Source organism: Oryzias latipes, chromosome 12 (genome assembly GCF_002234675.1).
Source record: "Oryzias latipes chromosome 12, ASM223467v1".
Lineage (NCBI taxonomy): Eukaryota > Metazoa > Chordata > Actinopteri > Beloniformes > Adrianichthyidae > Oryzias > Oryzias latipes.
In genome coordinates, this window is record NC_019870.2 from 27,289,713 (window position 1) to 27,343,378 (window position 53,666).

General features: G+C 43.8%; 3 protein-coding genes across 7 annotated transcripts in view; 1 reads left to right on the top strand and 2 right to left on the bottom strand.

The window, feature by feature from the left end:
• Positions 1–3,843, bottom strand: part of thnsl2 (threonine synthase like 2) — an 11,206-nt gene extending 7,363 nt beyond the window's left edge. The window contains exons 1-3 of one of the 3 annotated variants that reach the window (XM_023960593.1): positions 3,779–3,843; positions 1,200–1,431; positions 918–1,112 (exon numbers count right to left, since the gene is read on the bottom strand). In XM_023960593.1, coding sequence (XP_023816361.1) covers positions 918–1,112; positions 1,200–1,431; positions 3,779–3,814 — 463 coding nt within the window. In that variant the 5' untranslated portion in view covers positions 3,815–3,843. Of the gene's footprint in view, positions 1–917; positions 1,113–1,199; positions 1,432–2,503; positions 2,843–3,607; positions 3,738–3,778 lie in introns of those variants that run through there. The other 2 variants (XM_023960595.1, XM_023960594.1) reach the window with 2 other exon arrangements.
• Positions 3,844–4,579: 736 nt separating this feature from the next.
• Positions 4,580–18,843, bottom strand: tbc1d13 (TBC1 domain family member 13). Its single transcript, XM_004084883.4, has 12 exons — positions 18,640–18,843; positions 16,492–16,565; positions 16,375–16,415; positions 14,774–14,835; positions 12,228–12,327; positions 9,963–10,045; positions 9,109–9,268; positions 8,711–8,921; positions 8,392–8,555; positions 6,196–6,356; positions 6,057–6,114; positions 4,580–5,985 (listed from the first exon to the last, which is right to left on the bottom strand). Exons 1-12 carry the CDS (start codon positions 18,660–18,662, stop codon positions 5,920–5,922), a joined length of 1,203 nt encoding a protein of 400 aa, XP_004084931.1. The 5' UTR covers positions 18,663–18,843; the 3' UTR covers positions 4,580–5,919.
• A 4,291-nt stretch (positions 18,844–23,134) lies between these two features.
• On the top strand, positions 23,135–45,006 carry zer1 (zyg-11 related cell cycle regulator). 3 transcript variants are annotated; one of them, XM_011493212.2, is made up of 17 exons: positions 23,135–23,352; positions 27,771–27,893; positions 30,248–30,454; positions 30,530–30,680; positions 32,441–32,898; positions 33,174–33,347; positions 33,434–33,548; positions 33,709–33,855; positions 33,921–34,094; positions 34,218–34,433; positions 36,047–36,088; positions 36,201–36,320; positions 37,650–37,765; positions 38,718–38,906; positions 40,973–41,070; positions 41,194–41,296; positions 43,090–45,006. In XM_011493212.2, the coding sequence occupies exons 3-17, from the start codon at positions 30,288–30,290 to the stop codon at positions 43,175–43,177; spliced, it is 2,358 nt and encodes a 785-aa protein (XP_011491514.1). In that variant the 5' UTR covers positions 23,135–23,352; positions 27,771–27,893; positions 30,248–30,287; the 3' UTR covers positions 43,178–45,006. The 3 variants fall into 3 exon arrangements, with proteins under 3 accessions (XP_011491514.1, XP_004084932.1, XP_020555967.1); XM_004084884.4 differs by lacking the exon at positions 27,771–27,893; XM_020700308.2 differs by lacking the exons at positions 23,135–23,352; positions 27,771–27,893 and adding an exon at positions 23,359–23,848.
• The last annotated feature ends 8,660 nt before the right edge of the window (positions 45,007–53,666 follow it).

The following is a 53,666-nucleotide window of genomic DNA, read 5'->3' on the forward strand; positions in this document are numbered from 1 at the left end:
TTCCTTGTAATGAATACATTTGATCAAAGAACACCAGTTTTTCTAAAGAGAGACCAGTTTTTCTGTCAATTCTTTAAAGCCGATGCCCATATCCAAAGATGCCATTGAGGAGATGTTTCAGGAATGTTTATAGCAGCAAAAAGGTTGGCCTATTTATTGTTGTGTGGGTCAAAGTACATGGTGGATCAGTCTTGGATTGAGTAACAGGGAGAGATTTTGAAGGTAACCATTAGCAGAATGTGCCATTTCAAACAGGAAGTACCCGCCAGGTCCAAGAATCCAAAATCCCATAGACTTCTATAGAGAAATAAACAGCTGTTAAGATCTTGTTCCCACAAGATAATATTCCGTTCCAACAGGATAATATTACGTTCCCTCGAAATAATTAATTCGTACTAACAAAATAATTATTCAAGTCATAAGTCCTTCATAAACACGTATATGGTCTCCGTCCGGCCGCAAAAGCCTCTTTCAGCAGTAACTTCCGTGTCTCTGTGACCCACATTCGTTCAAGAAATAAAAAAGAAAAACAAAAATGATCAATTTATTATTGTCTCAATGAATATAAGAAAAATATCATAAGATTTATGATACCTAGGCTTGCTGCTTTGCCATAAAGCGACTGCTATAAAGTATGTTAATAAAAGACAAGTCCTGAATATTATTATTCCTATTCGACCCTAAACTACAATATCAGCTGGCTGCCCGAATGCCGGCATGACAAGCAAAAGAGCTCCGCGGCAGAGCTATGTCCGGTGAATCGTATGGAAACCACAGAAACCACAGACTGCCCCTTAAATCTCATGAAGCCTCACAGATTTTGACACTCAAAGACAGATGTGCGCTGACTCAGCGTTCTGTGCTTCTGCTGCACACAAATGGAAACAGTGACACCTCCAGCTGGAGGGCCTTCTTACCTACAACAACTACAGCTCTGCGGCTCTCTTTCTTCAGGAAGTAGGAGAGAAAGTGGACGGTGCAGCTCATGGCCAGATCCTTAAAAGCCAGAGTTTCTCCGTGGAAAAGCTCCAACACGGTCAGGCCATCCTTCAGCCTAGCTACCCGGACCACCTCAGGCACAGAGAAACCAGAGAGGGCCTCCTCCACGAGGACTGTAGGGAGAACACAGCAGAGGAGGTGATGAGAGGAGGATGTTTGACCAGCGTTGGGCCCTGTACCAACACGAGGGTCTCACTCACCCCCCAGGTCGTCTCTGGGGATGAGCTGAGGGGGGATGAACAGAGACGCCACCTCCACCACCACTCTGGGGTAGGACAGCCCCCTCCAGCTCCTCAGCGCGTCGGGGTCCAGCACCGGTAGCGTTTCCGGCATGAACATGCCCCCATCCGGAGCGTAGCCGGAGAACAACACATCCCTGAAGCTCCAGCCCCCCACCCCGCCCCGGGTGCTGCAGTACTGCATGGTTGAGCTCTGTGAACAACACATGATCGTGACCATCAGAGGAGGACCATGAACTCACAGTGTTCTAGTACAATGCTGAGGGTCAAACACCTCATCGGGTTCGTCCTTCTTTTGTTCAGACACTGAAGGCAAAAACCGCAAAATACTCTAAAACTAAATTAGCATGAGTTCTCTCTACAGTAACTTCCTAAAAAGCAATGACCCTGTACTGCTGTGGTGAACCAGACGCTGGTGTTGGTGTTCCATGTTTCTACCACGATAGTTGGGATTTGGTTCAGTTTATGCTATGGTTTACTTTGAGGAGAGGAGCGAGGAATGTTTTCATACAATTCATAGAAATATCTGGCAACTCAGGACGGGTACCTTTAGGAGGATCCAATGAGAGATGCCACAAAAATCCCAGCAACCTTAAAGACCCAGTCCAATAAAAATGGTGTTTTTGGTGTTTTTTTCATGTTCTTGTGGCCTTTTTCTTATGGTGGATGAAATATTTAAAAGGAAAATTAAACTACATTTATTGGATTTCTAGAATTAGATTTATGCTTCTGAAAAGGCTGTGACAAAGCTGCTACAGTCAGCGTGTCACAAGCTCCCCGCTCTGCTCCATTCTGATGCATCCACCTGTAAACCAATAGATCCATGAACGTCTTTGTTTTCCTCGTCTGAGATGGAATCTAGATCAGAACGGGACGGATGGATAGCTCTGATATCACTCCATTTTTGTTGCACCGCCAATGTTAGCTTAGGGGTTTTGAGGGGCTGTAAGCTAGCAGGAGAGAGTGTAAAAGATGGGATCATGGGAAACAAGCAGGGGCTGACTTTGCAACTACAGTCCCGCCCTCAATTCGGAGGTGAATTTCTAATGAACTCCTGCCGCTTCAGATACTATGTCCTAGAGAACGACACTGGTTTTTTGAATTTAGATAAAAATGGCATAATCATAATTAAAAAAAACACTTGGAAGGCTTTCAAACTAGATCCAAAGAGGATGCATGAGGCGCGTCATGCAGTGCGCCAGGCATTCCTTACAATACAGAGAACTGGACTTGAGTCAGTGCAGTAAAGTAAAATGAGATCCTACCAGGCAGGTTTGCTCCAGCTTCAGGCTAACACCAGTCTGCCCACAAAAACTGCAAACGCACTTCTTTGTAAGTCACACAAACTCATGTCCTACAGAATGCATGTACGTCAACCAGCTGCAGGTTCTGTTGTCTCTAAGTTTTATGCAGGTAGATCCAGAAATCTGCTGCTGAGCTGCAGATCAGAAACATCTGAACTTTGGAACGACACGCCGAGACACTGATCACATTTACAGCTGAGAATCTGCAAGGCAGAAATGTTCTCATTTAATACTCCACCCAATCATGTGACCCCCATACACTTTGTATTCAGACGTTAAACTCTATTCATGCTGAATGTTCAGACTATTCTACACGTGAGGTATTCCATTTCATTCGAAAATGAAGTGGAGGCCTCCAAGAATCACCTGATACATTATGAAAATAAGAAATGTGATTAAGATCTCCTCCCTGTGGGTGGTGAGCCAACAGGAAGTCAAATCCTGTGTAGTCTTCTTGGGTCCAGCCGGTCCTGTGGCAAAAGGCCTTTAGGCACTTCCTGTGGGCCCCAATCCCACCTGGTTCCCCCCAATGAACAGGATTCTGCTATAGTGTAAAGTCTAACTAGAAAAATGTTTTTTATAATTTTTTTTTATATCAGTTATCATTACCTGTGATAAAACTGAAGTGAATGATGGAGTTTTGTGTCATGCTTAAAAGGTCTTTAATTAAATGTTAAAAAAAAGAATGAAAAACTTCAAAAAATGCTGATAAAAGCAAAACAATGCAGAGCAGCAGAGTAACCCTTAGCAAAAAGTAATCTATTTAAGTGTAATACAAGTATACTAAACTCTATACTATAGTGAGGCAGTGTACTTGAAGTTTACTTTTTAGATATTGTAAATTTAAAGACCCACTCGTGTTTTCACCCACACATGTTTTTGTGGTATTTTTCTGATGGAGGACACAAATAAAACTGAGTATCTCTTTATTGAAATCATTGTGAATCAGAATGATTCTTTGGGCGATAGGAAACTCGCCACTGACGTGATCTTTAATCTTAACAGACATTCAGGATCAACGTGAGCTCAGTAAAGCCCGATCGGGCTATGTCCGAATTACTAAACCTCTGTTTCGTTACTGAAGCTCGAACTGCTTCAGTTCCCAAAGCCTCAGAGGTTCCGTGAAGCTGATCCTCACCGGTGAACACACACGAACCTAAACCTGCACGTGCTCCGAGCTCACGCGCGTTTTTCACCAAACGACGAGAAAGTCTTTCGCGGAAGAAGCTAGCTTACCTCTGCTTGCGTCACATGTCCAACGCGGCCGCTCATTGGCTTGTTGCAAAGAAACGGGGCGGGGCTTAGCGAACGTCTTCAAGAAAAAAAGCATCAAATGTAGAAACGGGGATTATTTACAGGAAAGAAAGCCTCCAAATTATAAATGAAGTTAACAGTTTAATTCTTTACTGTTTAAATAATTTTAAACCACAATTTTTAGTTCATTTTGTGGATTTGGGTATTATTTATTCAACTTTCTGCCACTCCCCAAGTTCTAGCACTGAAAACTCCTGTTGACAAATTTAACATTTTATGGTTTCAGTGTTTCTGAAGGCTAAAGAGCTAACATGTCCATTTATGATTAAGAATACACACATATTAATCTAAGTTTGAAATCTCAATGTAGATCCATGTTTCTGTTATTTTGTCTTGTTTCGTTTGTAAATCCAAATTTCCAGATGGATTCAGTAAGAAGATTAAAAGCTCTGTTGTGAGTTTGAAGCCTATGGGTTTCATAAAATGCAGTTAAAGAGAACATAAAGAGGCTGGAAGCATGCGTCTTTATGTTCTCTGCTGCTCCATCACAACCTGAACTCAGTAACGGTCCGGACCAGCAGGACATGCTGCTGCTGTCTGCTTTCTCAGATGATCTCACATGGATGTAAAAAACCCTTTTTCCTCCTACATTTCTGTGAAAGTATAAGCATCACTTCAGTAAAAAGTTTCCCATAATGCCCGATGGAATGGGAGGAGTCAGCGTGCACATCTGCTCACCTGAATTCTACAGGTTACTAGGCAGATTTCCTGAAGGAACGACACTTTTTTCCACCGTTGATTTTAATGCACATCATCAGCAAACATAAAAACATTCATGGCAGTTTCACCATTTTCTTCTTTTTACAAAATCTGCTTACAAAATTGAAATCATGCAAATAACCCACAAAAAACGGAGACACTGAACATCTCATGCGCGCGCACGAAGCAGTCAGAAATACAAACACCAGTCTGGAGGGGAAAAAAAGAACTTTAGTACTTTCAGAAGTCTGTCTGCTTCACTGTGGAGCTGCTTTCCTCTGCAGGTTTCCTCAGAACCCGAAACCGGTTCAGGTGTTTGGACTTTCACATGCTTCAATGTGGAATCTGGAAATCCACAGGTCCCTTTCCCTTTGGAGCTTTTGTTTTTTTTTTTTTTGCATTTTAGACTTAAAAAAAATTCTCTTACTTTTTTAACGTAAGACTTTATAATTTGTAAATAAAGATTCTACTTTTGTTTGGCTTTAACCTCCAATCATGGCAAAGTTAGATTCTTCATAAAAAAGGAGAAATCAATCTTAAATCGTGAGCTGGAACCAAACTGACTCCAGAATCTGCTCTGGTTTACGGTTCTGAAGGTCTCACGGGCACGTCCGCTGCACGTGGGTGAATTAGACCGGCGTGTCCTAGTTTAGGTCACTAACGAAGCGGACATCTAAACTTTTCTGGGGTCTCTTCCTCCCCGGGTCAGTGGTGGAGACTGGACTGGAATGATAATGCCCCTCCCTCCTCTCGGCACACTGAAGAGGACCAAACCACCTGGAATAATCACGCAGTTGATTTGAGGCGCCGTTGGCCAAAACAAAGCCTGACCAGGACAGGAAAAGGCCCGCAGCTCCATCACTACCCGTTCACGCAGAGGAAACCGGATCTGGATCGGACCAGAACCTGCCAGAGCTAAGGCATCCAACAGATGGATTTTAAAAGCTTCATTTGGTGAGGAACCTCAGGTCACAAACGTGTGACTGCCATCTGGGGGCGCCCTCCGACCTCCACATGTTCCAGTCTTCATGTGGTGTTTCACATCATAAGCAGGTAAGGCGGACACGTTTCACTTACAAATAAAACCCTTAAGGAACAGAAATGTCTTCCTGATCGCGTTTGCTCAGGGGAGTCTCCATACGATGGTTTGGTCCAATTTCAGACTGGATCTGCAGACGTTCGTCTCCCCGCTGAAGCTCACAACGTTCTGAGCAACCACAACAGCTGGAGGCTCTGCCCAGAACACGCCCACACCACCCCGAGGCTTCTGCACGTCCAGAAACCAGAGCGGTGGGACTCTCCATCCAACGTCTTCAGGTCCATCCACAACATTAAACCTTCACCAACGGCACAACCCCAGCAGGTTAGGAGGTGTCCTGCAGCTCCTTGGCCTTAGTCAGGATGGTGTGCACGTCTGAGATGGGGTAATCCTGGGGGGGTTCAAACACGAGGATGAGCTGCGCGGACAGACACTCGCATGGAAAGCTGCACTGTGACGTACCTGCAGTAACCTCATGTTCACCGTGAAGTCTCCTGCCAGCAGGTCGCTGCGGATGAGTCTGCAGACAGAGGGCAGAGGGATTCAGGTGAGCAGGAAGAGGAGGAAGAGCAGAGCCGGCCAGGGAAGGGCGGGGCCTCACATCAGCATGGCGCAGCACACCAGGATGAGGAAGTCGAAGCGGTCTTTGTCAGAGAACAGCGTGTCCCAGATGCGGATGACGTCTGGCAGGAGGAACTCCTGGGACAGCAGCAGGGTGAGCCAGCGGAAGGTGAAGTACTGAGGCTTGATGTTCTGCTCCTCCTGTGGGCCTCAGAGAAGACGGCATCAGAGAGGATCTGAGCGAGTTTGGTGCTGCACACCTGAAAGCTACCAGAGAACCTCCAAAGGTTTGGCTGCTGGGATTGTTCTGCTTGGAGTTCAGAACAATCCGCCTTCTCCTCAGCCATCTTCACCATCCACGAACATTATCATCGATTCTGAAGGACGTTTTATTTTGAAAAACAGCTCATACGTCGATGAGTCATTCTTCATGCTGCTCTTGTTGTTCGTGTCGGTCGCGAGTCCTGAATACATTTGCCACCTTCTTACAGCAGCAGCTCCAAGCTGACAAAGGTAATAACCTTTGATGCTTATTGATGCAAATATGCATCAAACCACCAAACTGATCCTAATGAAGCTTTTACCTGAAAGCAAAAGCATAAGGGACATTTGATCTAATCGCTGGAAATTTAAATTCAGGCGTCATAAAAAAAAGTTTCTTTGAGTAGAAAGGTACGGAGCCCTTGTCCTGACATTAAGATTTTAAAATATATCTTGTTCCCACAGATTAATATCTCGTTCGTACGAAATACTATTCCGTTCCCACAAGATACTATCCCGTTCCCTCGAAATGATTAACTCGTTCGAACGCAATAATTATTCACGTCATAATTCATTCACGCGGATATGCTCTCTGTACGCCGGCAAAAGCTGCTTTCAGCGGTAACTTCCGTGAAAGCGGCTTTTGCCGGCGTACAGAGAGCATATCCGCGTGAATGACTTATGACGTGAATAATTATTGCGTTCGAACGAGTTAATCATTTCGAGGGGACGGGATAGTATCTTGTGGGAACGGAATAGTATTTCGTACGAACGAGATATTAATCTGAGGGGAACAAGATATTAATCTGTGGGAACAAGATATATTTTAAAATCTTAATGTCAGGACAAGGGCTCCGTAGAAAGGAGCTACTGAGGAAATGGAGGAAGTCTTCAACTTCAAAGAAAAAGAAATCTGCTATTTTAGAAAAATCTTCCTCCAAATATGCATTTATTGAGACAGCTGTTGTTCCCAGATACCAAGACAGCTTTGCACAATATGTGGCGCATGGCTCTCTAATGCAACACTTACGCTGAGTCATGTTTATTATTTCATTGGAAAATACCGGTTTTATGACGGCTGGGTCACTTTCTTTTGCTTCATTTTTTTGTCACACCTTAAAGTCGGACGTGAGAAAGAGAACATTTCCATTTTAATGACACCAAGTGGTAAGTTTAAAGCGGCTGAAAATATTTCACAGGGAATTAAGCTTCAATAAAATAAAGTTTTGGATTTGTGGAAACATAAAAAGTAACATTTAAGAAGGTTTTTTTTTACAGTAGGGCTGTCACTAACGATTATTTCTGTAGTTGATTAGTCAACGATTCTTTTTTCAATTAGTCGATTAGTTAACGATGATTGTTTACATCAAGTTTTTTCTTTTTTCTTTTTACAGAGTGGTGGTGCTGGTACTCGGTCCATGGAGGTTTGTGGTATGCATGGTACCGCTAAATCATTTAAAATGACCAAAGAAAATCCAGGCGCAACGACCAAATTAGCGTAGTTGATTTTTCATAGTCTATTCTCAGTGACATTCCATATAAAAGAGCGGTCCACCGGGCGGCTGGCTAGCGTAGCGGGCTCCATCCCTCCAGTTTCATGGGCTCTGTGACAGGCTGGCGACCTGTCCAAGGTGTCTCCCGCCTTCACCCAACAGTCACCGGGACAGTCTCTGGCAATCGCGCGGCCCCAGCGGGTCAGAAAAACGGATGGAAGTTCAGGACCAAAGTCCTCGCATCAAACGGACATACGGGATTTCTTTTCTACCTTTTGATGAGTCACTGAAAGCATCACGTGCCCAAACCTGATTGGTTGACGCAGCTGCGCCATGTCCAATGATGGCGCTGCAGGACTTCAGATCATGTCTCTACATTGACTTAACATTCAAACTCGTCGCCCCTGATGAGAATCGCGTCCGGTGTGAGCCCAGAACGTGAGACCAGTTTTTCCCACGTTAGAGCGAGCTGGGGGTCTCACCAGCTTGAGGAGGAGCTGAGGGTCTTTGTCCCGGAGCATGGCGTAGACGCTCTCCATCTTGTAGGTGATGCCGCACTGGGAGTCATCCAGGCTCTTGATGAAGTTGTCTCTGTTCTCCGACATCAGGTTAGTGAAACAGAAGAAGGTGTCGGCTTCGGCGTGCTCTGTGGACCGCAGCAGGACGCATCAGAACCATCCAGGACCTCACCCTCGGTGAGTTCCAGCAGAACCACCTTTTTGCTGAACTGAAGAATATATATAGAGCGGAATCTGGGGCAGAGCCGTGCACGTGCATGCGCACGTCTCCAGACTTACAGACCTTTCCACTCCGTGTTCGGGTCGGTGACGAATGTGTAGTAGATCGGCCCGACGATCTCGTTCATGCCCTGGACGTAGGCGATGCCGGGGTTGAGTTTGGCGTAGATGAAGAGAATGCGCTCCACCACCTCCCAGTGGGCCTCGCTGCCGCTGGGCAGAACCTCATACTCGTTTGACGGGTACAAGTTCAGAGCCTTCCCTGGAGAGCTGACCTGCAGCAGGACACAGACCCATGCTGTCATACGGAACCGGATCCCAGTCTGGTCTTCTGGTGTAGAAACTGTTTCCACCCCTCTAAAGGGAGTCCTGAGGGGGGCGGCTCCAGCGGCCGACTGCACCTCAGCACGCATGCTGCCAAGTCTGAGCTTTTATTGTGAAAAACAAGCATCCAACACTCACGTTGGTGACCCCGCTGCGGTTACGGTTCACCGTCTGAGCCTTCAGGGTGGTCTGCTCCACTCGCCGACGGAGCGTCTCGTAATCGTTTTGGGGGTCCAGGATCAGCTGGCTCGGGTACTCCGTGGGGCGCTGGAAGAACGCCATGTCCGGGTACAAACGCCTGCAAACGTGAGACGGGAGTTACTGCTGTGGCAGAACAGACGCCATCAAGGTAGGTCGACACGGGATTTCCCTTTGACAGCTTCGAAATGACAGAAAGCACTAGGACCCCATTTTTGCTAAAATGTGGCTAATTTTAAGGGCTGATAAGTTAAAAACTAAATACTTCAATTACATCTCTACAGATTTTCTTAGGACGTTAACAGCTTTCTACAAAATGTAATTTTTTAAGAAGAATAAAACATAAAAAAGACAATTCCATAATACATTACAATAGGCTAGGACACAACAGACATCTTCTTTTCCTTTCAGCTTCCTCCATGAAAGCCTCTGTTCTACATTCTCTTCCTTTCTGCATCCATGAACCTCCTTGGTCTTCCTCTAGACCTCTTGCCTGGCAGCTCTAGGACTCAGCATCCTTCTACCAATAGACTCTCCTCTGACATTCATGTGCAAATGCATATTTTTGGGAGCCTTTTTTGCTTCCTAGGACACATAAATACTTCATGTGGGAGCTTAAATTGAGGCGCTATACTATTAAGTTATGGGTGGGGCAATCTGCTGCCATGGCTCCGCCCACTACGTTTACATACACATTTTTTTCTTTTTCCCCCCCTCAGTTTTTCAGTTCAGTCTTTTCTGATCATCATAGAAATGATATAACTGTGAGACGCTGAGATCTCCTTCATATTCACCGGACGTCTTTGTCGATCTGCAGAAGGATCTCGTTATCTTTGAAGTAGGTGTTCCACCTGCTGTCTGGGTTTGGATTCAGAGGCTGAAAGTAAAACCACAGCAGAGTGAGACGCATGAGAGCTCCAGGGTTTTCACAAAACAGGATCCTGTAGTCTGGTAGTCATGGAGATTCACTCCGTTTATCCCAGACTGCCTATGAGGTTCTCCTTCTCTAGAGAGGATCAACATCCAGGATAAGAACATCAAGAACAGTTAGAAATGTTGGATTTCTGATGTTGTCATTAACCTTTGTGCTATCTTGTGGGGTCAAAATGACCCCACCTTTACATTGACGTGTTCTCCCTACCATGACAAAGGTGGATAAAGGTGAAGAGGATTTCATGTAATCCATGGACACCAGTGAAGATCACAAATCATTGAAGAAAAGAGGTTCACTGTCTTGTGGGGTCCAGATGACCCCACTCCCAATGTTAACGTGCCTCCGAGGCACATTAACATTGGGAGTGGGGTCATCTGGACCCCACAAGACAGTGCGCAGAACAAGCAGATACCGGTCCAACGTTAGAGTGCCTTGGATAGCACAAGGGTTAAAAACCTATGAATGTTTAAAAGACAAAAAGCCTCCATAGTAAATACTGTCTGCAGGGTTTTCTTCATAGCTGCAATGTCTCTCGTTTGCAGATAATAATGTAGGATTTTCCACCCCAGCAAAACAAAGAGATACACCTAAGACATCTGTAAATATAAAACTGAATAACAACTAACTGGTCAGATCTTTAGCCTCCACATCTTTCAGCGACAGAAACTTTCATCACCTGTCGGAAACCACAGACTCATGAGCCTCCTTCACGGAACAAAAAAAAGTCTGGAGCGTTGCAGTCATGGCAACAAAAATGATTGACAAGCTTCAGGAGGCTCCAGTAATGATGTGTTCGTAGATGACAGAACAACATTGACAGTTTTAAATCTACTCCGCAGATATTTAGAAAACACCTTTAGGTCAAGTCTTTGCATTTGGTTTTGCTGTGTTTCCTGAAAGCCGCTGCTCTGCAGAACCATTGACTGTGTAAAAGAAATGGACCAATCGCGTGTGATGTCACCCAAAGACAACGCACCTTCCTTCCGGTTCCAACCAACCAGCCGTAGTTTATGTTCATCAGCTTGTTGGAACCAGATGTTCTCAGAAAGCCATGATTGGTTCCTCTGGGTCGGATTCTACATTTTTATGGCAACCACTCTCTCCAATCAGGAGTGAGCAAGTTAGAAGGTCACACCCCAAATCTGTCAATCAAATGGTTTGAACGTTCGATCAGAGGCCACCTACTTTCATTGAGGCATCTGCTTGGTCAGTTTATAACGTGAATCACTTGCACTACAGCTAAAATATCATGAAAAAAAATTAGGATTATCAAGAACAGGTTAATAAAAGGGTATCAGAGCAGGAATGGTTATTCTGATAAACATAATGACTGAATAATAGCCATTTATTTCTCTATAGAAGTCTATGGGATTTTTGCTTTCTGGGACCAGCAGGTACTTCCTGTTTGGAACGCTTGGGGGGAGGGGCTGCTCAGTCCAGTTCTTATTCACTGTCAATGTGCAGAACAGAAGTCTGAGAAAGCAGCCGTCATCTTAAATCTTCAGTCACTGAAAACACGTTTACTTTTAAACATGTTTACTTGATGTGTCAGGAGGAGCTGTGTGTGTTTTTTCAGCAGGCTCCTGGCCGGTCCAAACCCTGATTTAGGAAGCAGCTCTCAAACAAATCCAGCTATTTTACTAGGTTTGGTTCATGAAACCTGGTAAAATAGGTTTCATGTCACCCATAAAGAAGCACAAACAAAACTTTCAGACGATTTAAAAACGGACTCCTTCCCGATATAAATATCCTTTAGGGACACAATAGACAAAAAAAATGTCTGATCATCTTTGAAAGGGTGTTGCTTTCCTCTTTTAGCAGCAGAACAAACATGTTTGAATTTCACCGACTGCTGCTTTGTTGTGATTCTACTCCCAGGTTTGTGATGGAGTGAGGACCCCCTTGAAAACGAGATGACACATCTCAAGGGGCTTATCCTACAAACAAATAAATGTGAAATGTGATGGAACTTCAGCCAGTCTGACAGTGTTCCTGTCTGCAGCAGCTAACTGAAAATCAGCACCACAGATGTTTATTTAGACCAATCAAGTACTGATGTCCATCTGATGGAGATGGGGGGGCGGGGCCTGGATCAAACTTGACAGAGGCAGAGAAACAGACTCACGTGATCCTCCATGGTGACATCTTCTCTGGACAGACCCAGGTTGGCTTTGGCGATGCCCGGCTGGATGATCATTTCTTTCAGGAACTGAGAGTACAGATCTCTGAGGACACACATGGTGGACAAACATCAGACACAGAGCAGTAGCTCAACAGGGTGCAGGACAATGTTTCCATTGTCCCTACTGCGATAGATGATAAATCAGTAAAAAACTTTGGGACCAAAACTTTTTCCTCTTTCTTTTCTTTCAAAACCAAAGATCTGATGGATGTTTGGTCTCTTCTGGTTTGTTGTAAGCAAAGCTTTGTCTTCTCAGCCTTCATCACTGACAGCAACTCTATCCTTCCACTGTTTGTGTAAGTAAGAGCACGTCAGCAACAGCAAGTGAACTTTCCCGCTTTGTTTGGCTGAGATCCAAACACTTAAACCTGAGGGAAGATCCAGGAACTCCAACACAACAAGCTGGAGTTCAAGAATGAGAGAGAAAAAACTGTCGGCAGCTTAAATCCAATACTCTTGGAGAGGTCATTGTCTTTCCAACCCCCCTACCACCAACAAACAGGAGATCTCACACCACTGCTCATATTTCCCCTCTGACGTCCTGTTGGTGGTGCCTGCAGAAGAAGATCAGAGACACCGATCCATCAGGAAGGCATTGAATGTGGGCAGCACAGCTGCACCTATGCCGGTGTTTACACGACATTACAACTGAATTCCTGGCCACTTTTCAATCCTGATTTTTTTAAATCTTATTGCAATTGTCAGAAGTCAGAGCTCTGTCTCCCTCTCTGTTCACCGGCGGGAGTCGTCTTCAGTATACTGAATGCACGTCATCTCCCAGCAACCCCAGCGTGCAGTTTCTGAGTGCTGCACACCTGACTCTCATTTGCCAAATCACTCACACCACACTTAAGCACTGCACTGAGCCTCACCCAGTGTGAAGTATTGTTTGTGCCGCTCTGCCTTCATTACTGAGCGCTGTATTTGGACCTGATCTTCTGTTTCCTGATCCTGTTTGCCTGCTGCAACTCGTGCCTGGATCCTGACTACTCCCGTCTCTCCTCTGATGCTCTCATGCCTGTTATTGACCCCTGATTTAGCTTTGTGGACTTTTAACTGAGCTAATAAACCTGCTGCACTTGGATCCAGCCGTCTGCCTGTTCTTGTGACAGTAATTATGCAATAATGTCAGTTTAGATTCTCCCTCATCAAGTTCCATCAAAGCAGTAGAAAAGGAAAGACCCAGAGAAACGTCTTCAATACTCAAACGTTTTGATTATTCAACACGTTTTGTGGTGAGTCAGCTCAGTTTGTGTGAACACAGTAAACGTTATTCCATTAAGACGGTTTAATTCGTCTTCTGCAGGTTCGTGTAACACAAAAGTCTTTAACACCTGACGCTTGTAACTGTACTTAACTTAGTGTTTCGGCTCGTTGTGGAATCAGTCAGTAAAAGAAGCACTAAAAAAGCAAAGCAGCCCATAGATTATATTAAAGAACACGAGAGTCCAAACCGGTTCACTGCCTCTCAGGAGAGGTGGCTTTGTTTTACTCCTTTTTGACTTTACAGATTTATTTAGAGATTTACAGAGAATCCAGCTCCCAGCTGTTGCATGTATGGCACTGAAAATGTTCTTGAGCTGGTCAAGGTTCAGATCAATGAGAACTCTTCTCAATTCTGCTTCTCCAGTTTGTCAAACTGTCAGACATAAAGGCTTTTGCCACAATTTTTTACTGAATTTGTTATTTTTTTTATCAACAGGAGTTATTTACCCCATTCACTGAGAGAACAACAGAAGTGCATCTCTGAGTAGCTTTTTCACGTCTGCTTTTGTTTTAGACAGACAGGCTACAGCTTCTATTCTGATCAATGCAATTATTGAAGGAAACAAGCAGCAACTTGTTAAACTTCAGTGCAGATGTGGATCCAAATGACCTTTGACTCTGACCTTTGACTTTGACAAAGTCTCTGGATGAAGATGATCGGTTTTAAAAACACTCATTTTATGGACTGGATCAATTTATCCACCCAGATCGATCTGTTTGAGGCAAGTTAATCGAACAAAACCGTTAAAAATGTTGAAAATGAAATATATCATTTTAGTGAATATTGGAAAATTGGATTGAGACTTGGGAGGTTTATTTTACTATAACATAAAAACGACCAATCACAGCGGACGGCACACATGTGATGCAGCAAAAACGGATCAGTCCATCATTCCAGTCCAGCGTGTGGAAACACTTTGAATTGAATAAAGTCATGTGACCATCCAATGTGCTAGAATGTTCTAAGAATGTTTACTTTGGATTCTTTGGATGTGGAAAAACAATAGTGGGCTGAACTTCAGGAACTAAAGTGAATGGATTTGACATTCATTCTAGTTTACTTGTTTGTTTGGACACATATTTCATTTCCACTTGATGATCTGGAAGAAATCCAAGAATCTGGAAAACTTCACTGTTCAGTAGCAGGAATTTCTGTCTGAGTCTCACTGGTGCTCAGAAGCTCAGAAGGCTTGAGGGGTTGAAGCTCAGAGGGATGTCCTTACCTCTGCTTCTTGAGGAAAGGTTCCCATAGCGTCTGATCCACAGGAAGGTAGTTGAGGAGGATCTGAGAAGCAGCAGATGACACAAAGCAAAGGAACTCCTGAGTTTGCAGACTTCAGTGGTCATTGTGACAGAAACAGGATCCACGCTGGCCTCCATCAGCTGGAATTTATGTTAGACTGAGAGCATCCTCACAGGTTCCAGGTAGGAATCACAGGCAGGAAGCAGCGAGAGCCGCAAGTTGCTTTGTTTAGCTGATGTGACGCTGCGTTCACACCGGACGAGATTCGCACGGCAAATTTGTGTCCGCCGCCTGTCAAAGTCACTGCTGGACACTTGTCAAAAAATAAATTTTATTGTGGGAGGAGTTACTGTCAAAAATATGTAGCCTCATCCCTACATGGAAGCACAGACCGTCACACACAGTCAATGCTTGGGAGACACGGATGACGTTGAGGTCAGGCTTATTTAGAGCTTTACAAAAACGTTGGTAATCCCGTCTCCATGTCCGAGTTCATTTGGAGTCTCTCCTGGTACGGTGAGCTTCACCATCTCCCAGCAGGTGCAAATGAAAAAAATATCATAAAGTTCAGGAAGAGACCAAACAGATTCTCCTCCATGTTGGTTTTGGACTGCACATGTTGACGACACCATCAACATGTCTCAGGCCAAAACCGGGTTCCTGATTGGTTGACGCAAGGCAATTTTTTTCTGCCACAGTTCAGATGTGCGCTGCTAACATGGTGCAGGACGTCTGATCGAGTCTGTACGTTGAATTACCATTGAAATTGGACGCCTCTGCCGTGTAAACTGGGTTTGGTGTGAATGCAGCTTAAAATGATGTTGGGAGGATCAGCTGAGAGAAAGCCCTTCGCTAGGACATCTGCATTTATGAGGAACAACCTCACCAAACAACACCAAACATAAGGTTTCTTTAAGTGACCGTTAGAGCACTGTTGGTCAACTGTGCAGTCAGAACAGAATGCATGTGGGAGCAGAATGTTGTGACATCCATCAAACTAGAGCAGCATGATATGAGGAAATATGTAATTTTAGTGATCAATATTGCGATAACTTGAGATACATGAACAAATAGGAAAACAACCAAAAGCATTTCCATTTCCCTGCAACAGTTATATTTAAATATAAGTACATTAAAAATACTCCAAATGACCCTTGCCTACAAAGGGCCGGGCATCCAACATGAAAGGGCTCCCTCCGATTGGTCAATTATGTAAAGGAGTCCATCGATTAGTCAAATGCATAAATAGATTTATTAGCTGCGTTCAATACTTCAGGATGCCATAAGATTGTTTTAGCACATTTAAGGTAACCATTTATTGCAATTTTCGCTGTCTTTTGCGATATTCATATTGCACATCCAGATAACGCAATAACCATAAAAATCGCAATTTATTGTGCAGGCCTGCATAAAACCTAAAAAAGCAGATCGGAGCTGATCTGAGGGAGCAGGGCGTCAAACGCTGGAGAACATCAAGACATTTAAAAAAACAAAAAATGAGACATGATAGTCACATTTATGATCCACATTTATTAATCGCGTATGTGATTGACGTTATCCAGTGCAGCAGCAGAAACTAACCTTCCAGCAGAGCGCACGGATGCCTCCTTCAAACGGGATCCCTGAAAGCACAGACGGTCCGTCAAACTCCCGCCACACAAAAGAAGGGTTTATTCAGGAACAGGAAGGGAAAGTTACCATTGAAGCACAGCTCCCTCAGCGTCTCCAGGTTGATGTGTTTTTCACTCAGAGCTGCTTTGAACTCCTGGATTCTACAACAGGGAACAGCACAGTGAGGGAGGTTCTGCCACGCTGACATGAAATGCAAAATCTGAACAGAACAAGACACTTCTGCTTCTGGTTAGACACCCAAGTCTGTGCACCAACCAGACGTACTTAAGGTTACCAGAACTTTTCAGGTAAGTGGCTGCACAGAGGTTAGCACTCTTGCATCACAATGAAAAGGCCCTGGTTCAAATCCCAGTAGTGTTCTGTCTGTGTGGAGTTTTGTTCTTCTCACGCTTAAGTGACTTTTCTCCAAGAGTTTAAAACCACGCTTCTTGTTTAATAGATGACTCTAAACAAGAGGTGGGCACTGAGGGCCGCATTCCTGCATGTCTTCCAAACATACCCTTCTCTGGCATGTTCTGATTGGCTGGACACACCTGAACCAGCCAATCAGCCGTGACTATCTAGAAATCATGCAGACACACCGGCCCTCGAGGCCTGGAATTGCCCACCCCTGCTCTGAACTGTGTGTTGACCTGCAACGGACCGGTAACCTGTCCAGGATGTACTCTGCCTTCACCCAATAGCAGTTAGGATAGGCTCCAGCAACCCTGTGACCCCAAAGGGTTTGTTTGTTTGTTTGTTTGTTTGTTTGTTTGTTTGTTTGGATGGATGGATGGATGGATGGATGGATGGATGGATGGATGGGTGGACAAAAAGTCATCCATGAATAACATCCGTGTTTCATGCGTTAAACCAATTAAAGGAATTTTAAGGATTATTCTGAAAAACCTCAGGAAATTGTTTCAGTCTTGGAAAACAATTTAAAAAAGTAAAAGCACATCGGAGTGTTGGTTGTTTTCTGACTTCCATGAAGGTGCTGAGGGGAGCTTGGTCAGGATAAGACATATCTCTTGTGGTAGAGTGTCTGCCCAGAGAGTGGAAATCCGTGAGTTCAAACCCACGGTTAAGTCATACCAGCTGTGTCTGCAGCTCACCGCTCCCCCAGGCGATGGTTCAATTGTGGAGAACACGTTTACTAATTTGACTTCAAAGTCCTACTCTGGTCATAATCTGTTGTAAAAGCATCCCTAGTGGTCTTTTAGTTATGATTAAGCCAGTTTTTTTAAACCAAAATTTAAAAAAAAATGTCACTTTCTAGAACAGTTTCTGCAGAGCAGCAGAAGTTCATTAAAAAAAAAAATAATAATAATCACCTCAGAGTTGCCGGAGGGACTGTTGGCACAGAGTAAGCCTGCACTCATTTCCCATCATCCCTTTGTTTACACTCTTTCCAAATAGCTTACAGCACCTCACTCCTCTTAGAGTGCAACAAAAATGGTGAATAATATCGGAGCTGTCCAGCCGTCCAGTTCTGATCCAGATTCCAGCTCAGACGAGGAAAACAGAGACGTTCATGGATCTATTTGTCTGCAGGTGGATGATCAGAATGGAGCAGAGCAGGAAGGTTGTGCCTCACCTTCTGTAATTTGTATATAACAACTAAAAGATTTTTTTAAACTGTTTTTTTCCCATCTGGTCTTGATTCACAACGATTTAATTTTTTTTTTACTTTAAACATAAGTGACCAGTACAGACAGTTCATCACGTGAGTGATTCTCTTTCATTATCTCAGCGTGACAGCCGGTGTTCATACCATAAACACCCGAGGAGCTAAATGTCACCATGAAACATGGAAACACATGTTGTGGGACAGAAAAGTTCAATGAAAAAATGCGTGTTTAGTCTAAAACAAACGAAGACAAGTCTTCTCCAGGTTTTCCGTGGACCTCCGTCAGTGTCTGAACATCCACAGGCCGGCCAGAGCCGCGGCTAACGGTCAGCTGACCTGCTAACGCGTCTGCTAGCAGCCGGCTAACAGGACTCTGTCATTCCTGAAGTAAAGTGAGACATTTCTAAACAATCCATTCGTCATTCAGTGTAGCTTTGCTTCCAAAAGTGTCGCCTAAAAGCCGGGTTTATGCTGCAGTTCAGTCACCGAGCGGTCTGTCTTTCTTCAATTAGCCTAGCATTAGCCGTGCTAACGCCGCAGATTCCGCCGGACGGAACCGCGTCCGCGCCGGCTTCGGCTTCGGCCGCTGCTGCGGCGGCTCTCACCTGTTTTTGTACGCGGTCGACATGTCTGCGCAGGTGACAGGTGGCCCCGAAACTGCTTCCAAATGGAGAGAATCACTGGCCAGAGGAAGTCCTGCAGCCTTTTCCGCCGTCAGCGTGCAGCATGCCCGCGGCTCCACCACCACCGGCTGCTTCCCCCTCCGCCCCGCCGCGGCGGCACCGCGTCAGGATCCGCCGCGTTAGCAAACGGCAACGCAGCAACGCTAAAACAAATAAACATAAAAACGCCATTCTCTGTCAGTAACCTGGACTTTAGAGTAAATGTACAATTCTTTGAATATACAGGATTCACTTTATAATCAGATTCTGATGACAGATTTATTTTTTAGAATATCTGAAATACATTGTTTTGTTTACACCTGACTCTAAATTAAGATGAAAAATAAATAAAAGAAAAATTCCATCTAGCGAATGTTGACTCAATTTGTCCTTATTGATGGATTGATTGAATTTTTCTGTTAATGATTGCAAATCTTCCTTGAGTGGTCAAAAATACGTGTCTTTCTTTAAAAATAGGCTGTTCTTACTCAAAAGTTTCAAAAGAACAGCAACTTTTCAAATTGTCAGTTTGGTAGACTTAAAGAAAACAAAAAAAGTAGCCAAACTGGTAAATCTCATAAATTAGGATTAAATAACTATTTAAAGTGGAAAATTAAATTACCTGAAAAAAACATTTTTTTAAACAGTTTGTATAAAATGCCTGTATGTTACATGAATTAAAAAAAAAAAAACTCCCTTATTTCACTTGACTTTTGTCTGTTTGGCAACAATAGGAAACTTGTGTGGAATAAATGATCCCACTGTATAAGACTTTTGCCCAATGTAAAGGAGTAAGAGCAAAGGTTCTTCTCCACAAATCTAACCCACTTTAAAATAAAAAAAGCAGTAAAGCTACTACCTCAATGATCTCTGGATGGTGGAAGCCATAAGTCCAGCAGAACTTTGTTCTGCTTTATCTTCCAAAAAATGTATCAATGAAACTAGATAAATTTTGAATTAATTGCTCAAATCAGACATGATCACATACCATTTCTTCCAATACCAACAAAAACAACAGTGTCTTTAGTGTCTACTCTGCAAAAACAGGCCCTCAAGAATAAGTCAAAAATTCTTATCATTATTTTTTTAATAACATGCAAATTGTTTCACCAATAATTTTTAAGAAAATACTTCTAGACATGCTTTATTTAACTAACAATTGCTTTTGAATAACCTTTTAAATAAAATTATGTTTCTTGGAAGAAAGAAAACCAGGCATATTTTCTTGAAACGATGGTCATCAGCCATAAGACACGAGCAAACTGTAAACGGTCCAGAGGAAGTGTCTCTGGTTGTTATTTTGGTTGGTGTTGTCTCATTCTATGTTTATTCTGTGCTTTTCTTTATGTTGTTGCTGTGGGCTCCTCAGCCTAAGACACATTTACCTCATGGGACAATAAAGTATACATTCGTTGGTTGGTGGGTGGGTGGGTGGGTGGGTGGGTGGTTGGTTGGTTGGTTGGGTGGTTGGTTGGTTGATTTGGCTACCTATGGTGCTTTAAAGAAATACGTCAGTTACAATGGGACAAAAATGTTTGTCAGTCACCAATTCTTCAAGTTTTCCCCCTTAAAAACTTGATGAAACTCTGTCATGTTTATCATTAATCCACTTCAACTTTGAGAGACAGAAAGTACTTTTTTTGTATAAAGGAGCCGAAAATAAATATTCATCTCCTACAAACAAGAATTCTGTTCCTCACAGACCTGTTTCAAACATCCTCTATCCTCAACACCTGTATTGATGTCACCTGTTTGATCTGGTTACTTGTATAAAAGACACCTGTCCACACCCTTAAACAGTCAGACGGCAACATCTCCACCATGACCAAGATCAAAGAGCTGTCAAAGGACACCAGGGACAAGCCTATAGACCTGAACTAGACTGCGATGAACCAATCTACAATAAACACCTCTGAGGGAAAAATGAACTTTTGGAGCAATGCTTAAAAACATGGAGAAAGATCACTGACAGTCTCCCACCACCTGGAGGTCCATTAAGATTTCTCACAAACAAATTAGAATGGTGCTAAAACAACCCAGAACTACATAGGGGAACACGTCAGAGAAGAGAGCTGGGACCACAGTAACAAAGGATACTGTAGTGACATAGAACACGGTCATGGATTCAAATCCTGATGTGCTCCAAAGGTCCGCCTGCTAGCACCACCACATGTCCAGGAACATCTAAAGTTCTCCAGAAATCATCTGGATGATCCAGAGGAAGGTTGTGGTCAGATGAGACCAAAATGAAACTCTTGGATATAAATCCCACTCTCCGTGTTTGGAGGGAGAATCAGAATCAGAATCAGAATCAGAATCAGAATCCTTTGTTTGTCCCAGGGGGAAATTACAGTTACAGCAGAGCTCCTGTCACCGAGTTTTTACATAATCAAAATGGTAAATGGTGTATACTTTTACTTTTGCTATACAATTCCCTTCAATCAGATAGTGTTACATCTGGGTAATATTTCTTAAACAGTCACTCCTCAAGATCAGTATTTGGTGAAAATATTCCTAATTGCAGCAAGGAAAGCAATAACCAGAATATGGCTTAAGCCAGAACCACCAACCCTCACAGACTGGACTGAAATAGTCGAGGAGATCTACATTATGGAAAAGATGAGAAGAAAATTTTAAGGAAATATGGGACAGATAGACTCTATATAAAAACTCACTGGCCATTGTATGACATATTTACACCTCTGGAATGGTGGCTGACATGTTTTATTTTTATATATTTTTTTTTTTCCTTGCCCTTTTTAAATTTTTATTTCATTTTATCCTATTTTATTTATTTATTTATCTATTTATTTTTTTCTCCTTGTTTGTAAGACTTACTTTGCTTGATGTCATGTACATTTGTATTAAACCTTGTTTAAAAAAATGAAAAATAAAGCTTAAGTTATAGAAAAAAAAAAGGCATCCCTCAATTTACAATGTCAAGTGCAAATTTGCAGGGTTCAAAATATTAATGTGTCACAGGAAGGTATGCCTGTTTTATATTGAGGAGTTAAGAGTGGTATTGCCACAGGAAGGAAGGACCTCCTGTGGTGCTCAGTTTGAATTAGGGGGGTGTTAGTCTCGCTGACCGTGAGCTCCTGCATCGGTCCAGGAGCAGGTTGAGGGGATGGGCGGAGTTATCCAGGTTTCTTCGAAGTTTCTTAAGCATCCTTCTCCCCATTACTGTCTCTAGGGAGTCCAGCTTAACTCTCACCACGTCCCCGGCCTTGCAGATCAGTTTGTTTAATCTTTTTGCATCTGCAGCCCGCAGTCTGCTGCCCCAGCACACCACAGCAAACACGATGTCACTGGAGACCACAGAGTCATAAAACATCCTCATCACAGTTTGACAGATGTTGAATGACCTGAGCCTCCTCGGGTCATTTTTACACAAAGCATCACAGTTTTCACCCCAGACCAGTTTGCTGTCGATGTAGACTCCCACTGTGTCCGCGTTGACCCCCTGGATGGAAACAGGGGTCACAAGAGACTCGATCTTCTTCCGGTCCATCACCAGTCCCTTCATTTTGGTGAAGTTGAGCTGCAGATTGTTCCGCTCACACCATGAGACCAAGTCACCAACGACACTCCTGTACTCAGGCTCCTCCTCTCCGCGGATGGAGCCAACTAAGGCTGAGTCGTCTGAAAACTTCTGCAGGTGACAGGATTCTGACCGGCAGCTGAAGTCTGTGGTGGAAAGGGTGACGAGGACGGTTCCTTGAGGTGCCCCAGTATTACTGACCACTCTGTCCAACACACAGCCAAGCAGCCGCACATACTGCAGCCTTGCAGCATGGTAGTCAGAATGATGTCACATCCCAAGAACGCCACTCTCACTGTGAAGCATGGGGTGGAAGTATCATGGTTTGGGGCGCTGATTATCAGGACAACTGATCCGTGTTGAGAAAAGGATGAACACATTGCCAGTGCAACAAAGGAGTGGCCAGTCTCTGCACCTCAGTTCCACAGAAGATCTGTGTTGTCGAGTGACAGCCCCAAAAGACCACAGCCTTTCAGAAGATCTGCATTTTTTTTACATTGTGTCTCTCACAATTGAACCTTACCGATGATGAATGTTACAAACATTTGACATCTTTTTAAGTGGAAGAGCTGGAAGACTTTGATTGACAAATCAAATTTACATTTGTTTTTGACTCCATTTTTTTCTAGCCTGACTGTACAACATCAAAAATAGTAGAAGAAAAGTTAGCATTATTGTGTCTGTTCCTTTGTCTTCTTCAATGGCAGACTTATGTTTTCTGACCAACACTGAGGAGATCCAGGATGACCACATGATTTTTGTGAGTCCGAGTTTAGACAGCAAAGATTTTGAGAGCAAAACGGTGCTAAAAAATATTTTATAAGTAATTTGAGCAGAAATGTTAGTGATCTTCAAAACGAACTTTATTTCAATGAAGATTTTGCAATTTTCTAGTTTTATTTGATAAAATTTACACACATGATGTGTCTAATCCAGAAGGAATAGAAAGAGGGAGGGGGTCAGGTGGAGGGTCAAAAGTGGGAGGGGCTGAGCGGGGTTAGTGGGCGGAGCCTGTTTGTTGACATCAGGTGAAATCGAAAATCAGATGAGTGGCGGCGGGCGATAATCGTTTTTTTGTGTGGCCATCATCGGGACTCGGCCTCGGGACAGGTGAGGTAAGTCACCCGCTGAAGAGCCGCTGAGCGCCGGCGTCTGACTGAACAGAGAGAGCCGGACTCCGCCGGGGAAAGTCACCGCTAGCATGATGGAGCTAACCCGACAGTCAGTGAGGTGACCGGTGACAGCCTCTCGGGAGTTCGGTTAGTCGGGACGACCATCGCAGCTCATTTGGGTTGAGGTCCGGACCAGGTTCTAGCTCGGTCCCGTAGCGCGGCCGGTCGGTTCGGGGTTTCCGGCGGCCAACTGTCGCAAATGTGTGAGAAACCACATTCATGGTGCAGCTAGCTAGCTTGCCATCGGAATATCGGCTCCCCAGCTTCTGTTTGGGCCGTTCGTTAGCCAAAAAAGTACCACAACCAGACGAGAAATGGGCCGGGCCGGGTCACCGAACCACTTGCCTGGCTCCAGTTTACCATTTGTTTCCAACTTTTCAAGAAGTTCTCGCTACGTTGCTAATGCTGTTGGCTAGCCGGGCAGCTAACAGGAGCAAAGGTGAGCAGAATCCGTTCAGGTCTTCGGAGGTGGGTCCGTGTCTGCATGAAGGCCGTGGGTCTGTTTCTGTGGGGGAGAAAAACACCGGAATGTCCACGCAGTTTCAGAAATGAAACCGGAAATTTCTTTCATCAATGCTGAAAAATACCCCGTCCACGCGCGTCAGGTAAACATGTAAACAGCCCTGCTCTCGTCTTTAGTGGTCTCACCTGTCCTGCTGACCCGGCGGGTCAGATCCGACTTCCAGATCCATCCTCAGTCAATGAATCCCACCTGGGGTTCGTGTTTGCATTCATTGTTTCAAGTGTTTTCAGGTCAGCCTCACCTGTAGCAGGAAGCAAACACAACTTTAACAATTTAATTCATTTATCATCTAAACACTGCAGGTTTTTATCCAGAGTCTCTAATATTGCTATTGATGGAAGTTTAGTCATTTACATGATTTATTTTTCTGTAATATGCTGTAGTTTTCTGCCCTACATGATCACACTGAACTGTTCAGGTCTCTAATAAATTGTGTGGATTTATTTATCTTTATATTTTTTTTAAATAATGGCTGTAAATAAATAAATAATATTTTTTTTTCAGTCAGAAAACTCATTTAAATGCAGCTCCTCATTTTTGAAGTTTCTGTTTTACCAACAAGCTGGAAGCAAATTCCTTCCTCTGTTTGTTCTGAAATGTACATTTCTGATCCGTTTAGAATCTTTGGGTTACTTCTACCAGGAAACCATTTTAACTAGTTAAATGGTAACGCACCAATTCTAATCACATGTCACAGAATGATATTTCTGTTATAAGGAGCTGGTTGCTGGTTCAGAACCAGGTTTGGTCCCTGTTGGGTGACATCAGGGAGGCGGTGGAAACTTCTGCAGAATGCGGGTCGTGTTTGTGGTGACAGCACAAAGGTGTGCGTTTAAAGTCAACACCAGATGAGTTCTTTATAAATCAGTTTACTTCTCTGACTAGAGAGAATTGAACATATAGTTGCTGAACAGCTCTACTGGTTTTAATTGTAGAACTCTTTTTAAAAAAAAATAACCAGAAAGCAAAGAAGGGTGACGTCAGGAGATTTGAAAGTCAACAGTAGGGCAGCACGATAAGACGAAAACTGCAGATATTAGTGATCAATGTTTCTAACTTGTGAAATATGAACAAATAGCATCATTTCCAGTCAACATGCCTTAAATTATACTACAAATGAAACTAGTCTACATGGGCGGCGAGCATCTAACATCAAAGGGCTTCATCCAATTGGTCCAAATGGATTTATTTGATTTTCTAAATACTTCAAGCCTCCATAAGATTGTTTTGGCACATTTAAAGTAACCATTTATTACTACGTTTGTTGTCTTTTGCGGTATGCATATTGCACAGCTCGATATCGCGTTAACGATAAATTTGCGATGTATTGTGCAGGTCTAGTCAACGGTGACATTTTTGCCATAAAGGAGGAGCTTCAATGAAAACACAAATGAACGAATAGATTTAGTTTTTAGTGTTTTTAACATGTTTTTGTAGCATTTTCCTCATTTGGAGGACATTCGTTCATTCATCATCTAATCCGTTTGTCCCTTTCGGGGTCACGGGGTTGCTGGAGCCTATCCTGGCCACTAGCGGGCGAAGGCGGGACATCCTGGACAGGGCGCCAGTCTGTTGCAGGGCCACGGTCGCACACTCGCATTCACACCTATGGACAATTTAGAGTAACCATGTAACCGATGAAGGATGCTTTTGGAGGACACGTATAAAGAAAATCAAGATTAAAACTGCATTTCTGAGTACGCCTTCATACAGATTAGTGTGGATCCGGAGCAGACGAATAAATGCCACTAGAAAAAGGTCTATTTTGTGATGCCAGAAATACGCCGCTCAAGCGAGAAACTCCCTGCTCTGCTTCATTCTGATGGAACTGTGTATGATCAGGAAAATGCCTCAAGAACAATCTTAAAATCACCAAGAGCGTGAATGGATCCACTTGCAGACAAATAGATCCATGAGCATCTTTGTTTTCCTGGTCTGAGCTGGAATCTGGATCAGAACTGGATGGCTGGATAGCTCTGATACTGATCACCATTTTAGTTTCACTGATAATTTTAGGTTGGGGGTGTGAGGGGCTGTAAGCTAGCGTGAGAGCATGTAAACAAAAGGACGATGGTATATCAGCGTAGGCTGACTCTGTGCCAGTAGTCCCGCCCACAACTCGGAGGTGAATTTCTAATGAACTCCTGCCGCTCTGCAGAAACTTTGTCCTAGAAAACGACAGTTTGGCCTAAAAACGACATCATTATCATTAAAATACCACCGGGAAGGCTTGAAAATGGATCAAAAGATGACTGGAGTGGGACTTCAAACAGGACCTGCAGTCAGACCAGTTATGAAGGGGAGAGTTTTTACTCTTTGGAGACGCCGTGGACCGAGTTCAAGTCTGTCTCCTGAGTGACAGGAGCGTCACACCGTCCCGTCATGTTTGGGTCGTGCAGACTGAGGAGGAAGTCTTTTGATCAGGAGTTGATTTTATTGATCGGTTCAACATTCTTATTTGTGAAATAGTTTAAAAATGTGTAGACATTGCTAGAACTTAATGGGATTTGAGCAGAAATTTTAAAAATAATTATTTGTTCTTTAGAGGAAAATAGATCCGGTCCTTTCATAACTAGATTTGAATTTGGTGAATCACAGCGGTGGACTTGGAGCAGGTTGTGCAAAAGCCTCAGAAGGAAGTTGTTGGATGCGATCATCTGCAGAGACGTTCACCTGAACGGTGGCTGTGGGGAGTGTTTGTTTTGGAGACAGGTGTTGTTCCTGCCACACACACCGAAAGTGAAACCTTCACAGCGGAGACTCGCTTCTGAACTTGTGCATCATTTGAGCTGACTCAGCACTGCATTGTTCATTATTTCCTCTTAAGTTCACAGCTTTTCGATTTTGCAGGGTAATGTGGAATAAATATGCACTTAAAGTAATGTTTTGCTACAAAGACCATCCAGATATTTTATTTTCTGCTATTTGGCACCTAAAAACCCCATTTCACGTCTTTTTTTTAATCGCATCTTTTCTTATTATAGCTATTATGGCATTTGGTATTCCTGTTGTTTCAAATTATGCCCTTTTTAAGTTAAAGACTCACTCTGATCATATTTTGATCTGTTGTAAAAAACCTTCCCAGTGTTCTTTTAATTATGATTTAGCAAAAAAAAAAAACGTGTCGCTTCCTAGGACATAGTTTCTGCAGAGCAGCAGCAGTTTAACCCCTCCCCTCTCTCCTTCCCTGTTGGTGCGATTTCTCCGTTTGTGTTTTCTACGTCATTAATACGATTTTTCAAACAGGATTTATTTCGTCTGCTCCTGATTTACAACGATTTGAATAAAGAAATACTCAGAAATGCAGTGTGCAGCTCAATTTTCTTTATATATGATCAGGAAAATGCCACAAGAGCACGTTAGAATCCCCAAGAGCGTAAATTTCATTGGAGAGAATTTAATGTCGTCGCTGGCGTTGTTGGTCCATCAGCTGCAGGACGTTGGTGCTGAGCTCAGCCTCCACCTCTCAACCATTGTCCCATCCTCTAAGGAGCATTACCGAGCTGCAGGTTTGACCAATGACATGGACCGGTTACGACCACATGTTGTGGCTTTGATGGTTCCCGTCTGAATGATCAGATCTTTGGATGAGGAGTTTTAAAGCTTTAAAATGCTGCAGACATGGCACACGGGCTGGAATGGGCACCTCTGAGAGTCCGGAATCTGCTTGGTTCCCTGCTGTTCTAGCAGAAACGTCTCTGCCGCTCTCACCTTAGTAGCATGAATCTGCTCTCACACTCCTCTAATTCTTTTTCCTAAACTGCTTTTCTCTAGCAGCACAACACAAGAGGCCTGTAACCCCTCACAGGCTCTAATGCTGTGGTGCGTCCCGTGGCAGGTCTGGTCCTGGTCTGATCCAGAGGGTTAGGGTTTCCTCTGATGGTCCTCTTGGTCTGGCATTTGTCCTTCCTGCTCATTCCAGCCGAATCTACAGGAGTATCCTGGAGAGCAGAATACTTTAGTACAGGGGTCACCAACCTTTTTGAGACCGAGGGCTATTTTATTCGCAGTAAGTGGTATGAAGGGCGCCACTAAAAACCTCCTAGCCCCCCCCCCCCCCCCCCCCCCCCCCCCCCCCAAAAAAAAAAAAAAACACAATTTGAGGACTTCCTTTTGTGTGCCCTATTTTTATTTGCTCATTTTACACACAAAAACATGCATGAATTTTTTAGACTCGTATTACAGGAGGGTCAAAGTCAGTTGCAGAGGGGGCCTAAATCCAAAACAGTCTTTAAGTTGCAGCCACACAAGATAAATATTTATTGAACACACTAAAGCTAAACTTTTAAACCTTTAAAAACGTTAACTTAATTTTAACTTTTTAAACATAAATGTGAATAAAAACAGACAGGAATATTAATCCAGAATAATAAATATATTCTGTCAAATTATGCAAATATGAACAAACAAAGCCAGGATATAATAATAATTAGAAATAATAAATCAAATTATTCCGTTTTCTTTGCTCTTTTGTCATTTTCTTAGAGCTCAACTCCTGACATCATTTTTTAGCAATAAGTTCATTTCTGCTTGGTGTGTGATGATCTGTGTGTGCCTCTGGTCCTGTGTGTGTGTTTTTGGTCCTGTGTGTGTCTTTGTGAAATGTATCAGAGGGATTTGATTATTTAAAAAACCTGTTATTGTGAAAATCATGTTTAGGTCTCATAAAACATTAAAAACTAAATCATAGAGCTCATCACTGGGATTACTCCAAAAATATTTGGCATTTTTCTAATTTTGTGCAACACCAACATTAAAAATCCTCCAAAATCCTCAATACTTTCATAAACAAATTATTTATTGTTTATTCATGGTCTGAAAAAATGCAGCTGTTTTCCAGCCTGCATTACCTGCTGTCTTTATTTATAAGTAACTATCACCAACTAAACAACCGTAAAAATAAATTTATATGGAAAATACAGACAAGTATTGAAAATGTCCGCAATAATTAGTAAAGAATGACATTATTAAAATGAGCTGAGTCATAAGCTACCCCATGATCCAGGTGTAGCGCAATGGTCTCCATGCGACGTTTCACCTCGCAAGCTGCGCCCACTACCCCTCCCCTTCTCCTCCTCACACACACACACGCGCCTTTTTCTCAAAGGCGGGAACGCCGATTCGTAAGTTTCAGGCCGTTCCATACTCTGCCATATATTTCACAATAGCAGAACTAAAGTGCATCAATTACCAATAGCAAGCACTGAATCACTACCCTCTAATATCCAGGCCGGTATCGTTGCGGTCAAGTCTTGATTCACTATCTTCTTACTTAGAAGCAGCTCCACTGGACATGTCTGAATCAGCTACCTGTGCCTCATGCAAAGCACAACCCCCGTTTGTCAAAAATGACACTCACATAAGTTAGCGGACAATCATATCTGTCTGTTTATTTTGAACACCCCCACCACCAGCCAAACAGCATTAACCTCAATTCTGCTCACAGCTCCCTCACTTATGGTGAGCAATTTAACACACCAAGATTCCCCACTTCCCATGAGTCAAGCTGAAGGCGGGGCTAACCCCCAGATCACCACAATATATTGATTTGCTATATGAGCAGTGCTATTTTTGGAGCATTCCCGTTAAATTATATTTAGCCTTCCAATCATTTTTTTACATTCTCGCTTTAACTGGGACAGTGATCTTTGTGTCTTTTGTGGAAATGATCTAGAAACGGTGAAATGGTTGTCTTTTCTTCGAATGTTTGCATGTAAAAAAGTTTTGGTCTTCTTTTCATAATTGGCTTAAAGCCAAAGATATCATCATTAACCCTTTAAATTGGAATATAATTAAAAATGGATTACAATTAATTGACAAAAATCTGGACTTTCTGATTAATGTACTGATTGTAATTTCAAAGCATTTTATTCATACTTGTAAATTCTTAAAGGTAAAACCTCACATTAATGGATGTCTCAACCTAATCACTAAATCTTTACATTACATGAATCACAGGAACGCCCAGATATTGTGTAATTTATTTGATCTATTTAAACTTTTATAATAGACCCTTACTTTATTATTTTTTAAGTTATATTTGTTTTTTTTTGTCTACCTTTATCTCAGAATTGATATTGTTGTCATTGATAGACATGCCGTGGTTGTTTGTTGAATATTTGCTTCAATTCAAAAAAAAAAAAAATTGGGGTGCATTCCCTGCGGGCGCCACAAGGGGTGCGCCCGCGAGCACAGGGTTGGTGACCCCTGCTTTAGTAAGACCTGAGACTGAGGAAATACTTTAATTTCTGTTCCAAAGTTTCTCATGCTCTGAACATTTTGTCCTCGTTTTTTTTTTTTTTCCGGTCCTCAAAGGTGTCCCCTTTGCTGCCGGGTTTGAGCCGGGGAGGACAACATGGCGACCAAAGCGGGTGACAACCCCGACAGCCTCATGACCCTGACCACAGTATTCTGCCTCCGGAACCTCAGGAGGACCATGTGCTACCAGGGACCCCTGAACAAGCTGTGTCTGCGCTCCGACATCTTCCTCCCGAGCGAAATCTGCGACAAGCTGGTCAACACGTACGTGCCCGCTCACACGCTCGACTCTGAGCGCCTGCGCAGGTTCCACACTGAGCGTGATCCCGCCCTCTACAGGTACATGGAGCTGGTCCACACAGACAGCAACTTTGAACCCGAGGAGAGCTTCTTCCAGCTCTTCTCTGACCCACGGAGCACCAGACTGACCCGAGTGCAGCTGAGGGAGGACTTTGTGCGGGACCGAGACCTGGAGGCCATACGCAAGCAGGTCAGAGTCTGCAGGGGCGGTTTGTCAGGAAAACATCTGTGATAGCTCACCTGCTTCAGTGCAGCACAGGTGAGCTGCCGCCGGGTCAGTCCTGCGGCCGGACAGGTTCTGAACCATGTGGTTTGCATCATGCTGTTATGAAATACTTTTTTCTGCTTCATCGTTGTCTTGACAACACATGCTGTCAACCTCTCCTTTAAAGAATGGGTAAGGAAAAAAATAACTGTCGGTAAGGCTGTGCTAGAGCTGTCAATCAAGAGGCCACACCTTCATCTAAGTGCAGCGTGAAACACGGCCAGTTATTTTTGTTTTTGAAGGAGCTTCTAACTGGAAGTCTTACGTCTGCCTTGGTGTCAACAGGATATTTCTTTACAGCTGATATGGTGAGGTCACAAGTTGTTCACAGTCATCTGCTGAAAGGAGTAAAACAGCATCAAGGTCAAACATCTACATGAAAAAACCAAAGCATGTCTTGCTTGGAGAACCCTAATCCACCAGCTGGGGGCCTTTAGCTGTGGGACGTGCTTTCATGTAGAGCAGGGATGTCAAAGTCAAATACACTGAGGGCCAAAAAAACAAATTGGCTATAAGCCGAGGGCCGGACTGTTTCGATGTTTATTAAAACATATTGAAATGGTTGCACGTAGCTTATTGAACCAAGACCTAACATAGTGTATCATTTAACGATTAAATGAATAATCGGGAAATCATTTTTCAGCAGGCACACAGACAAGAACAAACTGCCTTCAAAGAAAAATCATATGTCCTGTATATTAAATGAATAAAGTAATGTTTTCTTATGGCTCCGTCAATAAGTTGAAGATAAAAAACATTTTCAACAGGCAAACAGCAAAAAAGAAATTTTCTTTCAAAAACAAAATATGTTCCTTATATCAAGATAAATGCATAAATGAAACTGCATGCAATATAAATATTATAAATATTATGCTGCTCTTCTATCCTACCAATTACTGCTTCAAATAGTAAAATGAGAAAATATAGAATAAATCAAATCAGTTGTATTCTTTCTCATGGCTCTTAACTGAAATTTCCCCTGAGTCCATTAACTGAAAAATAAATATAAATAAATAAAATAAAATAAAATGCAAAAATATATGGCACACAGATAAAACAATACGTCCTTCAAAGAAAAATCCCATTCTTGTAGAAACAAATTTAAAAATTTAACTGAATTAAAAACTAAATATACGTTAATGCTCTGTGATGCTCACTTGTCTGAGGATGGGCCTGTACTTGGTGATGCCCCTTTTTTTGTACAAGTTCAATGTTCGGGGTAAGGCTCTGAGCTGAGGTAATCCTCAGGATTGAGTGAAGGTGCTGATCAGTAAGACGGCTCCTGTGTGATGTTTCGTTTAGCTTCATCAAAGAGAACAGTCGTTCACACAGGTATGTGCTGCCAAACATAGAGAGCGTCTGAGCAGATTGGATGCGCAGCTCGGCCATTGTGTCGGGGATGAATGATGAAGCCGAGGTCCGCTTGCTGCGCTGCAGTGAGTTCGCGGGTTACCGTTGCATTATGGGAAACGTAGTATTGGTGCGTGCAAAACACCAGCGGGCGGCTACAGCCTGCGGGCCGGTTCTAATACTAATCAAATATCATCCCGGGGGCCATAGATATCTCATTCGCGGGCCGGATTCTGCCCGCGGGCCTTGACTTTGACATATGTGATGTAGAGTGTATATGACGCAGGAACCCCCCACCCCACCCCCCAGTTGAATAACTGCTGGTGTTTCTGCAGGACTTGATCGAGCTCCACCTCACCTACTGCAACGGGCTTTCCTCCCGCAGCCTGAAGACGCTGGCCTGCTTCAGGGACACCCTGGTCTCTCTGTGTCTGTTCGGCTGCAGCAACATCTTCTACAAGAAGGGGGGGGCTCCGCTCGCCTGCAACGAAAGCACCGAGGACGAGGAGGAGGAGGAGAGCCCCGCCTCCAGGCAGGCCTTAGAAACGGACTTCAGCTTCCAGGGCTTCAACCGCCTCCGGCTGCTGAACCTGGGGGGTCTCCCGGACGAGGTGGACGCCGAGGCGCTGCTCAGACCCCTCAGGTGCGTCACCTCCCTGGACCTGTCCAACGTGCACCTGCTGGGAACGGCCTTCCTGGCGCAGTGGAAGGACAGACTGGCGTCTCTGGTTTTGTACAACGTCGACCTGTCTGAGGAGCTGATTGGCACAGTGCTGGAGCTGGTTCATCTCAGGTGAGGGGGCGGAGCCTGTCCACTGTTAAAAGTTGGGACCTTTTTTCCAACAGACGTTGGAAATGATATAAACTGATGAGGCGCCTGCTGTGCTGTTTCCAATGAAAACGGAGCAGAGAAGATTTGTGCAGCTTCTAACACGTTTGCAGTTTTTTCTTCAGTCTAATCGTGTTTCTGTGATTCAGATTGTCTGTTTGTTGCCGCTTTGACGTGACCTGTGCAGGTGAAACGACTCTAGCGTTCTCAGGTGGAGTGATGCTCTCTGGTTTCCTCAGGCATCTGGACATCTCACAGGAGAGCATGAGGGTCACCAAGTTCAAGATGACCAGGAAGATCCTGACGGCCATCGTGCAGCGTCTGCCCCACCTGGTTTCTCTGGACATCTCGGGCCACATCATGCTGGACAACTGCGCCGTCCCGCACTTTGAGGAAGCGATGGGGCGTCCCAGGTGGCTGTCCTGCCGTGGGGTGGGGGGATAAAAGGTCAGTGACCTCTAGGTGACAGTCGGAGCTGAGCCTTGTCTCAATCTTGCAGCACTGAACCGTGCAAGAGCAGCATCTACCCCTTCAGGGAGCTGAAGAGGCCTCTGCAGTTTCTGGGCCTGTACGACACCACGCTTTGCAACGTGACGCACATCCCCGCCTACAAGGTACAGATCCACGCCGTGAACGCCGCAGCGGTTTCCTTTTTGATTAAAGATAGATTTTTATCATTTAGAGCAGTGTGTGTCACAAACAGGTTGCTTTTTTACAGCACTGAAGTATTTTCATTAGATCTGATGAGAAATCGCCTTTTCTGCTCCTCCTCAGGTGACCGGGTCTAAAAATGAGGAGCAGGTTCTGAACGCCATCGAGGCGTACACAGAGTTTCGGCCTGAGCTGGCCCACAGAGCCATCAACCAGCTGTTCGACATCGCCAGGATCCAGCACTGCAACCAGCTGCTGCGCGCCCTGCAGGTAAGGCCTCAGGGGGGTGGAGTTTCTGTTGTGGCGGCGCTCTGATGGCTCTGTGTCCGTCTCAGCTCGTGATTGGAGCTCTGAAGTGCCACAAATACGACAAAAGCATTCAGGTGACGGGCAGCGCGGCTCTCTTCTACCTGACTAACACCGAGTACCGCAGCGACCAGAGCGTGCTGCTCCGCCGAGAGGTGATCCAGGTGGTTCTGAACGGGATGGAGCAGTACCAGGAGGTCACAGTGAGTCAGGCTGCACCAATCATTCCATAGACTTCAAGCTGAACTGATCCTCCCTGGCAGCTGGTTCGGTGGTGGTAGTGCTGCAGCACCAAAAATACTAACTATAACAACCCCCACCCCTAGGTCCAGAGGAACTGCTGCCTGACTCTGTGTAACTTCAGCATCCCAGAGGAGCTGGAGTTTCAGTACCGGCGTGTCAACCAGCTGCTGCTGAAGATCCTGGAGCCGGCCCGGCAGGACGAGTCCATCCAGAGGATTGCCGTACACCTGTGCAACGCTCTGGTCTGCCAGGTGGACAACCATCACAAGGAGGCCGTGGGCAAGATGGGATTTGTCAAGGTAACGCCCACAAATACAGCGGGGCAAAAAAGTATTCAGTCAGCCTCCAATGGTGCAAGTTCTCCCACTTCAAAAGATGAGAGAGGCCTGTCGTTTTCATCAGAGGTAAACCTCAACTATGAGAGACAAAATGAGGAAAAACATCCAGAAAATCCCATTGTCTGATTTTTTAAAGAGTTCATTTGTAAATGATGGTGGAAAATAAGCATTTGTTCATCTACAAACGAGCAGGATTTGTGGCTCTCACAGACCTGTAACTTCTTCTGTAGAGGATCCTCTGTCCTCCACTGGTTACCTGGATTAATGGCTCCTGCTTGAACTGGTTAACTATAGAAAAGACACCAGTCCACAACCTCAAACTACCACAGTCCAAACTCCACTATGGAGACCAAAGAGCTGTCTAAGGACACCAGAAACCAAATTGCTGACCTGCACCAGGCTGGGAGACTGAACCTGCAACAGGTAAGCAGCTTGGTGTGAAGAAATCACCTGTGGGAGCAAATATTAGGTTATGGGAGACGTACAAGACCACTGAGAATCTCCCTCCATCTGGGGCTCCCTGAAAGATCTCACCCTGTGGGGTCAAAATGATCACAAGAACGGTGAACAAAAACATCCCAGAACCCCACGGGGGACCTAGTGAATGACCTGCAGAGAGCTGAGACCAAAGTAACATAGGCTACCATCAGGAACACACTACACCGCCAGGGACTCAAACCCTGCAGGGCCAGACGTGTCCCCCTGCTAAAGCCAGTACATGTGCAGACCCGTCTAAAGTCTGCTAGAGAGCAGATGATCCACAAGAGGGTTGGGAGAATGTCCTATAGTTAGATGAAACCACAATAAACCTTTTTTACTCGTCATGTTTGGAGGAGAAAGAATGCTGAGTCGCATCCAAAGAACACCAGACCTACTGTAAAGCATGGAGGTGGAAGCATCATGCTTTGGGGCTGTTATTCAGCAAAGGGACCAGGACGACTGATCCGTGTAAAGGAAAAGAATGAATGGAGCTGTGTATGATCAGGTTTTGAGTGAAAACCTTTCTCCATCAGCACTGAAGATGAAACCTGGCTGGGTCTTTTAGCATGACAACCATCCCAAACACACGTTGCCCGGGTAACGAAGGAGTGGCTTAATAAGAAGCATTTTCCTGGTCCAGGTCCTAGCCAGTCTCTAGATCTCAGCCCCATAAAAAAAACCTTTGAATGGAGTTGAAAGTCTGTGTTTCCCTGCAACAGTCCCAAAACATCACTGCTGGAGATCTGCAGGGAGGAATGGACCAAAATACCAGCAACAGTTTGTGAAGACTCACAAAAAATGTTTGACTGCTGTCATTGCCAACAAAGGGTATATAACAAAGTAATGTTGAACTTTTGTTATCGATCAAATATTTATTTTTCCAAATTTATTTTTATAAAATAAAATTTATATCATTAAAATTTTGTTTAATTTTGTTACAAAGAAATTCTTTAAAAAATCAGACCATGTGACATTCCGATCATAGATGATTGGGTTATGGTTCACTTCTTAAACCTTATAAATGTTTGCTGCCACAGATACTTTGGTGATGCTTTGGTTTCCTGTTGAACTGAAAATGTGTGTCTTGATTTCAGACGATGCTGAACTTGATTCAGAAGAAGCTGCTGGACAGAATGGTGAGTCTGAACCTTCATGACTGACAGCATGTCATTGTCAGCTAGGGGGCCGGCCTCCTGCTCTCCTGCCTGTCCTGCATTTGTGAGGCCTGAAGAAACTGTTTGCTTACAGTGTGATCAGGTGATGGAGTTTTCCTGGAGCGCTTTGTGGAACATCACCGATGAGACGCCGGACAACTGTCAGATGTTCCTCAACTGTCGCGGCATGACTCTCTTCCTGGATTGTCTGAAGGTGAGCCCACTCTGCTTTGTGGAAGTGTCCACCACAGGATGCTGTAGGTAGAGGCGGAGGTAAATATACAAAATTATCATCCTTCCATTTTTTAAAATGACAGTTTTCTGTACATGGAACCGTTCTTGGTCCTTCTCTCCGCTGCTAATGCACCTTTTTTGGCTTAACCTTATGAAAGATGCTGCAGCGGAATATTTGTTGATAGATGATCATTCAGAAAAGGTGCAGCATGAATGACGAGTGAGATATATGGGGCTGCGGGCAGACGGGGGGCTGCGGGCAGACGGGGCCTGCGGGCAGACGGGGGCTGTCATCATCTTCTGTTAAAAAAATGATGCTTGTTTATATATTACTGCTTTCAATGTTTGCGTTTTCTTTCATGCTGTGTATAAGAAAAAAGAAAAAAACAGGCTTTAAATAACAAACATCCTTTATTTAGCTTTTATTTTATTTTATTTTAATTGTATTATTTATATTATTTAGCTTTCTTTACATCCAATCCGTTCCATAAATCCAGGCCACAAGTTGATTAGCACATTTTCTTTTTGAAGTATGAGTGCTCTGCTTTTTGTTCAGCTGTTTTCTTAAATTGTAACTCTCATCTCTGTCCTTGAACATTTGCTGTAAGTTTATTTTGGTATCAAGTTATTTTTGGCTTTAAACATGCTGTGTGCTGTTTTAAGTTTCACTACTTCCCAAAAATTCAATAAACCAACTTTAAAAATAGTGCGTTTGTGTGTGTCCCATAATCTACACCATAAACTGTTCCAATAGTCTTTTTTGGTAAGACATACAAACACTATAGATTTGCTTTATAAGTATTTCCCCAAACTTCTACACTGTATTGTAAATATGGTAGTATTATGGATGAATATATTTGTAGATGTGCTTTGTGAGTGACTGTATGACACGTTTTTCCCAACACTGATACGCTTTTACCAATTTTGGCTCTGACTTGCTTTATATGTGGCTTCCAGATTATTTTGTTGTCCATAATTACTACTAAAACTCAATTTCAGTCACTCTTTCCAGAACATGCTTTTCATTAGAAACATTTATTTCTAAATCTGCAGGAATATGGCGATTTCCAAAAAATCATGAATTTATTTTGTTAACATTGAGTGAAAGTTTATTTTGTCGAATCATTTTGAAATCACATACAGAGGAGGGGATCTATATGTTTACTATATGTTTACTATATGTGTTTAATGTAAATCATATATCTATATTAGTTCAGTGCGTGACTTTCAGGTGATTAAACGCTGCAGTGTGAGAAATCCTTCTAGAAGTGTGACCGTCTCTTCTCTGTGCATCGTCTCCTTCCTGCAGGAGTTTCCAGACAAGCAGGAGCTTCATCGCAACATGCTGGGGCTGCTGGGAAACGTGGCGGAGGTCAAGGCTCTGCGGCCACAGCTGCTCACGCCGCAGTTCATCTCTGTCTTTAGGTAAAGGCTGGCAGCAGGGGGCGCTCTCTGCTTCTGCACAAACACTGCTCAAGCACTGCACAAGCACTGCTGTTTACACGGTCTAACTAACATACACATTTAGTATTTACATGTAGTATGACTACAGTAGTATTACTTAGGAGTAATGGGAATCTCAGTACAACCAGAAGTAATCACAGTCACTACACAGACAGGATCAGAAACGCAGACTGAATCAGAAACGCAAATGGGATGGGAAAAACAGGTGGAATCTGGAAATGCGGGGGAAATCAGAAACCCAGACGGGATCGGAAACGCAAACGGGATCAGAAAAATGGGTGGGATCTCGAAACGCAGACGGGATCGGAAACGCAGACGGGATCGGAAAAATGGGGAGGATCTGGAACCCTCTTGTTATAGAGAGCTCTCTACTTCCGCTTTCTCTCCCGCTAGCTTACAGCCCCTCAGAACCCTAACCTAGTATTACTGTTAGCGAGCAAAATCTGAGCTATTCAGCCGTACGGTGCTGATCCAGATTTTCCAGGAAAACAAAGTCGCCTGCAAGCGGATGCATGAAACCAGGGGTTGACATTTGACATTTTGGCTAAAGATGTCCTGTATCCATTTTAGGTCAATGAATCAGGTCGAATCGAATCAGCAACCACAAATTATAAAAATGAATCGAATTGTTAAAGTGAAACTTTATACCCTCTTCTCAGAATGGATCAGAGCAGGGAGTTTTTTATCTCACCCAACATATTTCCTGTGTTACAAATAAGCTTTTTTCTAAACTCCATTTTTATCGTCTGCTCCTGTTTTACAACACTTTGAACAAACACTCAGAAATGCCATTTTAAGCTTAACTTTCTTTATATTTGTCCTCATCTACAGAAAAAATGCTACAAAAACATGTTAAAAACACCATCTTGGTTGTTGGGTTTTCCTAAAGTAACTCCTCGTCTCTCCGTTGCAGCAACCTGCTGGACAGCAAGGCTGACGGGATCGAGGTGTCGTACAACGCGTGCGGTGTCCTGTCACACATCATGTTCGACGGCCCTGAGGTTTGGGCCATGCAGGAGCCGCGCCGGGAGCTGGTCATGGACAAGATGTGGGAGGCCATCCGGAGCTGGGACGTCAGCTCACGCCGCAACATCAACTACAGGTGTGATCAGAGTCGCCTCTCATCAGAAGTGTCAGGGGGTCAGAGGTCAGCTCTGGTTTGCGGTGGCTTCAATCCATCATCTCTAACAACCGATTCAGTCCAGCTGAACCGAGACCAGAACTGCCCTCAAAACAGTTCTGACCAATCAGAGACCTGCAATCCTGACTACTCAGGAGGTGCTGTAACAGACGGTAGCTAACATCTGAAGACTAATCTGATCCGTCAGCGTTTCTTACACCGTTGCTTCACAAACCGCATCTAGAAACCAGAACCTTCCAGAGATTTTGAATTTTCTAAAATATTTCTAACTGGAATTATTCTCAGCCGAGAACAAAATCTGCAGACATTTTAGATGTGTTCTCGCGCCCGTCTACTTGAGGTTTTAGTGCCTCTGAAAGGGCTGGGTTGATAAAATTGATTAATCGATCTGAATAGATCCAAACGTAATAAATCAATAATCAATCCATAAAATAGAGATCAATCTGTCATGCCTTTCCGGTGATCTGACAGATGAAGGCAGTAAAGCCAAAGTCTGCTAGCTTGATGCTAACGTATAATGGAATTTCTCATAGGACGGCTAATGATAACACAATAAATGAACAGCTTTATATACTCACAGGCAGATTCCTTTAAATAAACTTTTTTTTAAAAACCATTTGTGGTCTAAAGCGCAGCTTTTTGCTCAAATCTTCTGGATTAAAGTCTAACGCTATAGAGACCAAACACGGGTTTCTTAATTATCTGCACATTTTTGTTGGAGCTTCTCCGTATGTGTAGCATGTGAACTGTATGAGATTAATATGAATATCTGTTACAGTATTGTATTTCTGTACAAATATTTCTAAATGTGTAAAATGTATACATTTAAAATGTAATCAAATCGAGCGGATGGAAAGAATTGATCCAGGCTCTGGTTAAATCCAATCGATTCTAGAAATTATTGGTGATACCTAGCCCTGATCTCTGACATAGTTTCATAACCATTTAGATTTGAAACCCTTAAAAGTATATTTAGTCGGTAAAAACAAGTCTTCAGCATGCAGTTGCTCCCTTTTTTGACAAACCCGATGTCACCAGCTGCAAATGCTGGCTCCACGCTCCTCCCAAAAGGGCTATATAGGCTACGCTAGCCTGTTACCATTGTCCAAGATACGACAAGAGCGACGCCATACTGCAAAGGGCGGGAAACGATGAGACACGGCTTAGCAGATACAGTAGAATGACCATAAAATGTTTCATTTTGGTCCAATTTTAATAAGAAAAAAAAAACTCAGATCTTCAGGAAAATAAGAAAAGGGTCAAATAAGTCATGGTATTCATGTTTTTGTACAAGAAACAACAGATGGAGGACATTTCAAACTTTTCTATAAATGAATGTTCATAGGGCGGCAGTGGCTCAGGCGATTGAGCGGGTCGTCCAATGATCGAAGGGTCGGCGGTTCGATCCCCACTCCCCTCAGTCAACTGTTGTTGTGTCCTTGGGCAAGACACTTCACCCTCCCTGCCTCCAGTGTGGCTCCACTGGTGTGTGACTGTGTATAAATGTAAGGTGATGGTCAGAGGCGTGCTGGCATCCACGCCTCTGTCAGTCTGCCCCAGGGCAGCTGTGGCTACATCAGTAGTTACCATCACCTAGAATGAATGAGGAGGGAATGAATACTGGACACACTGTAAGCGCTTTGAGCGTCTGGAAAAGTGTAGATAAATCCAATCCATGAAGTGTTATTGTATAGAAAACGCAATGCAAACCGGAGGGAATCCTGGTTAGTTTCATGCTAGCAATGAAAAATAGGCGTTTTGCTTTTAGCATTTCTATCACGTCGCATCCGTTTTTAATGTTGAAAGTACATTTGTAAGTCATGATTTAATAACTGTTTTGAAACCAGTTCAGCTCCATTTCCAGCCCTTTGAACATCAGCTGTCCATCAAGGTTTGCTGAGCTGCAGCCCCCCCACTCCTACTCTGAGACCCCCTCCCTGTAAAAATGTCCTGGACACGTTGCAGGATGAAAGGCTAGCTGGGGGAGCAAAGAGGCTGCTGTCCTGACGCTTCGGTCTGTCCCTCAGGTCGTTCGAGCCCATCCTGCGCCTGCTGCCACAGAGCATCTCCCCCGTCAGCCAGCACTGGGCCACGTGGGCGCTCTTCAACCTGGTGTCCGTTTACCGTGAGTGGGCTTGGTGTTGCTCTGCTTTCCTGCTCCCGTCCTGTGCTTGTTTCCCAACAATGACGATGAGTGTCTTCGTTATTTTCATTCAGAACTGATTCAAATCTGTCACTTTTCTTGCAGCCAGCAAATACTGTCCGCTGCTCATAAAGGAGGGGGGCATAACTCTGCTGGAGAAGGTCCTGGAGCTGGAAAGTTCTCATCCAGAGACCAAGGACATGGCCGGGTGAGGCCGACACCTGTAGTAACAGTGGATAATGTGGGTTAAAGTGAGTAGAGGCTGTCAGAACAAGAAGGAAGTTCTCTGGTCAGGATGGTCCACCAACCGTCAGACTCCTTCAGCTTTCAGAGAAGGAGAACCGTAACTGTTGGAGGTCGAGTACCAGCATAAACCCCGATTTAACATCGATTTAACCAAATTAAAGCTAAATTTATTTATCCATTTTATTAAAGGGCCTATATCATGCAAAATCAACTTTTTGAGCTTTTAAGTGTGGTATGATGTTAAAAAGGAGATTTATGATGATCTATATCAGTGGTTTTCAACCGCTGTGCCGCAGCACACTAGTGTGCCGTGGGAGATGGTCAGGTGTGTCGTGGGAAATTGCCCTCATTCACTGATCTAAAAACATTTTCCATCTTCAGGATATCAGCTCTTTGTTCATCCAAACAGGTCCTGATAAAACACTGAGTAGTTAGAAATAAGATCATAAAATACTTTTTTCTTTGTGTGTATTTGATTCTATTAAAGACATTTTGATAAGAATGACGGTACCACGATTTAGTCGTAGCTTCAGCCGTTTTCAGAAAAGTCCCGCCCCTTTAACTGTCTCCACCAATCATTCTTGGAGGCTTAATCACATGTCATCAGTCTGACCAATCAGAAGTGGTTAAAGTCTTCACTTCCTTGTTCTGATTCTGCTCATAAAGTTTCTCTGTTCCAACAAAAATACCAGCTAAAGCTCGTCTTTAGCGGTGTAGCTTTCCACAGAATCTGGTATCAGACCGTGGAACAAGTGAACAAAACAATGAAGCTCAGAGACGCGAGTCGGTCTGCCCTTTTGTGGCAGTTTTCACACTACATCTCCCATAATGCATAAATCTTCTAACTTAACTTTTATTACATCTTCTAGAAAAAAACAGCTGCAGCTTCCAGCTTTTTCTGCCACAATTATCACAAAAATGCATGTGAGACTGCGGAGGGGCTGTAGATCAATACAGAATATAGAGTTTCTCCTTTTTTTTTTCATTTTTGGATGCTGGTGTGCCGCAGGATTTTTGTCAAGGATAAAGTGTGCCGTGGCTCAAAAAGGTTGAAAAACTCTGATCTATATGGATATAGTTGACTCTGAAAGGCTTCAGAGAAGCGCAATAGAGGCCCTTTAAACTGCAGAAGCCAAACATCCTTAATTCACCTTTGTGACTTCTGTCTGTTCCTAAAAATCTGAGTTGAGCGCTGATTTAGCCCCCGTGCAGTAGGTGGCAGTGTAGGCACTTACCACAGAACCCCGCTTTAATCCAGCTCTGCGAGGTTCATCGCAGCCGAGCACAGAGGGCAGCGATCGCGGCAGCCAGAGGGACCTTCAGCGCCTCTCCCCAGCTCTCCTTCATCACTCCTCATCTTTCATGTCTCGGCTAATATGGAGTTCTCTAGTCAGGAAGATGGATGATGGATTTGTCAGCCATGAATCGGCTGTTCTGTGGTTGGTCAGAGATGTAAAGGGGCGGGGCAGTGTGCAGAAGGACCAATGGACAGTGAGCACACAGATGAAACGGCTGTAAACATCACATGAGGAGGAGGAGGAGGTTGAAATGTTCAATAACTTTAATGGTGATGAAGAAAACATCTGTATCTTTCTCACTGCTGTTTCCCACAATGCAGTGTGAGCAGGACACCTAATCCTTTTGATCTTTCAAACAATATTTGGATATATTTCTTTTTGATGTGTGCACGTGGCCGTGCACGTGTCTGCCTGTGCGCTGACCTGACCTCGGCGCTCCCGTTTCTCTCATTTCCAGGAAAGTCATGGAACACTGTGAAAGTTTCCACGAAGACCCCATGGAGACCAGCAACGGACAGGAGGTCAACTACGGACACAGAGGCTGACCTGCAGGCGGCGCCGTTCTACCGCGTCTCCAGCCAACCCCCTCCCTCCCCCCACCAACCTCGATGGTCCTGCATCTGCGGCCCTCCTCTTCCTCCCCACTTGTGTAGAGCAGAGGCATTTCTGACCTTCATCTGTCACTTCAGCTGTGGGCTTTGTGTCGGGGGGGGGCGGGCTGCTGCTGTGTGTGTGTGGGGGGGTGCAGTTTTGGATTAACTCTTATCTCAGTGTGATTGTGTGTGTCTATGCGTGCACGTGTGTCTGTCAGGGACCTTTGGACAGATTTGGCCCCCCCAGAAACAAAGGGAGGGGTCAGCCTCGTGCACTCCCACACGTGCACACGCCTGCCGGTGCAGCAGGTGTTTGTAATTACCTGTCCCATCCTTTTACTGTTTTATAAACTGTGAACTGTGCGGCTCCTGCGCGCTCTGTCCTCCAGCGGCAGTCCGGAGGGGCTCTGATCCGGACCAGCGCCGGCGCTGCTCCGGCGGCAGATCGGACTCCTCGCATGCAGACGTTCTCCGTCCTTCAGCTCGGCTGTGGGCGACGCCCACTTTAACGCAGCGCTCGGACACGCCGACAGGCCCTGACTTTGCCGATCCTCCGCTGTCAGTTTGGCGGCTCAGAGGGCGGAACCTTCCAGGTTCCCCTCAAACGTGCACAGAGGGACGACAACTGTGTCGGTGAGCAGCACCAACCGGTCCCGCTCGCTAAAATCCAGCCGGTCTGTGCTCTGAAGCTGAGTTCGGAGTGGAGAAACTGTTCCACACTTGTCCATCGTGTCCAGTGGGTTGGAGCCGGGGACCGGCGTCTGTTGGTTCGGCGATTCCAGGACTGGACTCCGATCTGAGACGACGCCCTTAAACTGGTTTGAACTTCTGAGGAGTCGGGACGAGTCCGAGCAGAGACGGCGTCTCGGGCGACCTTCACATTGGACTATTTATTGAGGTTGAGGTTTGTGGTTCAGTGAAGGTGGGCCCTCGTCTTCATCGTTCTGAGGCCGGCAGACTCACGTTTCTGCGTGCGGATGCTCAGTGAGCCGGAACCCCTCCCAACCCATTCAAACGAGTTCAAAGTCTTTCAGTTTCTCGCGGCTACAGAACAACACAAGCTTCCAGCATCAGAGCTTCAAGACTGAGCCCTGAACAAACGAGCTGAAGGGGAGGCGGAGCAATGAAGACTAGCCCGCCCCCTCCAAACCAAAGAAGATCCGGTCACAGAGGCAGGCCGCTGCTCAGATTGTGGTTGCAGACCTTCAATCTGGACCTTCCTGCTGATGAAGCAGGTCAGCTGTTGGACCCGGCGGCCTCAGGTGTGAGTGCTATCATGGTTTTTGTCTTCATTTAGGGTCCAGGTCAGCTGGCTCCGTTTTTCCCGCTGACCTGACCTTTTGGTTCTGGTCTTCGGTTTCTCTCTGTGGGTTCTGCTGCAGGTCCGCTCGTGTTCTGGTGGGGGGGTGTTTCCAGCCGTGGGTGGGGGGAGATCTTGAGTCAGACCGGCCCAGCTGGACGTTGCAGGTCTTGGACTGGTCCACTCTGAGGTCAGAGGAGGACGGACGTGACGAGATCAGCAAACATCTGTGCAGACGTTCAGAAGTCAAGATGTTTGTGTTGAAACCTGGAAAAGCAGGAGACTGCCGGCACCGCCGCTCCACCTCAGCCGCTCTTTTTATATTCCTTCAGCTCTCAGTTTGGCTCTTCATGCTGCTGATCCGTTCAACTCGATGGGGAAGAACTTTGAATCCCACCATTGAGAAGCTCCAGTTTTTGTTCTCAGTACGTCAGTGACATAAATGTAAAAGAGAATAAGCAATAAACCCAGAGAAGCCAGAGTCCATGTTTGTGTTTCCACGGGTAAAAGTGGTCAGACTCCATCCAGCCTCACCTGCAGAGACGAGCTGCAAACAAACGCAGACATCCAGGGAGCAGAAAGTCTCACAGCTCCAAACATGGACCTTCTCAGGACCAACTCCTAAATTCATTTCCGCTTCCTGAAGGCCATTTAATTAGAAGAAGGAAAAAAAGGATTCTAACGAATAAGGAATGGATGAGGCACGATGTCAGGATTTAACTCTTTTTTAACAAAAAACAGAATGTTGTCATCATGTGTGTTTGCATTAATGTGGTTGGTGTGAGAACAGCTGAAGCCCCCTGGATCAAGCATTTACATTTGAATGAAACTTATTTTGATACTGAAGGATTTGGAGGCAAATCGGTGGATGTTGTAGAAAAGAATGAATGTGGATCCTCACCTCTTGTCGAACAGCCAATAAGATGGTTTCTGGAGGAAGTAGGAAGATTCTTTTCTCAACAAGAGTAGGAGGACGTACAAATGTTCAATAATTCAATAGAAATCATTCATAGTGTTTGCTGAGGCAAAGCATCAACATTGTGTTGATTCCCATGATGCTTAGAGCTCCAGACAGCTGGAGCATCAGTAGATCTATGATTCTTGTCCAGGGGAGGAGAACATTTTAATAACCGTGGCATTCTGGAGTCGTCATTAGTGGGGAGCTTCAGTTGTTGGGTTTAATCCACTTGTTTTCTGAAAACATGGAAGAAGATTCTCATGGAGTCCATCCAGCTTTAACTCGGTGTCCTCAAACCTGGTGTTTGGTGAAAGCTGGGCAGGAAGGATGGAAACCTTTGACCTCTGGCTGTTTCCTTCAACATCATGAAAAGGTCCAGAGAACATTTTCATCACATTTGCTGCATAGACCCACACAGACTGTAACTCCCACTGTGGAGGTGGACATCTCAGACCATCTGTAGGTTTATGTACATGATTGGATTACTCTGGAAGTCCATAAAACAACAATGAAGGTGCTGTCTAAACGCTGAAGAGACTGCAAACGTCATCGTACGGTAAAACATTTCAGGTTCATCTGCAGATTCTGTATCTGCTCAGCTTTTCTTCTTCTTTTTATTGGTATTTCAAATTTCAACAAAGGGTGCAAGGATTCAAGTTTGACAAAGTATACAAAACTGATTACATATCCCCACACACCCTCCCCTTACTGCACCACTCTTTCAAACTACTAATATTTTGTAAAATGTACATTTTCAAAAACAAATAAGCCTCTCCATTGCACATTTCCAAAATAAAGCGTGCATCATTAAATATTCAAACAGCAGTGACGTTGAAGTTCTTCATATAATTTAAGAAGGGATTCCAAGTGGAATAACAATCTTGGGTACAACTTCTAGCAGAGAAGCGAATTTTCTCCAAAACCAAATAATGTTAGAGATTATTTATCCACATCTTTAGAGTTGGAGGGAAATTGATCCTTCAATTCTAGAAGAATAAGTCTCCTAGCAATTAAGGTCCCAAAGATAATTATGTTCTGTGGTTGAGATTAAGATCCTGTGGGATTACACCAAATGTTGCAGAAATTACAGAAGGTTTTATAAATCTTTGTAAAACATCTGAAAATACTTTAAATATTGACTGCCAAAAGCATCTAAATTTTACACAGGACCAAAACATGTGAGGTAGTGGCCGTTGATTGTTTACATCGATCACAAATTGACGGTATGAAGATGTCTTTTCCTTCCAGCGGAGCGGTCCGGATTCTCTGGCGCGGCGGAGAATCGTGTCAACACAGTCCTGATGGTGGTGAACTTTTGCAACGATGACTCGGGTCGGGGTTTGTCGTTTTGGCTCCTTGTTTGTAGTCCTCGGTGAGACCGATCTATCAGGATATCCTTATCTATATTTAGGCGAGCTGGAGCCGGCGGTCTCTGGGACATTCAGTATGCGGATGTTGACGCGCCTCATAATTCGACATTTCCCTCGCAGGTTGTTCACTTCTGATTCGAGTTTTTCAACCTTGGTTTGAAGGGACGCGTCGCCGCATCCTCTGACTGTATGAGGTTCCATTTGTGCCAAAAATCTTTTTCATAGGACTGCTGCGGTGCTGCTGGCCAGCTCGGTCTTCAACTTCAAGGCCAACAGCTCCGTTTTAGAATAGAATAGCTTTATTGTCATTGTGCATAGTACAATGAGATTTAAGCATCACCATCAGTGCAAGAACAGTAAGGGAGGGAAAGGTAGTTAATAAAACATTGTAATATAATAAAATCAAAAAAGCAAACAAACAGTATATACAAGTGTGCAATATAAGCTGTAAACTGTATTGAAGAGTGCCGAGATAATTGTGCAAAAATTGCGTATGAAAAAACTGTGCGTAGACATGTCAAAGTGCAGAGGTGGCAATGAGGTAGATAGTTGGAGTAAACAGGAATGTTTTTTTTTCATCTGTGCATTTGGGAATTGAGGATGGTTATTGCCTTTGGAAAGAAGCTGTTTTTTAGTCTGTTCGTTTTGCTTCTGATGCCTCTGTAGCGCCTCCCAGAGGGCATCAGGTTGAACAGGTCTGAGCCGGGGTGTGAACTGTCCTTAATGATGTTTTGAGCCCTAGTGAGACAGCGCGCGGAGTAGATGTCCGTCAGGGTGGGGAGAGGGCACCCAATGATTTTCTGAGCTGTCTCTACGACTCTCTGCAGTCTCTTTTTATCCGCGGCCGTGCAGCTGCCGAACCAAACAGTTATGCAGTATGTGAGCAGGCTCTGGATGGATGACTGGTAGAAGGTCAGCAGCAGGTTGGTGCTAATTTTGTTCTTCCTGAGGACCCTCAGGAAGTGCAGACGCTGCTGAGCCTTCTTGATGATGGCGGTGGTGTTGGCTGTCCAGGAAAGGTCTGCAGAGATGGTGATGCCGAGGAACCTGAAGGTGTGGACCCTCTCCACATGCTCCCCATTAATAAGGAGGGGGGCTGGGTCCGCACCATGTTTCCTGAAGTCGACTATGATCTCCCTGGTTTTGCTGGTGTTCAGGGTGAGGTTGTTCTCTGAGGACCAGGTTGTCAACTTCAGGACCTCCTCTCTGTAGGCAGACTCCTCCCCCCTGGGAATGAGTCCGAACACCACGGTGTCGTCGGCAAACTTGATGATGCAGTTGTTGTTGTGGGCCGGACTGCAGTCATAAGTGTAGAGGCAGTACAGCAGGGGGCTTAGCACACAGCCCTGTGGGGCCCCAATGTTCAGTGTGCGGGTGGAGGAGTGGTGGGGGCCAAGTCTCACAGTTTGTGTTCGGTTTGTGAGGAAGTGGTTAATCCAGTTGCATGTGAGGGGTGGGAGGCCGAGAGTGAGCAGTTTATTGCAGAGTCTGTCCGGGATTATTGTGTTAAAAGCAGATCTGTAATCCACAAAGAGCATCCGGACGTAGCTCTGCTGCTGCTCCAGGTGTTTCAGTGCGGAGTGGAGAGCCACGGCTACGGCGTCCTCTGTGGATCTGTTCTTGCGGTATGCGAACTGGTGGGTGTCCAAGTCAGTAGGGAGGTGGTCTCTGATGTGCTGGAGCATCAGCCTTTCAAAGTACATCATTATGACTGGTGTGAGGGCCACTGGGCGATAGTCATTGAGGCTGGTGGTAGTAGATGTTTTTGGCACAGGGATTATGGTTGCTGATTTCAGGCAGGATGGTATTACTGCCTGGGCCAGGGAGAGGTTGAAGATCTTTGTGAAGGTGGGGGCGAGCTGATGGGCGCACGCCCTGAGCACTTTGCCTGGAACTCCGTCGGGGCCAGCAGCCTTCTTGGGGTTCACTGCTAAGAGCACCCGTCTGACGTCGTGCTCCTGTACAGTGAGTGGGGGTGTGCTGGGACCGGTGGGGGTTGGGACTGGTGTCAAGCCAGCCCTCTCTCGTCGAACGGCTGTCAAGTGAGCCCTCTCTCGAAAACGGTGTGCCCCTTTTTAACATACATCGCGGTAACTGCAAGAAGGACTTACTTCTAAAGTGAAAGCATACATAAAATTTCAATGTATACCCCCCCCCCTCCGAGATATATTATTAGATTTAGATAGTTATATGTCAAATGTGGAATTTCAAAGTAAAATCCAATTGAAATCATGTATGAATGCATTAATGCCACATGTTGACAGAGCTGTAAAATGAAAACTCCTAGTTTCCACAGACTTATTTCACTTCTCACGTATAGTATCCCACCTGGTGATGCCACAAAAAAAGTTTCAGAGGGATCTGATGTGGAATTTCAAAATAAAACACAAGTGAAATCTGTTATTACAGAATTATCGCCACATGTTGACAATGGTGTAAATTGAAAACTCCTAGTTTCCACAGACTCATTTCACTTCTCACTGATAGTATTCCACCTAGTGATGCCACAAAATAAGTTTTAGAGGGATCTGATGTGGAATTTCAAAATAAAACCCATTAGAAGTCTGGTATAAATGCGTTATCGCCATATGTTGACAGAGCTGTAAAATGAAAACTCCTAGTTTCCACAGAGTCATTTCACTTCTCACTTATAGTATCCCACCTGGTGAGGCCACAAAATAAGTTTCAGAGGGATCTGATGTGGAATTTCAAAATAAAACCCAATTGAAATCTGTTATTACGGCGTTATCGCCACACGTTGACAGAGCTGTAAAATGAAAACTCCTAGTTTCCACAGACTCATTTCACTTCTCACTTATAGTATTCCACCTGGTGATGGCACAAAATAAGTTTCAGAGGGATCTGATGTGGAATTTCAAAATAAAACCCAATTGAAATCTGTTATTATGGCGTTATCGCCACATGTTTACAGAGCTGTAAAATGAAAACTCCTAGTTTCCACAGAGTCATTTCACTTCTCACTGATAGATACCCAGCTGGTGATGCCACAAAATAAGTTTCAGCAGGATCTGATGTGGAATTTCAAAATAAAACCCAATTGAAATCTGTTATAAATGCGTTATCGCCATATGTTGACAATGGTGTAAATTCAAAACTCCTAGTTTCCACAAACTCATTTCACTTCTCACTTATATTATTCCACCTAGTGATGCCACAAAATAAGTTTCAGCAGGATCTGATGTGGAATTTCAAAATAAAACCCAATTGGAATCTGTTATTACAGCGTTATTGTCATATGTTTACAGAGCTGTAAAATGAAAACTCCTAGTTTCCACAGACTCATTTCACTTTTCACTTATAGTATCCCACCTGGTGAGGCCACAAAAAAAGTTTCAGCAGGATCTGATGTGGAATTTCAAAATAAAACCCAATTGGAATCTGTTATTACAGCGTTATTGTCATATGTTTACAGAGCTGTAAAATGAAAACTCCTAGTTTCCACAGACTCATTTCACTTCTCACTTATAGTATCCCAGCTGGTGATGCCACAAAATAAGTTTCAGAGGGATCTGATGTGGAATTTCAAAATAAAACACAAGTGAAATCTGTTATTACAGAATTATCGCCACATGTTGACAATGGTGTAAATTGAAAACTCCTAGTTTCCACAGACTCATTTCACTTCTCACTGATAGTATTCCACCTAGTGATGCCACAAAATAAGTTTTAGAGGGATCTGATGTGGAATTTCAAAATAAAACCCATTAGAAGTCTGGTATAAATGCATTATCGCCATATGTTGACAGAGCTGTAAAATGAAAACTCCTAGTTTCCACAGAGTCATTTCACTTCTCACTTATAGTATCCCACCTGGTGAGGCCACAAAATAAGTTTCAGAGGGATCTGATGTGGAATTTCAAAATAAAACCCAATTGAAATCTGTTATTACGGCGTTATCGCCACACGTTGACAGAGCTGTAAAATGAAAACTCCTAGTTTCCACAGACTCATTTCACTTCTCACTTATAGTATTCCACCTGGTGATGGCACAAAATAAGTTTCAGAGGGATCTGATGTGGAATTTCAAAATAAAACCCAATTGAAATCTGTTATTATGGCGTTATCGCCACATGTTTACAGAGCTGTAAAATGAAAACTCCTAGTTTCCACAGAGTCATTTCACTTCTCACTGATAGATACCCAGCTGGTGATGCCACAAAATAAGTTTCAGCAGGATCTGATGTGGAATTTCAAAATAAAACCCAATTGAAATCTGTTATAAATGCGTTATCGCCATATGTTGACAATGGTGTAAATTCAAAACTCCTAGTTTCCACAAACTCATTTCACTTCTCACTTATATTATTCCACCTAGTGATGCCACAAAATAAGTTTCAGCAGGATCTGATGTGGAATTTCAAAATAAAACCCAATTGGAATCTGTTATTACAGCGTTATTGTCATATGTTTACAGAGCTGTAAAATGAAAACTCCTAGTTTCCACAGACTCATTTCACTTCTCACTTATAGTATCCCACCTGGTGAGGCCACAAAAAAAGTTTCAGCAGGATCTGATGTGGAATTTCAAAATAAAACCCAATTGGAATCTGTTATTACAGCGTTATTGTCATATGTTTACAGAGCTGTAAAATGAAAACTCCTAGTTTCCACAGACTCATTTCACTTCTCACTTATAGTATCCCAGCTGGTGATGCCACAAAATAAGTTTCAGAGGGATATGATGTGGAATTTCAAAATAAAACCCAATTGAAATCTGTTATTACGGCGTTATCACCATATGTTTACAGAGCTGTAAAATGAAAACTCCTAGTTTCCACAGAGTCATTTCACTTCTCACTTATAGTATCCCACCTGGTGAGGCCACAAAAAAAGTTTCAGAGGGATCTGATGTGGAATTTCAAAATAAAACCCAATTGAAATCTGTTATTACAGCATTATTGCCACATGTTGACAAAGCTGTAAAATGAAAACTCCTAGTTTCCACAGACTCATTTCACTTCTCACTTATATTATTCCACCTGGTAATGCCACAAAATAAGTTTCAGATAAATCTGATGTGGAATTTCAAAATAAAACACAAGTGAAATCTGTTATTAGAGCATTATTGCCACATGTTGATGACAAAGCTGTAAAATGAAAACTCCTAGTTTCCACAGAGTCATTTCACTTCTCACTGATAGTATCCCACCTGGTGATGCCACAAAATAAGTTTCAGAGGGATCTGATGTGGAATTTCAAAATAAAACCCAATTGAAATCTGTTATTACGGCGTTATCGCCATATGTTTACAGAGCTGTAAAATGAAAGCTCCTAGTTTCCACAGACTCATTTCACTTCTCACTGATAGTATCCCACCTGGTGAGGCCACAAAAAAAGTTTCAGAGGGATCTGATGTGGAATTTCAAAATAAAACCCAATTGAAATCTGTTATTACGGCGTTATCGCCATATGTTTACAGAGCTGTAAAATGAAAACTCCTAGTTTCCACAGAGTCATTTCACTTCTCACTGATAGTATCCCACCTGGTGATGCCACAAAATAAGTTTCAGAGGGATCTGATGTGGAATTTCAAAATAAAACCCAATTGAAATCTGTTATAAATGCGTTATCGCCATATGTTTATATAGCTGTAAAATGAAAACTCCTAGTTTCCACAGACTCATTTCACTTCTCACTTATAGTATTCCACCTGATGATGCCACAAAAAAAGTTTCAGAGGGATCTGATGTGGAATTTCAAAATAAAACCCACTTGAAATCTGTTATTACGGCGTTATCGCCATATGTTTACAGAGCTGTAAAATGAAAACTCCTAGTTTCCACAGAGTCATTTCACTTCTCACTTCTAGTATTCCACCTGATGATGCCACAAAAAAAGTTTCAGAGGGATCTGATGTGGAATTTCAAAATAAAACCCACTTGAAATCTGTTATTACGGCGTTATCGCCATATGTTTACAGAGCTGTAAAATGAAAACTCCTAGTTTCCACAGAGTCATTTCACTTCTCACTGATAGATACCCACCTGGTGATGCCACAAAATAAGTTTCAGAGGGATCTGATGTGGAATTTCAAAATAAAACCCAATTGAAATCTGTTATTACGGCGTTATCGCCATATGTTTACAGAGCTGTAAAATGAAAACTCCTAGTTTCCACAGACTCATCCACTTCTCACTTATAGTATCTCACCTGGTGAGGCCACAAAATAAGTTTCAGATAGATCTGATGTGGAATTTCAAAATAAAACCCAAGTGAAATCTGTTATTAGAGCATTATTGCCACATGTTGACAAAGCTGTAAAATGAAAACTCCTAGTTTCCACAGAGTCATTTCACTTCTCACTTATAGTATCCCACCTGGTGATGCCACAAAAAAAGTTTCAGATAGATCTGATGTGGAATTTCAAAATAAAACCCAATTGGAATCTGTTATTTCAGCGTTATTGTCATATGTTTACAGAGCTGTAAAATGAAAACTCCTAGTTTCCACAGACTCATTTCACTTCTCACTTATAGTATCCCAGCTGGTGATGCCACAAAATAAGTTTCAGAGGGATCTGATGTGGAATTTCAAAATAAAACCCAATTGGAATCTGTTATTACAGCGTTATTGTCATATGTTTACAGAGCTGTAAAATGAAAACTCCTAGTTTCCACAGACTCATTCACTTCTCACTTATAGTATCCCACCTGGTGAGGCCACAAAAAAAGTTTCAGAGGGATCTGATGTGGAATTTCAAAATAAAACCCAATTGGAATCTGTTATTACAGCGTTATTGTCATATGTTTACAGAGCTGTAAAATGAAAACTCCTAGTTTCCACAGACTCATT

Coding starts and splice junctions, on each gene's coding strand:
- tbc1d13 (XM_004084883.4), bottom strand. CDS start 18,662: ATGTCGACCGCGTACAAAAACAG. Junction 14,836..16,374: donor TCCGTGCGCTCTGCTGGAAG/GTTAGTTTCTGC, acceptor GCTGCTTCTCAG/ATCCTCCTCAACTACCTTCC. Junction 8,556..8,710: donor CCCGAACACGGAGTGGAAAG/GTCTGTAAGTCT, acceptor TGCGGTCCACAG/AGCACGCCGAAGCCGACACC.
- zer1 (XM_011493212.2), top strand. CDS start 30,288: ATGGCGACCAAAGCGGGTGACAACCCCGACAGCCTCATGACCCTGACC. Junction 30,681..32,440: donor TGGAGGCCATACGCAAGCAG/GTCAGAGTCTGC, acceptor GTGTTTCTGCAG/GACTTGATCGAGCTCCACCT. Junction 36,321..37,649: donor TCTTCCTGGATTGTCTGAAG/GTGAGCCCACTC, acceptor TCCTTCCTGCAG/GAGTTTCCAGACAAGCAGGA.